Source organism: Asterias rubens, chromosome 18 (genome assembly GCF_902459465.1).
Source record: "Asterias rubens chromosome 18, eAstRub1.3, whole genome shotgun sequence".
NCBI lineage: Eukaryota > Metazoa > Echinodermata > Asteroidea > Forcipulatida > Asteriidae > Asterias > Asterias rubens.
Genome location: NC_047079.1, coordinates 2,465,722 through 2,526,852, shown reverse-complemented (window position 1 = coordinate 2,526,852; position 61,131 = coordinate 2,465,722). Strand labels below are relative to the sequence as shown.

Below are 61,131 nucleotides of genomic sequence, written 5' to 3'. Positions count from 1 at the left end.
GTTCGATGCAAACAACCGTCGTTAGTAACACACCCCTTCATGAGTGTACGGGCCGATAATTTTGATGTCGTCTACCAAGTTTTGATCGTGTCTGAACCTGCTCTAAATGTTCGTTTGTTGTTGTTGTTGTTTTTGTTGTTACATAATTGAATCACCTAACAATGGTTACAAGAAAAACATGAAGAACATGGGCCATTTCTCGATGCAAATAACTCGTTTAAGAATCACCCCTCGGTCAAGATTGACGTGTCCGCTAGTTCTTTTGGTCGTTTGAACTTGCTCTCAGTTGCCTGACCGACAACCGAGCGGAAGGCCCAATTAAACGGACGTGGCGTATACATTTCTGTATTGCGGTGCACTAATTGATTCCTTTGTTCAAAAATAAAACGGCTCTGTTGGAATGCCGCCACGAACCATTATTTAAATATAACGTCTAATAATTTTTTTCTTTTTTTTTTTCTTTTTACTCTTTGTATAATATCCATCCACAATTCGGCTATTTTGACAACCATGTTTGCATTTTTAATAAACCAATAATGGTAATAATAAAAAAAAACAATAATAATACACTTTTTTTTTTTTTTTTTTTTTTTTTTTTTTAAAGGTTTAAATACTGTGTACATTACAGTAATAGTATCATAATTGAATATAATTAAATACTTTATGGAAAATACGAAGAAAGGGTACCGATCTTACAAAAGCAATATAGCGTTGCAATCAAAGACCGACGATATATAAACAAGGTCGTGTTTTTTTTTTGTATTACACATACAATGATTTAAACTTTTGACGACAACACCGGTAATCTACACTACTTTGAATAAATAAGAGCCCCAAAGTGTGGGTACAACCGAGTTAGCCATCGGAAACAAAAAAGAATAAATGTTTAGTTTGTTTGCATTTACACGCCCCCCCTTTCTTTTTTTTTTGTTTTGGTAGGCCTAAGCAGTTTGCAATACAACAGATAGTTTTCTATGCGTACGTTTATGTACGGACTTATAAACTTACGGTGCATATCCAGGATATGTTTCTGCAAACGATCATATTATTTCCATCGTTCTCTAAAAAGATTAAACGTTAAATAGAGTTATGGTGTCATAATAGAATCTAATAATTACTAGCCTAATCTGTAATTGCCAGTGGCCTTCACTTCGTGTACAAACAAAAAGACCGGTGCATGGTTTACGTGAAAACCTCAATGACCCTTGATCACTGAGCCTTATCTGGTAGTTAAAAGATGACGTCACAACTGATTGGTCTACCAGCCAAACGTGTCAGTTCTTGTTCCCCATATACAGTGGAGCTGTCTTTGTTTTCTATAACTCCAAGCCCACATCATGTACCACAATCACTCGGACACGGTATTATGTTTGTGTTTACCTTTGCAAAAAGGGGCTGCAGAGAAAACGAGTATACACGGAAAAACAAGATATACGTTAACCAAAAACTTTATTCGGTATATAACACTCCATTAACAATAACATCTACTTAAAACCTCCACAATACTTAAAACAATTATAAATGACGAAGACCCCCCCCCATTATGACAAGAACTTTGAAATCTGCGTTCGCATGTAGGTGATTGATTGGACCCCAGCGACCCCGGCCTGCCTATTAAGGAGATAAGGTGGATGGGTTGAGATTGTTGGAAACTAGAGCAAAGACATAATCGTTTTCATGGTTTTGTTTTTTGTTTTGTGTATATTTTATATATTAATTTATTTGTACTCATCTTATTATTGTTAATATTATTATTGTTATTTCTTTTATTTTTATGTGTGGCGAGTTCACTTATTAAAACCCTCATAGTGTTTACAGTTGATAGATTGTTATGCTTTAACAAATTTCCGTTGATAATACTGTTCTGTATTGTTACAAATGTAACCCTGGGTTCGCCAACAAAAATAGCGGGAACCGAAAATGAATTTACAACTCCCTTTTTGAAATAAAACCAAGTTTAGAGAATTCGAGATATGATGCACAATAACAGAAACTCTGATTTATTTGAACAATAAATCACCAATAAAAGAAATACAGAATATAAACTTTACAATTAAAGGATCCTGTAATATTTAAATAATACAAAAATGAGCTCGGGCGCCAAATCTAAAATAGATCCTAAACCGCGGTTCGCGTCCTACGGGCGAGGTCCAAACATCAGTTGGGAGACGATCCAGTGAGTTCCTCTTATCACGGAAGGACGTTGTCGGTATACATGTAAGCTTGCAAATGCAAGAATGTTAAAAACTGTTATACTTGCGATAGGTCACAGATGAAATGGACGGAAGTTATCTAGAGGGCCAGTCAATCTTCCTCATCACCACATTCCGTCTTCTGTACCTATTATAGAGAGCGATAATGGTCCATGCCATATTACAATACAATCCTCTCAAGGAATATAAAATATCCAGTCAGCTAACTGATGGAACGCTCGGGAAATATAGTATTATATCAAATACTTGTTAAAAAACTCCACAAGCCAATAAGTTAAATAAAGATAAGCCAATACTTTTGGCTATCTGGCTACAAGGAGAAAATTACTCCCTCATGTAGCATATCAAAATTGTCATCTGTCTCATTAAGACAGCTTAGCAAACTTAAAATAGTCCAAGCTTAAATGAGCTAAAAGTGTTACATCAAACAGCACATTCTCTAAAATCTAAGCAAGTGCAAAATACATAAAATAAGGTATGAAGTACCCTCGGGTACAAAAGCACAATCTGGCTTTTATGCAAAACTCTATCACTAGACAACACTTTGTGTCTTTAAGTCTTATGCGGGATTGCCATTAAAATATAAAGTATATACATGTACATTGTAAAACTTAAAACACAGCAGACCTAAAATATATCTTGATAGTATTCAGAACCAGTCCAAGTAATGAGGACTGCACGAATAGCATGACTTACCACAATACATCAACTGAATCAGCTGGTGGTAAATATCATGACTATTCTGTTAGTTCTTATCAAGAATACAAAATGAGAAATCGGCAAAAGCAAATGCATGTAGGTCTCTCCTCAATAAATCAAAAAAAGTTGCAACAAATCTTTTTAAAGAACTTAAAACATACATGCTTAAAAGCATAAAGATCTGTTTCTCCAATTCAGATAATAGCATGATAGATCTTTCATCATAGAATTAAATATAAAACAAAAGTGCTTAAGAGAATTTAAGGAAATACATTTAATAAAAATGAAAGTTTAAAGGTTGTCTGTGAAATTCAAAAATCATAAATCAAATTCTAACTTCAACAGAGACCTTACTGGAAACATCCAAATAACAAGTTACAAATATTACTTAAATACTAAAACTCACCTATTATAGAGAGCCAACATTCATTTAAAAGTAGAAGTTGTCTTCACTCCAGAATAAGAAAGTTGCTTGGAGAAATGATTTAACAAGCACTTGAAGAAAAGATAGTCGTAGAGGCATGTGCGGACACACATCCAGCTGGAGCGATGGCAAATGGTGGAGTGCTTGGTCTGACCAGAATTTTGGGCCAAGCCAGGCCTCCGACCATGCCTCAGCTTAGGTCAGCTGTTTACTCTCATTGGATGGTTTGAAAAATATCACTTATGGCTCTAAAGTTGATTGGTCCATTTGAAATAGAGGGAGTGAAGTAAAGATAAATCTTTACGACTTCACAGCTTGGGTTCGTGGTCATGGATTAAAGAAAAAGGGTACTGGCCATTCCCAGAAGGAAACAAAAGGTGTATCTCCACTTCCTCCAAGAAGGTAAAGATTATAAGCATAGTTGAATAGATAGGTGAAGATCAAAGAGCATGAGTTAAAACACCATTTGAATAGCATGGCTGGTAAACACAATAAACAAAGGGACACCATGACCAGAGAAAATGCACAACCATGGCAAATTGAAAATGCACATGTGGAATAAACACATGAGCAATGAAAAAAAGGGAAATCAAAATTACACAATGAAATAAAGATCATATTTTGTAAAACACAAAATATACTGTAACCTGAGACCTCATTTGGGTCAGGGTTACACCAAATCAAACAATACAATCTTGGGGTGTAGGATTGAAAAACCTTTCATCATTTCAACATAAGTTTAGCATTCTTTATCGAAAAATTCAGTATTTTCGTTGCACGTCTCCCGCTCTCTTCCTCTTCATTCTCATAAGCACTTTCGTCTGTTGATAGATCGCTATCGTCTTCTTGAAATTCCTCCTCCTCCTCCTCCTCTTCATCTTCAAAATCGTCATCATCAGTTGATTCATCACGATCGTCTTCACATAATCCCTCCTCCTCCTCCTCCTCCTCCTCCAATTCTTCGCTTTCATAAGTCTTATCATGTGCCGATTAACCACTATCGTCTTCAAGGAACTCCTCCTTCTCCTCATCTCCTTCATTTTCATGGCCATCATCATCATCTGTTAGTCCATCACTATCATCATCTTCACGGTAGTCCCCTTCCTCCATCACGTCTTCATTTTCAAAATCATCATCATCTGTCGATTCATCACTATCGTCTTCATGAAGCTCCTCCCACTCCACTTCCTCATCTTCAAAATCCTCCCCTTCTGTGGACTCGCCACTATCACCTTCGAGGAGGTCCTCCTCCTCCTCCTCCTTATGATTTTGAAGATGTTTCTTCAAATTGTTTGAAGTGGAAAACACCTTATCACAAATAGGACAAGCTTTCGATTGGCTTCCGATACTGGGGTGCTTGTGTGTCTGTCGGTGTCGTTTCATATTGTCGCTACGCGAAAAGCTCTTCCCACAAATCGGACACGAAACCTTTACCTGTACTGGTCAAAGCAAAGTGTTTAGACGCTTCGACTCCATTTTTATATCAGTGAGACGATCCAAGACGAATGATTTGTGCTTCATAGGGTAGATCGAAGACCCTCATGACTGAGGGTCATGACCCTCCTTATAAAAAGGAGGTCATATACGCCTTACATACTACTCTCCTTCCAGTCGTTTTAAAAACGTTTGCTGTTGGGAGACGGAGCCTAATCCGCAGTCAAAGCTTATACTAAGCTATGATTTTGAAAATGACCATGGTCCCGCGTATGTTTCTTCGAAAACTGTGTAATTAATTTGGATTTCAACACTCTGTTCCCCTATTACAGGCATGATGTATTACAAGCCCAAGGGTTTTATAGGTTTTCAGACGCATGAAGTGACGCACAACAGGTTGGGCGCTTTGGGGTCGTACCAAAAGTAACTGTTTTCAGTTGAATTGACCATTGGTAAATCACTGGTCAATGACCGAAACAGTTATTGGTTTATACGACCGCCAAAAAGCACTCAAAACTTAAATGTAACATGGACAAGTTTATGAAGACGGATGGGGTGGGATAAAATTAAACCTGTATTGTAATGTGAATCAAATAAACATGCCACAATTCATTTAAAATTACTGTTAAGTACGTCCTGAATTGAAATAAAATTATGACAAGAATTTTTCGAACTGTCTGTGTCCGTCTCTCCAATTGATTAAAATTCTTAAAAACTTGTGGTTTATATTGATTTCTTCAAAACTTGTTACAACTATTAATGGGAGACTTTCAGGGCGCTTGGTGGCAGCATACTTACCAGGTAAAACCATAGACTCTATGGGTAAAATACATTGCTCTCGATAATGTGCGCATGCTCAGAACTACGTAAACAATGGAGTTTTACCTGGTAAGTCTGCTGCCGTCTAGCGCCTCAAATTCTCCCATTGTTATTACACAATGCTTTTACTAAATCACACAAAATTGGGCACCGCTATAAACTAGGAAATCAAACACCAAAACCAACAACTGACGAAAACAACAATACGCGAGATATCGAAGTTCACCTGTCTGATAAAACATCACCCCAAGGGAAGCTTTCTTCAAACGGTGTAAGTTTAATGTAAATCTTTGGACATTGTGTTTTGTGTTAACAAAAAGTACACAAACCCTAAAAAATTGCCACGTTCTTATCGGAATTAAGTGAGGACGTTTTGGAAACAGAGGCACAGTGTAAACAAATGATATGCAAAGTAGGTACATGAATATTCATTGCACCACATTCCCTCTCAAAAATTAATGTCATGACTTATTACCAAGAGGATCATCAGGATACAGTCCGTGCGCTCCGTGCTCGATAATGAAGCGTAGAGCTCGATTTCATTTGCAGCGAGAGCTGGCCTCGGACCCCTTCGAGATTTCGCGTGAAAATGCGAGCGTTCCGACACTGCTCCTTGAAACCGATTGGAAGTAAATTTCCGTCCGAGTTAGACCAACATGGTGGGGTAAGTAGCCTTCTCGACAATCTAACGAAGATTTATAACCTTCGTACCTTTGACACTTCGTACCTTCTTACAAGATACTTGAGTACCTCGTACTAAATGAAAGGTTTTTTTCTCAAGCTAACAGACCCCGAATTGAGTTGAAACTTTTGCATGCTTGTGAATTTATCTTTCTGAATATTTTTTAAATTTAAAATTGAAAGCCTCAAGCCTGGTTCATACTTCCTGCGAATGTGAATTCGATACGGATTTTACTTGAATTTTACATCACAACTCTGTTTTCGCTGCGATATTCGCACAATGCAATATTCGCACAATTCAACCTCTGCAAATTATTTGTGAACTTTTGATATCAACATTCGTATCGCATTCACATTCGCAGGAGATTTGAACCTGGCTATACTAGAAAAACAAAACAATCTAGATAGGACCTTTCAGGTAATTTTTTTGTAACAATGTTAGGTACTTTTTGCTCAGATGCTGATGAGACGTTTTCATTCATGTAGTTCTTGATATTAACAAACTTCATTTCAGAGACAGAAAAAAATAGTTCAAATGTGAACTTAACCACCAGTAAGCTTTTCAACAAAAAGATCTTTGCCAATAATACTTTTTTGTTATTTTTCTCCGAGCTGACCTAGCATTAAACAATTATTTAAATAATTAAGACCCTGTAAAGGAAAATGTGGATAATTGCATGAGAAATACCTGCAGCTGAAAGAATCAAATAAATAAATTAATCCATGAAATAAGAAAAGAATGTTGCAGTGTTTCTAATAAAAATATGTTGTTAACAATTGACCAATCCTCACAGAATAAAAGCATGAAAATTGGCAAGTAATGGTGGTCCCTTGAAATGAAATAGTGTTTCTTTCATCAAGGTATAAACCACGGCGAATATCTACTACTATTTTCGGAGGAATGGCATATTAAAAAGCTTCAAAAAAATAACTTTAATGGGCTTAGCCATTGTACAGCAGACCTACTTTAAACGAATCCATTTTAGACAAATGCGCAACCCTTTGAAAAGCCTGGCGCCTCAATGTTTACCCAACACCGCATTAATCAGTGTAACGTTTGAAGTAGGTAACTAGACGCAGACCACACCTTTTGGCACAGAGCCAAGAGTGGGGCTCAGAATGACAAGCAAACCACAGTGTAGACTTGATTCAAGTCTTAGATTGCGGTTATTCTTTTGCATCCCAGCCACGAACAACGCCCCACATTATTAGCTATCACGCGCATCTAATCGTAGGCTAAAGGACGAAGAAAGATCACAAGAGGGCGCTGTTTGTAGCGGCTATCAGGACGACTAAAAAGCCTCGATCAAAGACTTGAAACCAAGTCTAACCACAGTGAGACAGATTCCAACCATCGTCAGACTAGCTAGACAGCAGTATGGCAACATTTGAGCCTGCAAGGTTGATTCAGTATATAGAGAAGAACACCTCTCCTTTCTTGTCAGAATCATTACCAGATGCCGATTCAGAGAAGGGCCGTATACATGCATTTCTTCACCAGCTGTACGACTGGTGTCAGTCAGTTTCAACGGGAGTTTTGACTCCTCGCAGGTAGGTGACATTCTCATGAATACACTTTATATACGGAAAGGCTCAATCGCCATCAAGTTATTTACCTTTTTGTGACGATTGTACTTGTTAACAGCAGAGCAAATGCCTACCTCTGGTTTTGGGAACCGTTCGATTGTTTTAATCTTATATAAACGAATAGTGTGAAAATTTCATTTCAAAAATTGTTCACGATTTTGAGATATCTGAGCGAATAATGTCCCTACATAAAGAATAATCCCTAATGGGAGTACACATAGAAGCGTCACTGCAGTTACGCTTTTCAGATTTGTGCATAACGGTAAATAAGACAGTCAAGTTCTTTGTTAATACAACAAACCAATTAAATCGTTTATTTGATAAATTTAATAGAAGCTTAAAAACCCATGAAATTGTCATGTTCCCAGTATCAATCATTTATCGACTATCTATCTATCTAACTGTAGCTTACATGTTATTCGTGTAATTGTCCAAGGCACAAGTAAAAATTTGATTCATTTTTCGGAGATATATGATCTGTTTTTGTAAGCCAGACAATATTGATAATTTTGTGTATTTTTTTTTTATCCGTCTTGATGTTAATACGGCCTTATTCAACACACATAACAGAAAAGCTAACTTTTATATTGTTAGAATGACATATAATTAATTTTAATAAACCATTGAATGAATGAAATGAATGAAATGGAAGGCTTACCACTGGATGACAGTTAATAATTATTCCATAATTTGATATAATTAATTAATTAGGGAATAACAGTGTTCGTACCCGGTCTTCACTGCGAGGTAGTGACCGGGTTGGTGGCTGGCACTGTTAACGAGCCGGGCTCGGTCCGTTAACAGCAGCGCCAGCCACCAACCCGGTCATTACCACGCAGTGAAGACCGGGTACGAACACTGTTATTCCCTAAATAATGTGATATAAAAAGCGCAAATTCTAAAATATTACATACATTACTCTAGGCGCGACACCAAAATGCAACTATAGATGCACAGAGGAATCGATGGAACGAACAAAGAGAGTTCGGTTGTGTTGACCTGTTTCTCCATGGTAACGCTCCTGCGCCCTACAGTTAACCTCGCTGCCATGGCGACGGACATTATGTTTTATTTTACAGCTTTGGCTAGGTTGCATTGTTCCCAAACTAAACCCGTACACAATGTTCTCGGCAATTTCCCCGCCTACCACACTTTTACTACCGTACGGTGTGCGTGTGTGTGTTGTGGGGTGGGGGGGGGGGTTATGGTAAATCTCATGCCAACCTAATGATTGGGATCACCACACTTTAGCAAATATATTTGAAAAGCGGTATTTTCTGCTTTAAACACATTGGACCATTTCGGTACAGAAAAAAAAGTTCACAGATTTACAAATAACTTACAGGGTTTACAGAAGCTAGTTGTGTAATACTTCTCTTGAAATATTAGTCCATGAAATGCTTTACTTTTTGAGAAAACAGTAAAACAATATCAAATCTCGTTAACGAGAATTATGGATTTAATTTAAACACATGTCATGACACGGCGAAACGCGCGGATACAAGGGTGGGTTTTCCTGTTATTTTCTCCCGACTCCGATGACCGATTAAGCCCAAATTTTCACAGGTTTTTGATATAGAAGTTGTGATACACGAAGTGTGGCCTCGGACAATACTGTTTACCGAAAGGGTCCAATGGCTTTAAGACACTGGACACCTTTGGTAATTGTCAAAGACTTGGTGTATTGCAACATATGCACAAAATAACAAACCTGTGAAAATTTGAACTCAATTGGTCGTAGAAGTTGCGAGATAATAATGAAAGAAAAAACACCTTTCTCACGCGGAATTGTGTGCTTTCAGAGGCAGATTTGGGGACCTCAAAATCTAATCCTGAGGTCTCGAAATCAAATTCGCGGAAAATTACTTCTTTCTCGAAAACTACGTTACTGCAGAGGGAGCCGTTTCTCACAATGTTTTGTACTATCAAAACCTCTCCTTTGCTTGTTGCCAATTAAGTTGTTATGCTAACAAATTATGTTGAGTAATTACCAAGTGAGTGTCCAGCCAGTGCCTTTAAGAGCTTTATGGAATTGGGTCAAGGATTTCCGCCCTTCCACCTTGGCTACAGCGCTGCGACTACAGAATCGCGCATGTTTCTAAGAATCAGATACATTTCGACTCAGAGGAGAGAACAAAAGACACCCTTTAATTTGGTTTTCACCACATTTTATTTTTCCAAAATAGACTTTGTTCCATCAGATATTTATATTTTGGCAAGCTGACAGAACTTGGTTATTTTCTTTCTCTCATCTCGATGCGAGATGTTTGGCCTATTTAACATATTGGAAAATAGTTTTCCAAAGCTCACAGAGAAGTAAGCCTACCAGAAAGGAATACACTAGTCGCAAATTTGCTTTATACGGACGACGTGTATCCCTTTTAAAATACCTCCACAAAAATCGTCACTGCATTTCTTCCGACTCCAGTATATAGCCACATTATAGTCAACGTGTGGACGGACAAAATGACGGATCAATACTTAATTATTATTATTATTATTATTATTATTATTATTATTATTATTATTATTATTATTATTATTATTATTATTATTATTATTATTATTATTATTATTATTATTATTATTATTATTATTATTATTATTATTATTATTATTATTATTATTATTATTATTATTATTATTATTATTATTATTATTATTATTATTATTATTATTGTTATTATTATTATTTATTCGGCCATTTCATAAAGAAAAATAACAATACATGTAATTGCAAATAAGATAGTAATAGGAAAAGCAAAACAAAAACATATGTTGAACAGAACTACATAAAGGCATACATGCTAAATAATGGCAACTAAAACACTGGTCCTAAATGATGATGACTGACATAAGGTTTGGATACAACAAGAAAAATGTGAAAAAGGGTAGGGTAGATTGGGATAGGACAGGAAAACAGGGTGGAAATTGGGAGAGGAGCAGGGAACTAGGGACAGAGACAATCCATTTCAAGCTGGCCAGGATTAACAAAAGAGTACTTAAACCCTGTGACCCTAAAGTCTGTCAATCCAAACTTGAGATGGGAACAAACATAATAATGGTTTCATAGTAAAGCGTCGTCATCAGCCAGGTAAAGTGTCACTATGGAAACAGATAAACACAAGCAGTTTGTCTCTTTACATGCCAATGGAAATGTTGATATCATGGTATGGCTTCTGTTGTTTCCAGTATTAGCCTGTCATTTCATATAAACAAAAGAAGCCTGGCTTGAAGTCTAATGTTGTATATTAAAGGCCGTTTGATGGATGACACCCAAATCTACACAAAACAGGTGGAAACGCGCCTCTTACGTTTGTAACTAAACGTTGTTGTCACCAGGGGGTCAGCAACTCCCATTGAATGTGTGTATTGGGGTTCTGTGTGCTGTGCATTTTTGTTGGCCCCAAAACTACTTACCGGTACTTTGTATGTGTTGTTAATGGTATTAAATATTCCCATTTAACAACACAGTCTAGTCCTAGCAAGCTCGCAAACGATAGTGCTAGACTGGGTCCTTGCTTTATCCGCAAGGATAAAGACAGGTACCTGCTATTTAGATCCAGTGATTCCATTGGATACAACGATACCATTGGATAAATGCATTGACTAAAAGCAACCTTAGCTGTGTTTGTTTTGATTGGTCACCCCGGACGACCAATCAAAACACAGACATAGAAAGCTTACTTTCGGTCGTCTGCATGTGTCCACGTGTGTGGTAGTAATATGTTTACAGTATAGCATGTAAATTGTCGAAACCACAAGAAATCAACACGTAAAGTGCCCCGGGCTTCAGATTTAATGCAGGTAAGTTCATGCAAATTAATGATGCATTTACTTAGTTCCAAACTTAAAATATTAACCAATGATTTTTCTTCAATGATTACACCCCAAAGCGTCACCAACATGTCTCAGCCATCTCTAAAACAGTGGTATGAAGACCGGAAGAGGTTAAGGGTCGTCTATGATCATTCAAGGGCAAAACCAGTAGAGAGGAAGAACAAAATCAAGAAGAGTAGACAGGCGGCTTTCAAATCTGCATTAGCAGAGAGGACAAAGCCATCGGGACAGCATCAAGACACCAAGACGATCACGTCAGATTCATCATTGGGCAAAGAACAATGCGGAGCACAAGCAAAAAGGTACCGTATACTTTGTACATAAACTTAAACAGAATGTCAAGGGAGGCTTTAGCCTACCTACTATGGAGTTTCCAAAGAGTTTAACGCCGAGGCAGAAAATCACACTGACGTGGGATTTATTTACGATGCCCAATACCCTAGTCATCATTTTCTAAAGGGTACTGATAAGACGATTGTTTTTATGCAACACAATTTTTGTCTGACAATGATTTATATTCCATTGTTAAAGGAACACGTACGTTGCCTTGAATTGGACGAGTTGGTCTATACAAACTATTTGTAACCGTTTGTTATACAATGCACAATGGTTAGAAAGATGTTTTAAAAGTAGATTACAATGATCCACACAAATTTGCCTCGAAATTGTGTGGTTTTCCCGGTTACTTTGCGAACTAACACGGTCGGCCATTTATGGGAGTCAAATTTGACTCCCATAAATGGCCGACTGTGTTAGTCGACGATGCAATAGAAAAACCGTGCATGTTTGTGTGAATCATTGTATTCTATTTTTACATCATTTTTCTACTCATATGCATTTTATCAACGATTACAAACGCTATGCAAAGACCAACTCGGCCGATCCAAGGCAACGTGTTCCTTTAATAATACGACCAAAATATCTCTATTGTCTACTAGCAGAAGTAATTTAAGGTATTGTCATTAAAACATCCAATCGTATCTATACAGAGACGAGTCAGCATCGAATAGAAGCAAGGACACACATCACATGATACAGATCTTTATAAAGACGCCCATCGACCCCCAAACCCTCTGTCTACGACTCGATCATAAAACAACCGTCTCCGACCTGAAAGACATCATTCACAGGAAGTTGGCAATTCGTCCCGCATTGCAGAATCTGTACACAAACAACAAAAGGTTCAAGGTACATCCACACAATTTACACACGCATACCAACCCTAGTGGACACTATTGGTAATTGTCAAAGACTAGCCTTCACAGTTGGTGTATCTCAACATATGCATAAAATAACAAACCTGTGAAACTTTGAGCTCAATCGGTCATCGAAGTTGCGAGATAATAATGAAAGAAAATACCACCCTTGTCACACGAAGTTGTGTGCGTTTAGATGGTTGATATCGAGACCTCAAGTTCTAAATCTGAGGTCTCGAAATCAAATTCGCGGAAAATTACTTCTTTCTCGTAAATTATGGCACTTAAGAGGGAGCCGTTTCGCACAATGTTTTATACCATCAACCTCTCCCCTTTATTCGTCACCAAGAAAGGTTTATGCTAATAATTATTTTGAGTAATTACCAATAGTGTCCACTGCCTTTACAATAGCATTTTGTGAGCAATAATAATTTTTGTTTGAAGACGTGTACTTTGGTATCAACGTGGGCTTGTAAAATAATTTGGTATTGTAAGTTTATCTTGGGAATAACTATTTTACGATCATCGTGAATCCAGGAGAAGTTGCGAACGTATACACACAGGTCAGCTGTTCGAAGATGCATCGGTGTGTTAATGCTGGGAGACCTTGGCATTCGATTAGCTCATGTCAGTGGCTCACTCAGAATATAGCCCTGCGCACATCTAGCTGCCTATACACTACCGCCGCACATTATAGTTCCCCAAAGTTGAGCATAATTGAATGAGAAGAAACAACGTATTTCTTATTATGTCCAATGGAATACAAATGTCGCACAGAGGCACAGATATAAAAAAAAATCGGCCACATTTTATTAAATCCATAGGACAATGGTTAATAATCCAAACATGAATGCGAGAATTTTTGGGGGTAAAGTTTTTCTGTCAATTATTTTCCCAGTTGTGTGACGCTTTGACTCTTGTTGATCTTGGCATTAAACCGGAGACAAACATTGATCTAACACTAGCAGAAGGTTTGCTTGGTGGCGCCCCGACACGTGAGTAAATAATGGATTCTTCACTATTTAGGCCATGTCCGAATTGGCGACTTCGGCTACAGCTACGGCTAGGGCGCGCGCGTCTGCTATTCTTCAACACTGACAGACGCGCTGATCTAGCCGTAGCTGTAGCCAAAGTCGCCAATCTGTGTAGCAGTGTTCTCTTCCACTCACTCAATGGGAGACTTTGGAACGCTAGGCGGCAGCAGACTTACCAGGTAAATTTCCATTGTTTACGTAGTTCTGAGCATGCGCACATTACCGAGAACAATGGATTTACCTATAGAGCTATGTTGGGTGCGTTCGTTTAGCTTCCCTGGTTCGACCCCGGTGTGTGGCGATTTTTTTTTCCAGGACGAATGTGAGTAATTATCTGCACACGTTCGTCCTGGAAAAAAAAAACCGCCACACACCGGGGTCGACCCGGGGAAGCTAATCGAACGCACCCATATATAGCTGTATGACTTTACCTGGTAAGTCTGCTGCAACCAAACGTCCCAAAAGTCTCCTATTGAAATGTGACTTTGTAATGACTTCTTCAAGTGAACATCAATAAATGCAATTTAAGAAAAAAAAAGCTGCATGTGGTAATTCATTATAAAAGATTGCGTACGGTAAAACGTGGGACCATAGCAGGTTTTGTTGAAACACACTGTACACAATCCAAATCATTAACACAGTTTGTATTTTGTATGAAACTGATGATGGACATTTGAATGATATTTGGATGAACTTTGGGTGTAATATGGTAAATATTCTTAAATTGTTATGCAAGCTATTTATCAGAAGTTCCTATATACTTAAAATGGAGCCAATTCCCGGCAAAATAAAGTCAGCTTTAAAAACGTTTTGTTGGAAGTACAGTTGACGAGACATTCCTACGGACTTTAGCGGCAAACCTCTGCAAGGACTGGAAGCAACTCGCAATCAAGCTTAAGTTCACACAAGCAGAGATTGGCAAGTTTGAACGTCTCGCTGAGAGCAACCCAGAAGAACAGGCTCATCAGATGCTAGTTTCTTGGTGGAGCAAGCAATCTGATAGTAAGGAACAAGCGAGGGAATGGTTGAGAAGTGCATTGGTTCAAATAAGTCGGCGGGATTTATCTGCAAGGATCCCAGGTTGGTTGAATTATTTGGGTTTATAATGACACTTGCATACAAATTGCTTTTTTTATCACAGTTTCTTTTGATTTGTCAATGTCAACTTGAGCCGAATAATGTTTGACAAAATTATTCTGTCATTCATTCAGTTGCCTGTAAATGTATAAATAATTGATGACCTCACAGGTTGGTCGTTTTGGGTATTGAAAACGACAGTTGACTTATAATGCTAGACAAGACTGATTTGGCACTTACCTTTACAGGTAAACCTTTCGAAAGGTAACATGAATTATTTCAGCAATATGTTGGAACCAGATCAGTTGCATCAGGCAAATTATTTTATTAAAAGATTTGGGTTCTTTTTCAAAATGTCCACAGGTTTACATTAAACTTACAGGGTTTGAAGACAATGATAGTGGAAAGCTTTCCTTCAAATATTACTAACTGAGGTTCTATATTTTTTGAGAAATGAGTAAAACAAGTCACAAACTAATTTGCCTCTAACATGAGTCGAACATTATTTTAGCATGTAAAATTCCATTAACTAGTATGGTTATACACCATAATCATAGCATAACTGGTTAATACGTTTTTACATGCCAAAAGTGAGACGACAACTATTTGTTTTACTCATTTCTCAAAAACTACAGCACCTCAGTAAGTAAAATTTCAAGGGTAGCTTTCTACTATCGTAATCTTCAAACTGTGTAAGTTTATAGTAAATCTGTGGGCATTGTGTTTTGTGTTAGGAAAAAGTACATAGACCCTTTAACACGATTTTAAGATAAAACCCTTTGTGTGGTTGTAATTCTTCTTATATAGGTTATGTACCCACATCCCCAAGAGCAGGTAGCAAGAGGCAGTCACTGGAACATCAGTCAACATCCGATACATCAGGTATTAATGAGATGTTAGGAGTCGTAGATTGGAATATTGAAAAGATTGGAAGCAACTTGGCACTTCTTTAGGCATTAAAGCTGCACAGACTGACACATACTCAATTTACCATCCAAATGACGCCAAAGGATATCGTTGGTTCCCATACGCCTCTCTTAATATTTATGCATGAGGTACGTCGCAAAGCTAACTCAAAACGAGGCGATGGGCGCAGCCACTGCAAGTGATGGGGGAAGTGCGCCCATAGCCTCATTTTGGGTAAGAATTATGACGTCATGCATAAGTATTAAGAGAGAAGTATTGGCTCAACTTTACTAGCAAAGTTGTTAGCGACATGTTCACCTTTGCTTCAAAACAAATTATGTCAGCAAAACTTTATAGAAATATATCCAGATATATTATTTTATTAATACAATGAATACAACGCAATTTTCGGTTGCTTTTCTCCTTATAGGTTATGCACGCACATCCCTAGACAAAGTTCACAACAGGCAGTCATCAGAACATCAGTCAATAACAAAAGTATCAGGTGTTGATGAAAAGATGTTACGAGTCGTAGCCGGAAAGATTGGAAAAGATTGGAAGAAACTCGGCACTTTTTTAGGTTTTGAAACTGAACAGATTTACGCATATCAAAGCGATTACCAAAATGACCTCAACGAACAAATCTTCCAGATGCTACTGGGTTGGTTTAGAAGGCAACCAAACCAAGAGACGGCTGAGGACGGGCTGAAGAAGGCACTTAAAGAAATTGGTCGTACTGACATTGTCAGAGAATTAGGTATGCTTTATTTTAAAAACCAGAAAGTTTCCATTTTACTTATATATTCAAAAATACCTCAGACAGTTTCGCTATTCCTTTATTGGTGGAGAGCGCTTCATGTTGGAGTGTTTGAACGGTTGATAAAGACCAGTTGGAGCTGTTTATAACCGGTTGTTTTTGGATACGTTGAGATGCATACTACGCGCTAATCTTGGTGCAAGACGTTTCTCGTTGAAGGGCGATGCGGGCGCTGTCGGTGAGTTGCTCGCGCTGTGTGTGAAAGGAAAACGAGAATCGTCCTGCACCAAGACTACGTGCACAATAGGAGACTTTCCAACGCTAGGTGGCAGCAGACATACCGGGTAAATTTCCATTGTTTACGTAGTTCTGAACATGCGCATAATTCTGAGAACAATGGATTTACCCGGTAAGTCTGCTGCCCTCTATCATCCCAGAAAGTCTCCTATTGGATCCGAAAACTGTCGCCTCAAGTCATAACAATGCAACACACGGACGTACAGAGCTCAAGCACGTGGTAAACGGATAAGTTTCACAGAGTTTCTTCGTTTATTACGCATTTTAACCAAAAAGACATTTATGAATAGGAACTAGACATTGAGAGTTTGTGAACAAACTCTAGGTGTTCGGTTTCCGGGAGTAAAAAGCCTGGTGTAAAAAACAAATATTGCAACTTGCTTCGTCTCAAGATTTGTAACTAACAAAACATGTCGAAACAACACGATGACGTCATCATGACGTCTTTTCGGGTTCAAGAAGTTAATGTCCTTGACTAACAATACAACAAGTTTCACCTCAGTCGAACTTTTGGTTTGGCATACACTCAGCTTTGCAAAAGTGCACCTTTAAAGCAATGATGACGTCATCAAGCTAAGACTCCACATATAAGTTGCTATTGTGAGGGAGATTATGTGCCAATTTTGAAACAATTATCAAAAACTCTACCACAGACATAGTAGAAGTATATGTTGAGATGTTTTTAATCTGCCGCTAGAGGGCGCTCTTACATTTGGTGACATAATCGGTATTATTTGTTTAAACCAGACCTTTGCCAGAGTTGTATTCTGTAATGGTAAAGCATGAAAAGGTGTATGTATCAACCCAAAAGCCATTACATGACGTCTTTTCAAAGTATATTACAGGTACTGCTGGTTTAGACAGGTCAAAAGGTCACGAGAAGGTCACCAACATATCCGTTTTTGTAAAGTACGTAGAGCCCTTCAATATGATGTATAGATTGTCAAAATAGCTTCTGTGGTTTGGGAAATATGAACTTATGAAATATTGACGACTGTACAGTACAGACTAGTAGTAATCGTAAGGGAACTGTATGTTAAAAACGCCTTGAACGAAGAAGCATTGCGCTCTATGGATGAGCACTGAAGCGTGACTCAACACGTGTTGTACGTGGGTCATTCCATGTCAGACCAACCCACTTTTTTACCTCATGTCTTCCAATTTTGATAAAAATTGCTGTGCTTGTAGGTCCTAATGAGCAATGAATGCACAGCAATTTTTAGCCCGATCGGACTTTCCATGTGGTCAGGGCAGACCACCTTCTTTGGTAAAAATATGTCATAACCATGTAAATGTTTATCACATATGCAAATTTGGTATCAAATTGATGAGAATTGCTTGTAAAAATCAATTCTTTCTTCAAAAACATTTTTTTCTGAAATTTAGGTCACTGTACTCTGTAATATGTTATCGTGACCTTTGACCCCTTTTTTGAAATAATGTATCATTCCAAAAATCGACGAAATAAAAATCATTTGATAGGGCATGTCTTCCTCTTTCAGAATCCGCTAAGAAACAGTTGGGTTCTACAAAATTTACAAGACTATTTTTGTACAAGTCACTATGATCTTTAATATGTTATCGTGACCTTTGACCCAATTTTTGAAATAACGCATCATTCCAAAAGTCAATGAAATGAAAATCACTTGATAGAGCATGTCGTCCTCTATCAGAATCCACTAAGAAACAACTCGGCTCTTCAAAATTTACAACTTAAAGACTATTTTTGTACAGTTAGTAGGTTACAAATTAATCAATTTATACATGTACTTTACTAAAATAAATAAAAATAAAAAACTGTCCAAAGTTACTAAAATTGTTATTGGTTTGGGATTTTTCATGTTAAGGGCGGATGTGGTCTAACCAGAATCATACTTTAAAATACCAGCAGTGACGCACCCGAGACTTAATTTGGGTTGTGGGTGGGGGGGGGGAAGCTTTTTTTCGAAGCCAAATTTTTATCCAAGATGGTAAACAACAAATGCCACCATGCTGCAACTCTGACTTCATCGGAAAGTTAGCATGCCTTTTCGTGTGCTGTACGGTTAAATGGAAATCGCACAGTTAGCACAAAATCTGCTGCTGAGCAGCTCTATTAAAATGGGCACTGAAGTCAGAGTTGCAGCATGGTGAACAAATTGTTCTTGAGGATTTCTCAGAAAGTTACTATGCATTAATTTGTTGTTCAAGATTCATCACAGGGGGTTAAAGTAAGACTGCATAAGTTTGTGATCTACTGAAGGAAGGCAGACAGCTTCTCCATCTCAACCTTGATGTAATCTCTAACTGGGATCACTAATAATCTCAGTGGTGCACCCGAAAGGGGGAGGGGGTGGGGTACGATGGGTCTGGGGGATTGATCCAAGGTATTCAATTTGTTTGTTTGATTTGTTTTGATTTTTGTTTTACAATCTTCGAAAGAAATTTTTGGGGAAAATATGGCCCACCCCAGAATTCTGATTCTGGTTAAACCACATCAACCCTCAACAAGAAACAAATCGCAAATCGTGAACACTTTAAGTAATTTTAGAAACAGAAGAGTGAGGTTTGTTGGTGGATTTATTATGTTAAGTATATAAATTGACTAGTTTGTGATCTAACAACTGTACACAAATTGTAATAAAATTGTAAATTTTGAAGAGCCCAGTTGTTTCTTGGTTGGTTGTGATAGAGAAAAACATGTTCTATCAAGTGATTTTTCTTTTGTTGATTTTTTGAATGGTGCATTGTTTCACAAATTGGGTCAAAGGTCACGATAACATATTAAAGATCACGGTACTTGTACAAAAATAGTCATAAAGTTGTTTAGCTTTTAAGAGCCCAACTGTTTCTTAGTGGATTCTGATAAAGGAAGACATGCTCTATCAAGAGATTTTTATTTCATTGATTTTTGGAATGAAACATTATTTCAAAAACTGGGTTAAAGGTCACGATAACATATTAAAGATTACAGTGACCTACATTTCAGAAAATTTATTTTTGACAAAAGAACTGATTTGAGCATGCAACTCTCATCATTTTGATACCAACTTGCATATATGTGATGAGATTTGACATGGTTATGACATATTTTTACCAAATAGGTGGTATTTTATCCTAAAAATGTCAGATTTTATTGGTTTCTGCCCTGACCACATGGTAAGTCCGATCGGGCATAAAATTGCTGAGCATTCATTGCTCATAAGGACCTACAATCACAGCGATTTTTATCAAAATCGGAAGACATGAGGTGAAAAAGTGCGTTGGTCTGACATGGAATGACCCACGTGTAAAATCTTTACGCACGGCCACTGGTGGAATATTTCAACCTCGATTTTGACCCGGAAGACAAGGTCAAAATGGGGTCATGTCTGTGAGGCGTTTACAGAGTTTGTAATGACCTTTCCGATGATGTATTGATTGTAAGAATCCATTGTGTAGATCCAGAGTTTTCATAACTCAAGATTGGATGAAGTCATCAAAACGAACAAAAATAAGAGGTTTTTCCAGGCTGTTGGCCCCAACACCTAATAAAAAGGTAGTGACTCGTTCGTAAACTGCCGTGTAAAACCTTGCAGGTCGATAAAGTGATCCCTTTCCTGGTGGTTCATGGGTTGATTCGTAAAATCATTGGCTTCGCGGCAGTTCAGGCTGTAGGCCTATTGCTTCTGATGACTGTAAATAAATGGGTATCCCTGTTTCAGCCCCCGGAGTAGGTGGCAACGGCCCCTGGAAGAACAACAATTGTAGCCCACACCTTGAAGTGGCCTTCAGGCCTTGTGTGTCTGGTGAATTGCATAAAAAAATACTAACAAAGTAGCGAGACCGCAAGCGTTTAAAGGAACACGGTGCCTTGGATCGGTCGAGTTGGTCTTTGGAAAGCGTTCTGTAACCGTTTGTTATAAAATGCATATGGGTAGAAAGATGTTGTAAAAGTAGAAGTCAAATTTTTGACTCCCATAATGGCCGACCGTGTTAGTTCGCTACGTAAAAGGAAAACCGTGCAATTTTAAGTGATACTTGTCTGGATAATTATATTCTACTTTTAAAACATCTTTCTAACCATATGCATTTCATAACAAACGGTTTCAAACGCTTTTTATAGACCAACTCGTCCGATCCAAGGCAACGTGTTCCTTAAAGAGCTAGATTGAGGACTTGGTGGAGCGCCGGAGGATGTACATGTAGGTTCAAATTAGGTTCAAATTGTTCCTTTGTTTTAACCCAGAATTGCTCAATATGTTTCGTACAGGTGAGATGGATCTGCACTGCAAAGCGCTGGTTGAGACTTTGGTGAGTCATTACAAGGAAACAATGAAAGTGAACACACATCCTACAGCTAAGCATCTAGCTCGTGATATGGATCAACTTTATGTAAGTTTAGAACTTTTGCAAGAAACAAACCAACCTGATAAGCCACTCATATTGCAGTCAAGTTTAGTTAAAGGAAAACATGAAACCGATCACACAGTACACATTGACATTAAACGGCGAAAACGAGACCGATAAAACCCGAACAGAGTATAAGAAAATTCCCCTCAAGTCATACGAAGACATGTTAAGCTTTGATAAGAACAGAATCTTAATCACTGCTGAAAGTGGGTATGGTAAATCAACGCTTTTAAAGAAGATAGCTTATGACTGGGCTGTTTTACAGAGGGATACTCACGTGACTCAACAAAAACGAGAGTCGCCTCTGTCAAAGTACGAGCTCGTCTTTTTGTTGGAAATAAACCAAATGAAGGCAAAGTTCAATATTACAGATGAAATATATTCTCAAATATTGCCTCACAATGATTTTGGGAAAAAGAGTGTTGAGAATTATATGACACAAAACCCAGAGAAAGTTCTCATCCTTCTTGATGGAGCAGACGAAATCCCATTCGAGAGACTACAAATGGCAAACGAAGACTTCAGTGTTAACAATGTCCTCTCATTCAAGTCGCTTAAACGCTGTAAGGTAATTGTAACAAGTCGTCAGTCTACGGCCCTTAAGTTACTGACTTGCAACCCAGATTTCACAAGAGTAAATATAGTTGGATTCGATGAAAAAAATAAGAAAGAATATATCCGCAACTATTTCAGCAACTTTGATCCCCAATATCACGATTATGTACTTTCTGAAATAAGTAAGTCGGAAACACTGCGCAGTTTAGGGGAGATTCCTCTGTTTCTTTGGCTGATGTGTTCGTCTTTAACACAGGCCGGAAGTCGACTACCAGACAGGATTACAGAACTGCTCAGTGACGCAGTCAACATAATCCATAAGCAAAAGATGAGCAAATACTGCACATCCAAGCCCTCCGAGAAGCTTACAGAAAAAGCGTTTAATGAGCTGGTTGCAAAACTTGGGCAGGTTGCACTTGAGAGTTTAATGAAAAAAAGCCATGCACAAAATTCCTTCACGGTTTCAGAGTTTGATTCAGAAGACCTTGTCAGTTTGGGATGTGAAGTTGGCTTGCTGACCCGAGTTCAATTCATGCACGGTATAGAAGAGGTTGAACAAGTCCATTTCTACCACATGATATTCATGCAGTTTTGTTGTTCCGTGTACCTTTCTGGTATGGCAGAGTCAAATCCAGACAAATTTAATGATCACATGTCAAAATTGTTAGACGGCGACGTAGAAAGAATCGAATACTTACTCCGTTTCTGCAGCGGGAGAACCAAAAAAGCAGCAGAATTCGTTATACACCTGATAAAAAAACGCCTTTCAGTTTCCAATAACATCTCTCCTGTTGGACTTCAGAGGTATATCTGTTTACACAGGATAATAATGTTGTCTTTGTTTGAAGCCAAGCTCGGTTCGGCTGTAAAACCCCTCGCGATGGATGAGTGGGTAAGATTCCCATATGATCTGAAAGGAGAAGACCTCTTGGCTGCACACTTATTTCATTCAAAACCTACCAACACGATCTAGTCCGCATTGTGTTTCACATTTAACGATTACGTGTCAAGGACAAACCGATTTAGACCTCATGGAACAAATAATGGCTAGAATGAGGTGTGATTTATCATTAGAAGTAGTTGGGATCAACATGAACAACAAGATACATGAACTCAGAAACATTTCTACATTTGTAACATCACTTAGGTTAAGAGATTGTCAGTTAGACTGTTTCTCTGTCCCTGAACTTTTCAGGTTATTTCAATCAGCTACCAAATTACAGACAGTTGGTTTGAGTAGAAACAATTTGCACGGTATAAAATCAGAGCAAATACCTTGTATTTCTTCATTGAAGATGTTGGTACTAATTGGATGTAAGCTGACAAAGGATGATATTGGGTCAGTTTTCTCCATTGTGGCTGCTGCAGGAAGTGTAACGAAACTTGTTCTAATGAACAACGATCTCCATGGTATTAAAGGGGATCAGTTAACACCTGTTTCTTCCTTGAAGGAATTGCACCTAAACACGTGTGGTTTACAAAGTGATGATATTGGACCAGTTTTCTCCGTCGTGGCTGCTTCCAGTAGTGTAACGAAACTTGTTCTAGAGGATAACGATCTCCATGGTATTAAGGGGGACCAGATAACTCCTGTTTCTTCCTTGAAGGAATTGCATCTATACTCGTGTGGTTTACAAAGTGATGATATTGAACCAGTTTTCTCTGTCGTGGCTGCTTCAGGTAGTGTAACGAAACTTGTTCTATATGATAACGATCTCCCTGGTATTAAAGGGGATCAGATAACTCCTGTTTCTTCCTTGAAGGAATTGCATCTACACTCGTGTGGTATACAGAGTGATGATATTGGACCAGTTTTCTCCGTCGTGGCTGCTGCAGGTAGTGTAACGAGACTTGTTCTAAACGAAAACGATCTCCATGATATTAAGGCGGACCAGATAACTCCAGTTTCTTCCTTGAAGGAATTGCATCTATACTCGTGTGGTATACAAAGTGATGATATTGGACCAGTTTTCTCCGTCGTGGCTGCTGCAGGTAGTGTAACGACACTTTTTGTAATGGATAACAATCTCCATGGTATTAAGGCGGACCAGATAACTCCTGTTTCTTCCTTGAAGGAATTACATCTCTGTGCGTGTAGTATCAAGAGTGATGATATTGGTTCAGTTTTCTCCATCGTGGCTGCTGCAGGTAGGGTAACGACACTTGTTGTAAAGGATAACGATCTCCATGGTATTAAGGCGGACCAGATAACTCTAGTTTCTTCCTTGAAGGAATTGCATCTATACTCGTGTGGAATACAAAGGGATGATATTGGACCAGTTTTCTCCATCGTGGCTGCTGCAGGTAATGTAACGAGACTTGTTCTAAACGAAAACGATCTCCGTGGTATTAAGGCGGACCAGATAACTCCTGTTTCTTCCTTGACGGAATTATATCTCTGTGCGTGTAGTATCAAGAGTGATGATATTGGACCAGTTTTCTCCATCGTGGCTGCTGCAGGTAATGTAACGAGACTTGTTCTAAACGAAAACGATCTCCGTGGTATTAAGGCGGACCAGATAACTCCTGTTTCTTCCTTGAAGGAATTACATCTCTGTGCGTGTAGTATCAAGAGTGATGATATTGGTTCAGTTTTCTCCATCGTGGCTGCTGCAGGTAGTGTAACGACACTTTTTGTAATGGATAACAATATCCATGGTGTTAAGGCGGACCAGATAACTCTAGTTTCTTCCTTGAAGGAATTGCATCTACACTCGTGTGGAATACAAAGGGATGATATTGGACCAGTTTTCTCCATCGTGGCTGCTGCAGGTAATGTAACGAGACTTGTTCTAAACGAAAACGATCTCCGTGGTATTAAGGCGGACCAGATAACTCCTGTTTCTTCCTTGACGGAATTATATCTCTGTGCGTGTAGTATCAAGAGTGATGATATTGGACCAGTTTTCTCCATCGTGGCTGCTGCAGGTAGTGTAACGACACTTGTTGTAAAGGATAACAATCTCCATGGTATTAAGGCGGACCAGATAACTCCTGTTTCTTTCTTGAAGGAATTACATCTCTGTGCGTGTAGTATCAAGAGTGATGATATTGGTTCAGTTTTCTCCATCGTGGCTGCTGCAGGTAGTGTAACGACACTTTTTGTAATGGATAACAATATCCATGGTGTTAAGGCGGACCAGATAACTCCTGTTTCTTCCTTGAAGGAATTGCATCTATACTCGTGTGGAATACAAAGGGATGATATTGGACCAGTTTTCTCCATCGTGGCTGCTGCAGGTAATGTAACGAGACTTGTTCTAAACGAAAACGATCTCCGTGGTATTAAGGCGGACCAGATAACTCCTGTTTCTTCCTTGACGGAATTATATCTCTGTGCGTGTAGTATCAAGAGTGATGATATTGGACCAGTTTTCTCCATCGTGGCTGCTGCAGGTAATGTAACGAGACTTGTTCTAAACGAAAACGATCTCCGTGGTATTAAGGCGGACCAGATAACTCCTGTTTCTTCCTTGAAGGAATTACATCTCTGTGCGTGTAGTATCAAGAGTGATGATATTGGTTCAGTTTTCTCCATCGTGGCTGCTGCAGGTAGTGTAACGACACTTATTGTAATGGATAACAATCTCCATGGTATTAAGGCGGACCAGATAACTCCTGTTTCTTCCTTGAAGGAATTACATCTCTGTGCGTGTAGTATCAAGAGTGATGATATTGGTTCAGTTTTCTCCATCGTGGCTGCTGCAGGTAGTGTAACGACACTTGTTGTAAAGGAAAACAATATCCATGGTGTTAAGGCGGACCAGATAACTCTAGTTTCTTCCTTGAAGGAATTGCATCTATACTCGTGTGGAATACAAAGGGATGATATTGGACCAGTTTTCTCCATCGTGGCTGCTGCAGGTAATGTAACGAGACTTGTTCTAAACGAAAACGATCTCCGTGGTATTAAGGCGGACCAGATAACTCCTGTTTCTTCCTTGACGGAATTACATCTCTGTGCGTGTAGTATCAAGAGTGATGACATTGGACCAGTTTTCTCCATCGTGGCTGCTGCAGGTAGTGTAACGACACTTGTTGTAAAGGATAACAATCTCCATGGTATTAAGGCGGACCAGATAACTCCTGTTTCTTCCTTGAAGGAATTACATCTCTGTGCGTGTAGTATCAAGAGTGATGATATTGGTTCAGTTTTCTCCATCGTGGCTGCTGCAGGTAGTGTAACGACACTTTTTGTAATGGATAACAATCTCCATGGTATTAAGGCGGACCAGATAACTCCTGTTTCTTCCTTGAAGGAATTACATCTCTGTGCGTGTAGTATCAAGAGTGATGATATTGGTTCAGTTTTCTCCATCGTGGCTGCTGCAGGTAGTGTAACGACACTTTTTGTAATGGATAACAATCTCCATGGTATTAAGGCGGACCAGATAACTCCTGTTTCTTCCTTGAAGGAATTACATCTCTGTGCGTGTAGTATCAAGGGTGATGATATTGGTTCAGTTTTCTCCATCGTGGCTGCTGCAGGTAGTGTAACGAGACTTGTTCTAAAGGATAACAATATCCATGGTATTAAGGCGGACCAGATAACTCCTGTTTCTTCCTTGAAGGAATTACATCTCTGTGCGTGTAGTATCAAGAGTGATGATATTGGTTCAGTTTTCTCCATCGTGGCTGCTGCAGGTAGTGTAACGACACTTTTTGTAATGGATAACAATCTCCATGGTATTAAGGCGGACCAGATAACTCCTGTTTCTTCCTTGAAGGAATTACATCTCTGTGCGTGTAGTATCAAGAGTGATGATATTGGTTCAGTTTTCTCCATCGTGGCTGCTGCAGGTAGTGTAACGACACTTTTTGTAATGGATAACAATCTCCATGGTATTAAGGCGGACCAGATAACTCCTGTTTCTTCCTTGAAGGAATTACATCTCTGTGCGTGTAGTATCAAGAGTGATGACATTGGTTCAGTTTTCTCCATCGTGGCTGCTGCAGGTAGGGTAACGACACTTGTTGTAAAGGATAACAATCTCCATGGTATTAAGGCGGACCAGATAACTCCTGTTTCTTCCTTGAAGGAATTACATCTATACTCGTGTGGAATACAAAGGGATGATATTGGACCAGTTTTCTCCATCGTGGCTGCTGCAGGTAATGTAACGAGACTTGTTCTAAACGAAAACGATCTCCGTGGTATTAAGGCGGACCAGATAACTCTAGTTTCTTCCTTGAAGGAATTGCATCTACACTCGTGTGGAATACAAAGGGATGATATTGGACCAGTTTTCTCCATCGTGGCTGCTGCAGGTAATGTAACGAGACTTGTTCTAAACGAAAACGATCTCCGTGGTATTAAGGCGGACCAGATAACTCCTGTTTCTTCCTTGACGGAATTATATCTCTGTGCGTGTAGTATCAAGAGTGATGATATTGGACCAGTTTTCTCCATCGTGGCTGCTGCAGGTAGTGTAACGACACTTGTTGTAAAGGATAACAATCTCCATGGTATTAAGGCGGACCAGATAACTCCTGTTTCTTCCTTGAAGGAATTACATCTCTGTGCGTGTAGTATCAAGAGTGATGATATTGGTTCAGTTTTCTCCATCGTGGCTGCTGCAGGTAGTGTAACGACACTTTTTGTAATGGATAACAATCTCCATGGTATTAAGGCGGACCAGATAACTCCTGTTTCTTCCTTGAAGGAATTGCATCTATACTCGTGTGGTATACGGAGTGATGATATAGGGTCAGTTTTCTCCATCGTGGCTGCTGCAGGTAGTGTAACGAGACTTGCTCTAAAGGATAACAATATCCATGGTATTAAAGGGGATCAGATAACTCCTGTTTCTTCCTTGAAGGAATTGCATCTCTGTGCGTGTAGTATCAAGAGTGATGACATTGGTTCAGTTTTCTCCATCGTGGCTGCTGCAGGTAGTGTAACGACACTTTTTGTAATGGATAACAATCTCCATGGTATTAAGGCGGACCAGATAACTCCTGTTTCTTCCTTGAAGGAATTACATCTCTGTGCGTGTAGTATCAAGAGTGATGATATTGGTTCAGTTTTCTCCATCGTGGCTGCTGCAGGTAGGGTAACGACACTTGTTGTAAAGGATAACGATCTCCATGGTATTAAGGCGGACCAGATAACTCTAGTTTCTTCCTTGAAGGAATTGCATCTATACTCGTGTGGAATACAAAGGGATGATATTGGACCAGTTTTCTCCATCGTGGCTGCTGCAGGTAGTGTAACGAAACTTGCTCTAAAGGATAACAATCTCCATGGTATTAAGGCGGACCAGATAACTTCTGTTTCTTCCTTAAAGGAATTGTATCTACACTCGTGTGGTTTACAAAGTGATGATATTGAAACGGTTTTCACCATCGTGGCTGCTGCAGGTAGTGTAACGACACTTCTTCTAGAGGATAACGATCTCCATGGTATTAAGGGGGACCAGATAACTCCTGTTTCTTCCTTGACGGATTTACGTCTCTGTGCGTGTAGTATCAAGAGCGATGACATTGGACCGGTTTTCTCCATCTTGGCTGCTGCAGGTGGTGTAATGACACTTTTTCTAATGAAAAACAATCTCCATGGTATTAAGGCGGACCAGATAACTCCTGTTTCTTCCTTGAAGGAATTGCATCTATACTCGTGTGGTTTACAAAGTGATGATATTGAACCAGTTTTCTCCATCGTGGCTGCTGCAGGTAATGTTACGACACTTGCTCTCAAGGATAACAATATCCATGGTATTAAGGCGGACCAGATAACTCCTGTTTCTTCCTTGAAGGAATTGCACCTATACACGTGTGGTTTACAAAGTGATGATATTGAACCAGTTTTCTCCATCGTGGCTGCTGCAGGTAGTGTAACGACACTTGCTCTAAAGGATAACAATATCCATGGTATTAAAGGGGACCAGATAACTCTAGTTTCTTCCTTGAAGGAATTGCATCTACACTCGTGTGGAATACAAAGGGATGATATTGGACCAGTTTTCTCCATCGTGGCTGCTGCAGGTAGTGTAACGACACTTGGTCTAATTGAAAACAATCTCCATGGTTTTAAGGCGGACCAGATAACTCCTGTTTCTTCCTTGATGCAACTGTTTCTAGTGAAGTGTTCTCTACAGAGTGATGATATGAATCCACTTCTTACCACAGTAGCTGCTGCAGGGAGCATACATAAGGTTTGGCTCAATGGAAATAATCTACGTGGTATTAAGGGAAACCAGATAACTCCTGTTTCTTCGTTGAAGTTCTTGAGTTTGTATGATTGTGGTCTGCAGAATGAAGACTTGAAGGCGTATGCAGAGTTCCTGAATATGCTTATTAGGGGTTCCGTTCTTTATATACCACCACCCACTTTCGAAGAGCTGCTTGAATTGTTAAATTTGTTTCCTGTTTAGTTCAACAAGCAATTTGCTAAAGTGCGAGCCTCTCCCATAGAGCAAGGAAAATTAAGAGCACAGCTTGCGCATTGTGAATCGGATGTGTTCAATATTGCTATCGCCTGCAATGCACGACTTTGCCCACTTGAGCAGCAGCGCTATTAACCTGAAATCACACGGTAAGCACAATCTGCATTCATTTGAAAGAAAGAAGAAAACGCAAGAAAGCTGCACCAAGTATCACTGAGCTTTTGTCGAGCCAAGACATTTCAGATTTGATTGGTTTAGGTAGTTACCAACAGTCATGGTAACCTGGTAGACTGTATACGTGCAATTTGAAAGCCAAAATTAATGCCAAGTGTGACAAAGAATCGGTTGTTCAGGTTCTCCTCCGCTCGGGCCTACATGCACGTGTGTGACAGACAGTTACGCGCGTTTGAGGTTGGTCAATAATAATAGGTTGGGATTCGTCAGTAATATGAAACTATAATCATTTCTCGATTGAGATAAATGGGTGAGCGCAAAATAAACAGTACTAATAGTTTTTATTTTCGATATTGGTGGTATAATTTGGAAGTCGATGGTTTTTAGTCAGTGATGGTTTTTAGTCAGTGGTATCATAAAGAAATAGTAATACGTCTTGAACACTCTTGGTTATGTTTTGCACAGATTCAAGTGAAGGTATATATTATTTGTTTATTTCGATGAATTGGCGAGCTCAAATAAAGAATGCTAAATACTAGGCTATAAGTTTGTAATAGTAATAATATCAGTGGTATCATTTACACGTGTAATAAGTGTTGGACACTCTGTACAATGTTTTCCTCGGATTCAAGAGAAGCTATTTGTTGAAGACAAATAGGCAAACTCGAATATAGAATGGTAAATACTTAGTTTTTATATTATCATTATCAGTGGCGTTTTTTTAGAGGTAGTGATAAGTATTTGATACTCTGGGTTATAATATACATGTAATATGATTCTGTATACAATACTATTGTATACAGATCCATTGGAAGCTATAATAATTTGTCAATAAGATGAATGGGCGAACTCAAATATTATAGTGGAATGCTAAATACTGTAATTTTTATAGTGTTAGTATCAGTGGTGTTATTTATAAGTAGTGCTAAGTATACTAGGCTAAGCTTCACCAGGTCGACCTCGCAGTGCTCACTCGGGTGAGCCCCTGACAAGAGCTAATGGAACGATAACACCCGCCCTCTCGTGGTGACATGCACCTCAGGTCACCCCATGTGACCCACTCCACAAGCAGGGCACTGGGGCTGACCCGGGTGAGCCCCGTCAAAGCTATTCGAACATACTGGGGCAGACCGGGGTCGACCCATGGAAGGTAAACAAACTCACCCTATGTGAAATTAATGAGGTTAAATGTTAAACCGCACGCCAGTTTTTGATGCCAGTCTCTGGCGTTATTCACGAGCCTCGAAGTGTGACGTCAGATGTTCAGGCTAGGCATTTTAAAGCATTGTTGAATAAGAAATCGTTGATTCCGGAGTTGAAGCAAATGTCTAAGAATACTTTATAAAAACAAAGCAAAAACAACAACAACAACAACAGCTTGGAGACGATCGTTGAATTCTGTTCACAATTTTATTTCAAGTCAAGATTTACAGTAATGTAACGTTAATTTAACAGTAAATATATTTTAACAAATGTTGCGTTTATTTAACGGGAGACTTTGGAACGCTAGGTGGCAGCAGACTTACAAGGTATATTTCCATTACGTAGACTGGGCCCCTGTCTTTATACTGTTTCACTCTTTGATTACATGTCGAGGCCAGGCGCCGGTCACGTTCGTTTATTTAAAGAGTAAGTGTATTTTGGTTGAATGCATTAAGAGTTTTGTGCATCAGAAAAATTTTCAATGTATAAAAGCTATTATTGTAAATAATGTGTATATTTGGAAGATGCCAAAGGAAATGTCGAGGACGACATTTTTTCAACAGAGGGGGCAATGTGACAGGTATAAAACATGCCCCCGTTATTTTGTTGGTTTAATCAACTTTGTTTTCCTCCTTTGACTAATTTTTTTTTAATCGAGCGCCCTCAACGTCAGGTTTTCGGGTGCTCCCATTATTCCAATGAAGACAGACAGCCGTCTAACTGTACTTTGATTTTCTTCATTATTGCAGGTAAATTTCCCCTTATTGTGTTATATATTTCTATTTCTAAAGTTGTTTAAGTGTATTATCTAAGCTGGTTTTTCATAAGACATGAGTTTGATAAATTGATGTCTTTAGAATCTGCCATTATGCTCTAGTTTGGTTTTCGTTTTGTAAATAATTATCATTGCCGATGTAAATAGTATTTCAAGATGGCGCGGCACAGAAAGCCGTGGCGGGAACCGCTAACGTATTTAAGTCGTTTTCTTAAAGGAAGTGTTTTGATTATTTATTTGCTCTCGTACAGTCATTTACTTTGAGTAACTTTGATAAGATGTATTGTTAAGTGTTTAAGTTTTTCCATAATTTCAATGAAGACAGCCAGCCGTCTAACTGTACTTTGATTGTCTTCATTATTTCAGATTGATGTTAAAACATAGCTGACTCCTCAGAAGTCTATTACACGACCCATTATTTATTAAATGATGTCACATCCGCAATAAGGATAAAGAAATGCAGGTTTTTCAGAACCAGTGATTTCATTGGATACAATGATTTCATTGGATAAACACGTGCATGTGACGTAATCTCTCCATATCTGTTTTTTTGTATTGGTCCGGGTTGACATATTTTTCCAGCTGCACTTGCGGTCGTCTTCTTATGAATCTACGTAAAAGGTGCCAATGGACCGGGATTGTCCTAGGCTAGAGGCCACTCTCTGGCGTTATTCACGACGTGTGCCGTCAGATGTTAAGGCTTTTTTAACTAAGCTACCATGACGCACACATTACCAAGAACAATGGTTTTCACCTGGTAAGTCTGCTGCCACCAAGCGTCTTAAAGTCCCCCATTCATATTACTGTATACAGAACAATTGTATCCAACCTCATCCGTCTTCATACTAATTTGGGCATTTTACTGACTGTGGCGATTCTTTTGAATGTCTATTCTTAATGGTAAAATCACAAACAATTTACAACTTGTTTCTCATTCATTGTCAGTAACAAGTACCTGCAACAAAGGTCATGCGAACGCTTTTGCTCGTTGGCTAAATTTCCCTTGCACGTCCAAATGGTCGTGGTTGTGACGTCACTCTTAGTAGACGTGTACGGACAGCGCCATATACAGTATTTTAACCCATTGATTGTATGTAGGGTGTATACCTCTAAACTTATATGACATGATACTGTTAATTCATTGTAACCTAATAGCGTAACCATCAGTCTGGGTGCGTTTTGGCGGTCGTAATGTGACAGTTTTGGTCTTTGACCAGTGATTAACCAATATAGTCAATTTAACTGATCAGATTGTTAATTTTGTCTTTTACCCATAAATTATTATGATAATTTGTTGAACTTATATTGTGCTCTCTCCAGGACCAGCCTGTTCGAGAGCGCATAACAAAACGCAGTTCCAGTAAAATTACACGCGATTCCTTGTTCATTTTCCAAATCACGGTTTAAAGACACCGGACACTATCGGTAATTGTCAAAGAGCAGTCTTCTCACTCGGTGTATCTCAACATATGCATAAAATAACAAACTTGTGAAAATTTGCCCTCAATCGGTCGTCGAATTTATGAGACAATAATGAAAGAAAAAACACCGTTGTCACAGGAAGTTGCGTGCTTTCAGATTCTAGATTTCGAGACCTCAAATTCGAAATCAAATTCGAGGCAAATTACTTCTTTTTAAAAAACTACGTTACTTCAGAGGGAGCCGTTCCTCACATTGTTTTATACTATCCATTTCTCCCCATTACTCAAGTAAGGTTTTATGCTAACAATTATTTTGAGTAATTACCAATAGTGTCCACTGCCTTTAAGCGTCGACTCCGGGCTAGGCTCCGTCTGACAAAAGCACACGCTTTTACTGGAGGTACCTAAAGTCAAAGTCGTCTTCAAAAAGGAACCCGGATGACTTATTGAAGAAAAAGGAGATAGGTTTAAGAGCAAGAGACGTCACCTTCCGACATGTTACTTATCCAATCACAGTACTTTGATATGCGGGTGTAGACGCCTGGGTAGACGGGGTCTGCACATCCAAAGCCCCAGCTTACGATCCCTGCTAAGGTCACTCCATTCACGTGCATATTCTCGTTATAACCAATGACGGCAGGGCCACCGCTATCATGCTGCAAACAAAACACAAGAAACTTATTCAATTATTTAAACAGTAGCTTTTACAACTGTTTAAGTGACCCTTTCAGCTACTGTTGCATGCTGGTCATTTTGTTTGTATTAATAAATAAGAATATTAGTTACTTCAGTGTCATTTTGAAAGTCAAAACTTTCCAGACAATGCATCCATGAACTAACATTATTAGGAAATAAAACCAGACCCGTTTATACCTGGGGTGGGGTGTATTGTAGACAGCCCTTATAAAGAACTGTTTTGTTTTAAATGTGTCAACTTTTTTACTGTATGCGAGCATTAATTTGAATTATCCTTTTTGGGATCTTAATATAAAGATTAATTGAATTAAATTGAATTGTGTTCGCCCCACCTTAAGATTTGAAAAGAAGAAAAGTCCGCCCCCAATTAAGCAATTGAATAAGAGCAAAACAAAAATGGCCAAGTGGCTCCCGACATTTTATACTCCATATTCACACGATGATTTCGCGGACGTCCTTGATCAAAACTTTGGCTTGAGGAAGTTTTTTGTCGGCAAAAATAAATGTGGCATTGTTGGTCAAGATTTCAAGGGACCTTGGTGACTACAATTTGTTCCCCTTTTATACGAGAAAATTGAGGGACCCTTGCTAAATTGCTCTCGTGTGAAAAGGTTTTAGTTGTATAATACACCATTTGACAGTACTTACCGCGCAGCTGTCTTTACCTGGCGCTGCAGCACAGAACATGTTACCGGAAACCGGAGCACCAATGGGCGTATAAACATTCTTACAATGCTTTCTTCTAACGGCCGTTACAACAACCTGTCGTAGAACCTTAGATGGGAGGGCGTCGTCCGCTGCAACATAAAGACAACATTGATCATGGTGTCTTAACCTTGTGCCTGAATGTCAGTGACGGATTTATTATGGAAACCTTAAAACAAGGACAGAAATATTGCTACGAAACTGCTTTCGCTTACTGGAGTTTGGCTGGCTGTCAAATTTTGATCATAAACATTTTAAGGAGGACTAAAAACTTCACGAATTATACCTGCCAAACGTGCGCATCAGATTATTCCAGTGCCATGAGTTGCTGCTCACCTTGCGGATGAACAATCGAGAAAAATTTGTCTGCTTGTAATCTTAATTTAAATAGTACAATTTATATAGTTTGTCATGGTTGTGCTTAAAGGCACTGTGGACACTATTGGTATTTAATCGTAGCATAACAACTAAACGAGCAACGGAGAGCCGTTAAAGACACTGGCCACTATTGGTAATTGTCAAATACTAGTCTTCATAGTTGGTGTATCTCAACATATACTTTAAATAACAAACCTGTGAAAATTTAAGCTCAATCGGTCGTCGAAGATGCGAGATATTAATGAAAGAAAAAACACCATTGTCAAACGAAGTTGTGTGCTTTCAGATGCTTGATACCGAGACCTCGAATTCTAAATCTGAGGTCTCGAAATCAAATTCGTGGAAAATTGCTTCTTTCTCAAAAACTACATCACTTCAGAGGGAGCTGTTTCTCACAATGTTTTATACTACCAACTTCTCCCTATTACTCGTTACCAAGAAAGGTTTTATAATAATAATTATTTTGGGTAATTACCGAGTAGTGTCCACTGCCTTTAATAGAATAAACCATTGTGAGAATCGGCTCCCTTTGAAGTAACGTAGTTAGTGAGAAAAGCGGTTAATCTCACTTTTATTAAAATACAAATTAATTTGTGCAAAAAGGTGTTTTTTCCTTTCATTATTCTCTTGCAACTTCGGTTGACCAATTTATTCCAAATGTTTACAGACTTTTTATTTTTTGTTTAATGTTGTAATACACCAAAGTGAAAATACTGGTCTTTGACATGTTTTTTCCCCAAACGTGTCCAGTGTCTTTAAGCTAAACTAAATTGGTCCAGTTAACACTTACGACTAAGTTTTCCCCAGCCGCTGATCAATATATCGGTTCCCCACGCAACATCACTGTCAGCACTCACAATAGGAATGGGCTGCACCCTGTTTGAGAGCACTACAGGTTGGTCCAGCTTGATGAGCGCGATATCGTGGTCTCCAGTTCCCGTTGGGTCAAATTTGTCATGTTTTATCCATTGGCCTGTGATGATAGTAGCGCCATCTGCCGCCGTGTCGCGTAGGTCGTGGAAGCCAACACCTACCCACACATCATTTAGTGGACTATTTATTAATGACGGGAAAAAAAGTCCACATAAGAATAACAGTAAGTTTGATCATGTTTGGTAACTTAGGTAGAAGCGAGATTTTAAAACTTTGCACAGTGGAAGTTTAACTTCTCTGTCCTTTCTTTATGGACCTCCCCTACTATTATCAAGTTCTGCTAAGTAGTTTTTTTTTACATTGTACATGCACACTACCCAATGGTACGGAAAATAAACCTGAAGCTGAACTGAAAGAGGTTGCGATAACACCATGTGGTATCTCTCCAGTATGCTCTGGTCGTCTTCATCAGAGCATACTGTTTCGAAACGTTGAGTGGTTAACCACTGGTTCATTTCAGAACCAACATTACTATTAAAAAAGAAATATTCACATGGTACCAAACATATCACTGAGTTAACTTTAAGGCATACAGATAGCAAATTATTTGCCGAACGTTCCAATCCCTTTTCTACTGTTTATAATTCTATATAGTTTATGATAAAGGAGTTAGTGCCTGGACGCTTCAGAGCTTTACGGGTCTGGCCGTATCCTGAACCTCTGACGTCACACTTTGAGGCTCCTTGATCTCGCATTCATTTTGCAGTCAAATTCTACGTATACGTATACATATAACACATGATCACGTGCATGATGAAATAAGTACAAGTTGTATCCAATCATATCACTGATTCTGTAAAACCAATACATATCTTTATCCTCGCCGATAAAGCCATGGAACCTGTCTAGCGCCCTCTCGTGAAGATGTGCATTTTGATTGTTTCATTCTCGTTTTATCTCTGTTAGATCGCGGCAGGATGAGAGAAAAAAAAATCACGTTTAAAAAAAAAAGTGAAGTGTGACTAGTTTCTTATGCTGTTCGTGAGAAAAAAAAAAGGAAATTCAGGACTGATATACGAAGGTATCTGTTGAAAGCATCTGCTGTATTTCACTTACCCAACGCAGTGAGCTGCCGACAATACCCATTCCGGGTGAACAAGGGTACCACCGCACACCTGACCTGCGGCATCGTTAAGGGCAAGAATTGCTACCTGGTACGGGCGACTATTCATCGGGGACTCCACTCCTCCAACGATCAGAGTCTGGGAATCCAAGAGACGGCTCGGTGAAAACCCTGATTGATTAAAACAAAAACAAATCGAAGTAGAGTTTATTAAAAGATAAAGAAAGGCTCATCATTTCCTCTTTGACCAGGACGATCACAAAAGGAAGAGGAAGAGAACAAGCGACGGGAAAGATAATCTCGATAAAAAGAAAACGTTTATTAAAAAAGTTCGACCCCCCAAAAAAAAAAAAAATTAAAAATAAAATAAAATAAAAATAATAATAACAATAATACAAATATGCACGAAATATCTTAACCTTCGAACTAAAAGATGAACGGGAAAATAAAATGCGAAACTAAGAAATTAAAAACATGCGACGCAGAAATATATTTTTGCAGTAGGGCCTACCAATTTTAAGCAGTAACCGTAAAATCTACGGGTGTTTTACCAAAACTCAGCAATACCTATAAGCCTACACAATAGAGTCAATAGCCAGGAAATAATACTCTCAGGAGGAACAATAAAACAAGCTAAATGGCATTGGGCTGGAGACACTAGCCCGAAGAAATGACAACATAATGGACAGCAAGAATTATGGATTGGCAACCAAGAACAGAGAAAAGGAAATGAGGTTAGAAGATGGAGAGATGACATCTGGGTTTATGCATAAACAACATGGACCAGCAGCCGATTCCACGAAACGCTAGGATTAATCCTATCTCGAGTTAGGACGAGTAACCCGTTCTTACTTAGGATGGCTTCAATGCGTCCTAAGTATTTGGAAATGGAACTTAGTTTGTCTTTAGTTCTAAGATTAATCCTAAGTTAGGAAGAGTTTAGTGAAATCGACGGCTGAACTGCAAGAAACACAAACGAATATCGTTCACATGAGGAGGGCTACATCCAATATTAAATTCACAGTCTAAATGATAATGATGAAATCAAGAGTGAAAATTTACATACCTAAAACACAAACCTCTTAACTTGGTTAGCACTTGAAGGCCTACCTATCATGACGTTCCGACTATATCAACCACAAATCGAGAGTGAAAATAATATGCAACTGACAATATTCCATTGTCAGTTACCTCAAACCTCTTCATCTTACTGTCTGTACTTACCTAAAGCCAGGGAGAGGCTGGCGAGAAACACTACGACTCTCATAGTGCTAGAAGTTTTAATCGAGAAACTCAGCGGCTGACCAGTGCAGATTTTCCAACGATGATTGTCCAACGATGACTGAAAAAACAACGCAAATGTTCTCCTTTTTAAAGCCCTATCGCACATTTTGGAGGAAAATATTGAAATATCCGAATTAGGTGATTTGAACAGCTGGAGTTAATTCTATTGGTGAATAAACTTAGATATTATTCTTGATTATGAAACTAAGAATAAAAGAATTATACCGGTTATCATAATACTTAAGAAATCACAGTCAATTTGGCTGCTGTTATAACCAGTTTGTATTTGTTATCGATTGTTTGTTTTTCTAAACAAGTTAACAAAAAAAATATTTATTAAAGTGAGGTCTTCGAACTTTATCGCGAACTTGGCTGACTTGAGTGAAAGGTACGGTCATATTGATAAATATTCAAAATATTCATTACTTGGTGAGAGGAACTGCAGCTGTTTACAGTTTACCGCCAATTTGAGAAATAATTCCCCTCCGAAAAAAATAAGGTTTGAGTAATTATTATTCCAACAAAAATTTAAGTTAAGAATGAATGCACGAATCGGTTACTTGGTCAGTTGGCTTTAGTGTAAAATATCAAGGACACCGTTAATACTCGGTGGACAAAAGCACCATTTTTGGCACGAGGCCTAAAGGGTTTCCCGGCCAATTTCAGAAAACAAAAAAATAATTCAATTTCATTCATTCAAGTTCATGCATTTTCCTTTTAGGGTTTCTTCTTAGCTCTTGATGCATTCAATTTCATCAAAGGGCATTCAAACCTGGTTGGTACCCGCTGTCACTCTCAGCAAATACACACTGCAATCAGCTGCATCTTTCATATGTGATTCGAACAGCTGGAATGCCTTTAATTGGTGTGAAACTTATCGCCTGAAGGTGACACTAATATTGGTACGTTAATATGACTATCATAAAGACAACACACGGCATTTTGGCCGTTCTTTTTAATCGTATCATTATATCAATTGTTTGTCAGTTCTTAACAACCCAATACATGAAAAATTGCGTAGAATGATTGACGTGCGGTCTTCGAACTTTATCACGAACTTGACTTACTTGACTGAAAGGTTGTCAACAAGGCCAATGACGTTGTTTTTGTTCTTAAATACACTGGACACTATTGCTAAGTGTCAAAGACCAGTCTTCTCACAATTGGTGGATCTCACATAATGCATAACAAACCTGCGAAAATTTGAGCTTAATTGGTCATCGAAGTTGCGAGATAATAATGAAAAAAAAAAACACCCTTGTCTTACGAAGTTGTGTGCTTTAAGATGCTTGATTTTGAGGCCTCAAAATCTAATCTCAAGCGATTTGAACAGCTAGAATCAATAATACCAGGTGTGTAAAATATCAATGCCTGATTATGGTGTGAAACTTATCAATGCGTACGTTTAGTACGTTTACATCAACAAGACAACACACGTAATTTTGACTGTTTTGCTATAATATATATTCAATATGTATCAGTTATCATTGTTGGTTCATCTTAACAAACTAAAACAAGAAAGATTTCGTAAAAAATTCTCAAAGTGCACGCGGTCTTCAAACTTTCAGAGATATCCTTAGGTGACCTGAACAGCTTGGCTGTATGTTATTGGTGAGAAACTTATCAGATTGCCTGATTATGAAACTAGTATAGTACGTTTACGCATATCATTAAGACAACAAACGTCAATTGGTTTTCCTCTGAAACCCCCCCCCCCCCCTGAAAGAGTAGATTTTCGTATAGAATTATTGAAGCGCGAACTTATCACAAACCCGACCTACTTCACATAAAGGTAGCGCCATAAATTTGTAATAACTTTAAATTACTGACCCCAAACTATTACTTTTTGTGAATAACCCTTTGTCTTTGCCTCACCTTTCCCCACAGTTATCCTCTTTTTTTTTAGCCTGCCCCATTCACTAATTAATTAACTTTTCTCCCTCTTCCAACATTTGATTTTGTCATTCAATTCTTGCAGGTGGCCAAACAAACCCTTTACTACTTGTTCACCCCTTCCCTTTTCTTTGTGCTTACTGACTATCTATTCAAATTTATTTCCACTTCACTGCTTATGTTACACTTTACTTATTCATCTTTGTTGTATTGTTATTTTTTTACCTTTAAGAAAGACTCTGCTAAAGAAAGACTCTGCTAGGGTCGGAACGTCAGGCTTTTAATTTGTTCACTCATACCATCCTTTTGGTTGGTCAAAATTGATTGCAACAGCTAATTATATTTTCTCAAAACAATTTTGAGAACAATTTTTTGATCATTATGATTTTGATAATATCAAACTAAAACCATGCCTATACATCGGTGTATGGGTAAAACTATAACATGAATTGTTTCCTCATAATTATATCTGAGGTATGGTATCTGTTTGTGAATGTTGCATCCAGAAATGTGGTTGGTACCTGCTGTCACCTCAATATTATATAAAACATGGATGCGACGTTTTGGTGAAAATACCGTGATCGTTTTTTTTTTTCTGTTTGCTTAAGACACTGCTCTGCAGTAAAAACTGTTTAGCACTAATGCTTAAACGAGACTGGACCTGTTTGGTAATTGTCAAAGACCAGTATTCTTGATTTATCCCAACATGCACAAATAATTAACAAATCTGTGGAAATTTTGACTCAATCGGTTGCAAGAGAGTAATGAAGGAAAAAATATCCTTGTTGGACGATTACTTTGTGTGCTTTTAGATTCCCAATAAAGGCTTCGGGCCTGAAGCTTTTTTTAATCCCAGAAAAAACACCTCTTTCTCAAAAACTACGTTACTTCACAATGTTCAATTATATATCAACAGCTCTCCATTACTCGTTACCAATGTTTATTTATTTATGCTAGTTTTAAATACGTTACCAATAGTGTTCAGTTCCTTTATACCGCTCCTTGAAATTGAACACAGATATACTGCTAATTGTGAATGCTGGTCTGGTTATGGATATTAGATGCAAACTACTTCCAAAGCCGAAAATCGTACACATAGTACACTCCAAACAACCGGACCAGAGCTAACCACGTTTCTGACTCGTATTCTGCGTAATTTTGACACAGTTTCATGTCAACTGGAAACCGAATTTGAGTCATACGTTTAGCTGCACGTTGTGCGACTTAAAACGTTAGCGTGAACGTCAGAAAAATAATTGTGTGGCTAAAATCTTACGTTTTAATACAGCATACGTGAAGTTACAATTTTCCACGTCAGGTACGTACGTGCAGACGTCATACGTTAGCATGAATAGTTCCTAGCATGAAACGCTCCCTAAGCGAACGTTTGACTGATAATATGACATATTACGTTTAAAGCTGCACTGAAATTGCCTTGATAAGTTACCAGATTCATCACTGGTTCTTGAATAAGACGATTGACAAACGATCTGCCCAGCGCACATTGCGTGCATTGTCCGCTTGACTAAACACTGGCGTTACCTAGAAAGCGAACGTTATGTGACCTACAATATGACGTAAAATGTAAGTTGCACTGACGTTGTTGAGTAGTGACCGGCCTTAAAGCCATTGGACACTTTCTGTAAACAGTATTGTCCAAGGCCCACACTTCGTGTATTACAAGTTCTATTTAAAATAACAAACCTGTGAAAATTTAGGCACAATCGGTCATCAGAGTCGGGAGAAAATAACGGGAAAACCCCACCTTGTTTCCGCACGTTTCGCCGTGTCAAGACATGTGTTTAAATTAACTCCGTAATTCTCGATATCGAGAATTGATATTGTTTTAATGTTTTCAAAAAGTAAAGCATTTCATAGAATAATACTTCAAGAGAAGTCTTTCACCATTGCCTTCTGTAAACCCTGTAAGTTAACTATGGACCACAAACATAAAACCATGCACGGAACCGTGACATCAGACAAAGGAAGCGGACAAGACAATAGCGCTACAACGAGTATTATATGCATGAATATTTGAAGTTAATGTAAAACAAGTGTTAAGACAGGGAGGAAGAAGGTGTTGCATACATTTCTACCTGACTTTACCCAAATTAAGGTGGTGTAAGTCATGACATTTAAGTATGTTTAATTCTGCAAACAATGGACCTGAATGCTCACGGTAGCAAGCATGCGAAATTACACGAACCACTTGTTTTTGTAAGGCAAGTAATTTGTTACACTTAGAAAAACTTATAATAATAAAATACTGTTAGGCAGGTTATTTTTTGAGCGATTCATTATGCCAATATTCTTGGATATTTTAGTAGCTACTTCGTCAATATGATTTTTCCAAGAAAGATTTTCATTAATAGTTGTACCCAGAGTTTTTTGTTTTACCTGACTGAGCATTGCATTATTCAATATCAGCGGAACAGATTGTGTGTACTTAAATTGGTAGGCACAAACAATAATATAATTGGATTTAAGTACATTAATACATAGTTTGTTTGCTAACAGCCATTTACAGAGTTTTACAAGTTCCATATTAAGGTTTCGAATAGCCTCATCAACATTATTGTGAGTATACAGTTGGCTTGTGTCATCAGCAAATAAACAAAACGTTAATTTGTCTGAAGTATTACATTTCTCATTAATATAAAGAATGAAGAGCAAAGGGGCCCAACACAGATCCCTGGGGTACGCCACACGTTATGTCACGCCTGGAACTTTCAGAGTCAAATGATACATATTGCTTTCTGTTGCACGAGTAACTTTTGAGTAAGTCAAGGGCTGGTGCTCTTACTCCATAGTGCTCCAATTTTCTGACACGTATGTCGTGATTTACAGTAGCAAATGCTTTTGATTAGTCAAAAAATATACCTATGGAGAAATTATTATGAACAATCGCATTATATAATTTACTAATAACATACAATGTCGCCATTTCAGTTGAGCGATTTCTCTGAACCCAAATTGCGACTCAGAAATAATGTTATGTTCATCAATGAAAGATAATAAATTCTAAATAAGCTTTTTAAATAGTTTCGAAAACGCGGACAAGACTGAGATAGGTCTCTAATTAGTAAATTTGTTCTTACAACTTTTTTTTTCTATATCGGTATTACCTGGGCTAATTTTAAACTATCGGGAAATATTCCAGCTGTTAAACACTTTGATTTCAGCCAGCGGCATAGCTAGTGAATGCCTGTTTAATGACAAAAGAACTTAAAACATCGAATCCAGGGGGCTCTCCAGAAGGTAGTGTTTAATAGCTGTTCCTGGCTTAAACAAACAACTTTGTAGTTATAATCAGAAATGAAATTGACCAGCACATAACACATGTACAACAGTTCTAAGTTTGATATGACCCTTAAGACCCTTATGACCCAGGGGTGGATTTCACAAAGAGTTAGGACTAGTCCTAGGAGATATACAAATTGCATATATAGTCCTAAGTTAGGACGAGTAACTGGTCCTATCTCTAGATAAGACTAGTCCGAAATCTTTGTGAAATCCACCCCTGGGGTGGATTTCACAAAGAGTTAGGACTAGTTTAGTTAATTGTTCAGTGACGGCGAGCGGACACTACAGGTCTTCCTCGATTGCCAATGTGCCCATCTGCTTTCCTGTCTTTCACCAGTTGATATGCGCTGAAAAACGATGAGTCGCACCCTTCAAAAGTGCAGATGTGTCCGTCACTTTGTCTCTTTCTTGTGGATGTCTTGTGACAAATCAGGGAGTGCCTATCACGGGCAGTCGCAGAAAATAGCATTTGGTTTGGACAAAGGTCACAATTAAGATGATCAGCAGAAGACAGGGACGGGCACTATTTGGTACATAAACTGAAACTGTCAAGCAAACATGACATGGACTTAATGTCAAAGTAAGTATGGTAACTGTTTGGAATTGGGTCACTAGGGGGTGGAGTCACCATGCCACCATAGTTGTTTAGGACTTTCCACGTATTGCTCCGAGGTGATTCATTTCCACAGTGAGGAAAGACGATTTTTTTTAACATTGACTATTATGAATGACCCCTTATTAAAGCCAACTGACTATAATTTATAAGAACCGATTCGTGCATTAATTCTCAAGTTCAATTGTTTTTTGGAAGAGTAATAACCCCAACCTTGTTTTTTTCGGAGGAGATTATTTCTCAAATTAGCGGTAAACTGTAAACAGCTGCAGTTCTTCTCACCATTAATATTTGGAATATTGACCAATATGACCGCACCGCACAAGTCAGCCAAGTTCGCGATAAAGTTCGAAGACCTCACTTCAATAAATCATGTTTTTGTTAACTTGTTTATAGAGACACAAACAGTCGATAACGCGTACAAATTGGTTTTAAGAACAGCCACATTAAGGTGTTTTTTCTCAAGTATAATGATACGCGTTAAAACAAAAATTGTATTCTTAGTTATATAATCAAGAACGATATCTAAGTTTTTTACCAATAGATGTCACTCCAGCTGTTCAAATCACCTAATTCAGATATCTCAACATTTCCATCCGTTGCCATGGGGGCTTTAAAAAGGAGAACATTTGCGTTGTTTTCTAAGTCATCGCTGGACAATCTACACTGGTCAGCCGTTGAGTTTCCTCTCATCAAACTAGCACAATGAGAGTCACAGTGTTTCTCGCCAGCCTCTCCATGGCTTTAGGTGAGTACAGACAGTAAGATGAGGAGGTTTGAGATAACTCAATGGAAGATTGTCAGTTGTATATAATTTTACTCTCAGTTTGGGGTGGATTAAATAGTCGGAAAGTCATGACAGTAGGTAGGCCTCCTAATGCTAACAAAGTTAGAGGTTTGAAGTAACAAAATGTTTGTTATTTAAATTTTCACTCCCGATTCCATCATCATCATTAAGACTGTGAGTTCAATATTGGATGTAGTCCTCTTCATGTGAACGCCATTCGTTTGTGTTTCTTGCAGTTCAGCCGTCGATTTCACCAAAGTCTTCTTAACTTAGGATTAATCTTAGAACTTATAAGACGAGTTAAGTTCCGTTTCTAAATACTTAGGACGCATTGAAGCCATCCTAAGTAAGAACGGGTTACTCGTCCTAACTCGTGAAAGGATTAATCCTAGCGTCTCGTGGAATCGGCTGCTGGTCCATGTTGTTTCTCCATCAACCCAGATGTCATCTCTCCATCTTCTTCTATGTCTACCTCTTTTCCTTTTCCCTGTCCTTGGTTGCCAATCCATAATTCTTGTTGTCCATATGTTGTCATTTCCTCGGGCTAGTGTCTCCAGCCCAATGCCATTTAGCTTGTGTTATTGCTCTTCCTGAGAGTAAGTTTCCTGGCTATTGACTCTATTGAGTAGGTCTGTAGGTTTTGCTGACTTTTGGTAAAACACCCGTAAATTTTACGGTTACTGCTTAAAACGGTAGGCCCCACTGCAAAAATATTGGAATTATTGTATTGGTCCACCTTGCCTTTTCCAGGGTTTCTTTCTGCATATTTTTAGTCGCATATTTATTTTTTTTTTCTATTTTTTTTTTTATTTTTTTTCTGGGGGGGGGTCGAACCTTTTTAATATTCGTTTTCTTTTCATCGCAATTATCTGGCCCGTCGTTTTTTTTCTTCTTCTTCTTCCTTTTGTGGTCGTTTTGGCCCAGGGGAAATGATGAGCCTTTCTTTAAATATAATAAACTGTACTTCGATTTGTTTTTGTTTTAATCAATCAGGGTTTTCACCGAGCCGTCTCCTCGGTTCCCAGACTCTGATCGTTGGAGGAGTGGAGTCCCCGATGAATAGTCGCCCGTACCAGGTAGCAATATTATTAGCATTATTAACGATGCCGCAGGTCAGGTGTGTGGTGGTACCCTTGTTCACCCGGAGTGGGTATTGTCGGCAGCTCACTGCGTTGGGTAAGTTAACAACAGATGCTTCGAAAAGATACCTTCGTATTATACCAGTCCTGAATTTATTCTTTCACACGAACAGCATAAGAAACCATTGGCACTTCACTTAGTTTTTGTTTATAAACGTTATTTTTTCTCTCATTCTGCCGCAATAAAACGAGAATGAACCAATAAACATGCACATCTTCACGAGTGGGCGCCCCACTGCTGCACTAGTGACCAGACTAAACTGGTCCCCTGTCTTTATTGGCAAGGATAAAGACATGTATTGGTTATTACAGAACCAGTGATATAATTGGATACAACATGTACTTATTACATCGTGCACATGCATGTTTTGTATGTATACGTGTACGTAGAATTTGACTGCGAAATGAATGCGAGATCGGCGAGCCTTAGTGTGTGACGTCATCATCGGTTTAGGATACGGACAGACCCGTAAAGCTCTGAAGCGTCCAGGCACTAACTCCTTTATCATAAACTATATAATTATAAACAGTAGAAAAGAGATTGGAGCGTTCGTCACGTGATGCTCTTCTGCCTAAAAGTTGAAGGAAACATTGCCTTGGATCAGACGAGTTGGTCTTTAAAAACCGTTTGTAACCGTTTGTTATAAAATGCATATGGTTGGAAAGATGTTTTAAAAGTAGAATAAAATGATACACACAAATTTGCCTCGAAATTGCGTGGTTTCCTTTTGCTTTGCGAACTAACACGGTCGGCAATTTATGGGAGTCAAATAATAATTAATGGCCGACCGTGATAGTCGACGAGGTAAAAGAGAAAGCACGCAATGTCGAGGCAAATTGGTTCCTTTAACTTAGTGATGTAACTTGGTTCTGAAAAGAACCACTGGTTAACCACTCAACGTTTCGAAACAGTATGCTCTGATGAAGTCGGTCAGAGCATACTGGAGAGATACCACATGGTGTTACCGCAACCTCTTTCAGTTCAGGTTCAGGTTTATTTTCCGTACCATTGGGTAGTGCATGTACAATGTAAAAAAAAACTACTTAGCAGAACTAAATAATAGTAGGGGAGGTCCATAAAGAAAGAACAGAGAAGTTATACTTCCACCATGCAAAGTTTAAAATCTTACTTATACCTATGTAATAAACATGATCAAACTTACTGTTCTTATGTGGACCTTTTTTCCCCGTCAATAATGAATAGTCCACTAAATGATGTGTGGGTAGGTGTTGGCTTCCACGACCTACGCGACACGGCGGCAGATGGCGCTACTATCATCACAGGCCAATGGATAAAACATGACAAATTTGACCCAACGGGAACTGGAGACCACGATATCGCGCTGATCAAGCTGGACCAACCTGCAGTGCTCTCAAACAAGGTGCAGCCCATTCCAATTGTGAGCGCTGACAGTGATGTTGCGTCGGGTACCGATATACTGATCAGCGACTGGGGAAAACTTAGTCGTAAGTGTAAACTAGACCCAATTTGTTTTAGCTACACTGGACACGTTTGTCAATGACCAGTATTTTCACTTGGTGTATTACAACATTATGCATAAAATAATAAGTCTGTGAACATTTGGAATCAATTGGTCAACCGAAGTTGCAAGAGAAAAAAGAAAAGAAAACAAATGGTGTGCTTTCAGATGTCTAAAAAAGGCTTCATGCCTGAAGTATTTTAATATAAGTGAGACTTTACCTCTTTACTCAATAACTACGTTACTTTAAAGGGAGCCGTTTCTCACAATGATTTATACTATTAACAGCTCTCCATTGCTTGTTTAGTTGTTATGCTATTATTAATTACCAATAGTGTCCAGTGCCTTTAAGCATAATCATGACACACTAAATTAAGGTTACAAGCAGACAAATTTTCCCAGATTGTTCATCAGCAAGTTGAGCAGCAGATTTAGGGTATTGGTAAAGGCTTATGTGCACGTTTAGCAGGTATATTTCGTGAAGTTTTTAGTCCTCCTTAAAATGTTAATGAACAAAATTTGACAGCCAGCCAAACTCCAGTAAGCGAAAGCAGTTTCGTAGCAATATTTCTGTCCTTGATTTAAGGTTTCCATAATGAATCCGTTACTGACATTCAGGTACAAGGTTAAGACACCATGATCAATATTGTCTTAATGTTGCAGCGGACGACGCCCACCCATCTAAGGTTCTACGACAGGTTGTTGTAACGGCAGTTAAAAGAAAGGATTGCAACAATATTTATACGCCCATTGGTGCTCCGATTTCCGGTAACATGTTCTGTGCTGCAGCGGTTGGTAAAGACAGCTGCGCGGTAAGTATTCCAAAAAGTTGTATTATAAAACAGTACACTTCATTAAATTCAATTGTTTTATTGTCATACATATATGTATATACATATACAGTGAAATTCACTTCGGCTTGCGAATCTAAAAATATAAAGAATTACAAAAAAAATACAGAAAACCCTTAATCCACATAGGCGTCAAATACATACTTCAACCCCTTTCACACGAGAGCAATTTAGCAAGTCTCCCTTGCTCAATTTTATTAAGGTCTTTTTTACAAAAATGTATCTCGACAACATTTTTTGTAGTCACCAAGGTCCCTTGCAAAATCTTGACCAACAATGCTACATTTTGCCGACAAAATCTTCCTCAAGCGGAAGTTTTGCCCAATGACTTCCGCGGAATCACCGTGTGAATAAGAACATAAAATATTGGGAGCCTCTTGGTCCATTTTGCGATTATTTAATTGTTTCTTTTTTGAGGGGAGGGGGTGGGCGGACTTTTCTTCTTCCGATATTAAGGTGGGGGCGAATTCAATTCAATTCAATTAATTCTTTATTAGATCCCCAAAAGGGTTATTCAATACATTAAAACGATGACACATTAAAAACATCAACAACTGTTTGTTATAAGTACTACATACAATTACAAGAGTAACCACCATAAAAAGTGATAAGCAAAATAACTGGTAACTGGGCAATGCAATTTTATCATTAAACGGGTCTGGCATTATTTCATACTAGTTTCATGATTGCCTGGAAAGTAAATTTTTAACTGCGGTGAAGTAATTATTTATTATTTATTGATACAAACAAAATGACCAGCAGCAGTAGCTGAAAGGGTCACTTAAACAATTGTAAAAGCTACTGTTTAAATAATTGAATAAGTTGCTTGTGTTTTGTTTGCAGCATGATAGCGGTGGCCCTGCCGTCATTGGTTATAACGAGAATATGCACGTGAATGGAGTGACCTTAGCAGGGATCGTAAGCTGGGGCTTTGGATGTGCAGACCCCGTCTACCCAGGCGTCTACACCCGCATATCAAAGTACTGTGATTGGATAAGTAACATGTCGGAAGGTGACGTCGCTTGCTCTTAAATCTATCTCCTTTTTCTTCAATTAAGTCACATCCGGGTTCCTTTTTGAAGACTTGGCCTAGGCCCGAGTTGACGATTAAATATGCCTGTTTTTTCTTCTTATTCTCAGGACCCGGGAAAGTACAGAGTATACAGTGGTTACACACGTCGGTGTATTGGTTAAATTTAATTTTCTTACTGGAATTGTGTTTTATGCGCACTCGAACAGGCTGGTCCTGGAGAGAGCGCAATAAAAGTTCAAAAAATTATTATAATAAATTATGGGTAAAAACCAAAATTAACAATGTGTTTTTAGTTGAATTTACAGTTTATAGTTTGAAGTTATAATCACTGGTCAAAGACCAATGAGTCACATTACAGCCGCCAAAACGCACCGGACTATTAGGTTTCAATGAACTAACAGTATGTCATGCAAGGTGAATGATACATCCTATAAACAACCAATGGGTTCTAAAGACCGTATGTGGTGCAGTTCATGCACGTCTAAGTAAGAGTGACGTCACAACCACGACCATTGTAATGTGCAAGGGAAATTTAGCCAATGAGCATAAGCGTTCTTATGACTTTCGTTGCAGAGACTTGTTACTGACATGTTGTCCATTTTTTTGTGATCGTACCATTAAAATAGACATTCAAAAGAATCGTCACAATCAGTAATAATAAATGCCCAAATTAATATGAAGACGGATGAGGTTGGATATAATTGTTCTTTAAAAAGTAATGTGAATGGGGGGCTTTTATGACGCTTGGTGGCAGCAGACTTACCAGGTAAAAACCATTGTTCTCAGTAATGGGGCGTCCTGGGAACAACGTTAAACAAGCCTAAACATCTGACGTCACACTTCGTGAAAAACGTCAGAGAGTGACCTCTAGCCTAGGTCAATCCCGGTCCATTTGCAACTTTCACGTAGATTCATAAGAAGACGACCGCAAGTGCAGCTGTCAAACGTCAACTCGGACAAATAAAAAACAGATATGGAAAGATTACATCACATGCAGGTGTTTATCCAATGAAATCATTGTATCCCATGAAATCACTGGTTCTGAAAAACAAATACCAGTCTACGTAGACAATGGAAATTGATCTGGTTAAGCTGCTGCCACCTAGCGTTCCAAAGTCTCCCGTTAAATAAACGCAACCCCTATAAAATGTATACTGTTGAATTAATAATACACTACCTGTAGATCTTGACTTGAAATAAAGTTGTGGAAATAATTCACCGACGAACCGTGTCTGTCTCCAAGCCGTTAGTGTTGTCTTTTTATAAAGGATTCTAAAAGGCAGTGGACATACTCAAAAAATTGTTAGGTCAAAAACTTGGTAACGAGGAATGGAGAGTTGTTGATAGTATAATACATTCTGAAGTAATTCCTCACTAAAATATTTGTCTATAAGGGGAAGAGTGAAATCATCTGTAGCCCTGTGTAAATTCGAGACACCAACTGAGGTCTCAAATTCAAGCTTTTGAAAGCACACAACTAGTGCCACAAGGGTGTTTTTTCTTCATTTATTCTCTCGCAACTTCGATTACCAATTGAGTTCAAATTTTTACAGGTTTGTTATTTTATGCATTTGTTGAGATACTCCAAGTGAGAAACTGATCTTTAACCATTACCGAAGATGTCCACTTTCTAGTTTATTTCATTTTGAAGCGAGTGCTCTCGTTTTCCTCTGCAATCACGGACGCACAAATGTACCGTGGAAAAGTTAGCCTACTTCATATAATATTCCTTCAACAACAAAAATCTACATTTTCTCGAGAAACATCATATCCCTGATAATATTTACTTCCCTTGAAGGCAGGACACTACTGGTAATTACTCAAAAAACAATTAGCATAAAACCAAATAATTGGGAGATGTTGGAAGTATAAAACACTATGAGAAACGGCTCCCTCTGAAAACATAGTTTTCGAGAAAGAGGTAATTTTCTACTTGATTTCAAGACCTAAGAATTGGATTTTGAGGTATCGAAGTCAAGTATCAGAAAACACACAACCTTTCGTGACGAGGGTGTTTTTTGTTTCATTATTATCTCGCATCTTCGACAATCAATTGAGCTCAAATTTTCACAGGTTATTTTATGCATGTTGAAATACAACAAGTGAGAAGATTGGTCTTTGACAATTTGCTACATTTTAAGTAGGATATTATTTTTAGGATCTCTCGCACGAGCACGGGGCTTGAATCAAGTCTATCACAAGACTCCCTCACCATACAACGTGTACAAAAGACATGTACAGACCGAACGTTGTTTCACCAAAATAGCGTTTCCAACTCTCTACACGACGGAGACTACTTCAGTTTGGCGCATGCGTCGATCGATTTTCCTGCACCCTTACACTGCAGTATTTTTCCCCAGGAAAGATGACGCCACTAAGCATTAATGGGTGCGTTCGTTTAGCTTCCCTGGGTCTACTCCGCGGTGCTCACTAGGGTGAGCCCCTGACAAGCCTAAGGCGCGCGGTCCATTTAGGGCCGGTTCGGCAATCATCCACGATTGTCAAACGATTACAGTAGCAAACGATTCAGCAGCGGTTGTGAGACGATTGGGGGATAGGTTCTTCAAACGCTTCAGTGCGCTGAGCTTGTCTAGTCGTCCGGAGTCCGAACAAAGGGGCTATAATCGGATTAATGTCCATTGTGTTGGGATTATAGTTTTGACTGTTCGGTTGTGGACTATGAATATGAATTTAAAAACTAAAATGTTCTAACGCGTTATTTTTGCGCTGTGTTTTTTCCATTTCTAAAATGCTCGTCAAAAGATACCACACATACTTTTTTTAATCGTGAAAAACGATGAAGTATAACCTCACATTCTACTTTACCTCTTTTTGTCATGTATTTGCTTAGCCTAGCGCTGGCAACGTCAATGTACCTCACACGGGTACATCATGTACATGTATACTCGATTTGAGCGTTCGAGACGAACTCAATTTTTGGTTGGTTGTGACCAACTAAGAATGTTTCCCAACTAATGTGTATCTTTTTAATAAACGTATGACCAGGTTGTTGAATTTGGGTGTGATCTGCAAATAGGATTGTAATCAGTACGTCCTCGTCAGAAGGTTTAATTTTGAATTATTTTAATTTTAAACATACTGTTGGCATTGAAGAAGAAAAACCATTGCATTAATAAAAAGACTGCAATAAAAAATACCTAATGTATGTGTGTGTACGAACGACCGCACTCACCGCTCTCGTGGTGACATCGTTTACCTTAGACTAGCCCCAAAGTGACCCACTCCACAAGCAGGACAATGGGGCTGGCCTGGGTGAGCCCCTGGAATGACGTCAAAAGCTATCCGAACGCACCGGGGCAGACCGGTGATGACCCAGGGAAGCTAAACGAACGCACCCATTATAAAACAGATGCATGAGATGTTCTATTTTAGCAAAATATGGTTGATGTGTGTGGGTTGTGTTGACGATGATGCTAAGCCATGAGCAGGTAGTGTACACATGGTTGTTGGTTTTTCCCTGCTTACAAAAAATAACCACACAACCTTGGAACTGAACCCAGTGGATAGTTTGGTGAACCCTTTAATAATATGGAATGGTCCAGTATAGAATAGCAAGGACGTTCAACTCATTCAGGGCATTACAACTTGGAAAAGCAATGAATGAAAGGAGGACTCTTCAAACAGTGAAACATTATTGTTCAGATACTCTCTATTCTTATAATGACTTCGTATTCAGAACTGCAACTGTTTCATATCACAATCGAGCATTCAAATTATACATAGGCATACAATCCCGGAAATATCTCGTTGGCCGCCCCCTACCCACATTTTTAATGGTGGTTTCAATTGCCAATCTTCTTCTGCGTTACAGTCAACATTAAGCGGGATGGGGGACAAATTGTTTATTGTTTATTGTCAATGGGAAGTGGACAGGGGATTGTTTTATATAACGTTATGAACGGGTGGCCCAAACATTTTGGCCGGGATTGTAGGCCCATACTGCTGTATAAATACATTTTGACGGATAGTTTTTGCACTAGACCAACCCATTTTAGATAAATTCTGTATGTCCCTAGTAGGCTCAATTTCACAAGCTGCTAAAAAGTATGTGGACATGGGTAGCCGGTGGCACCATAGTAGAGTATGTGTTGCGTTGTATTGTGACATCATACTTTGGTCAGAAACCTTAATTCTTGTGGAGTGTCCATGGTTTAATCTCTTTCTATGACTCAGGAGGTCACAGAAAGATAAAGTAAGTTGTATAGAGCCAAATGAACAAGTTTATCAACTGTTGATGTTAAGACAGGAGCACAATAATCTCAATGATTAGTTTTTATTTGGACGTATACGAATCAAAACGCACAACACTTTTCATACGACCTGGGTAAGGAGTTATACATTGTACATCTGCTATTTTACAATGAAGTCGTGTAGTGCACACGGTCAGTAGTATTTTAAAAACAAAATGTCGAAATGGTTTGTAGAATAATAGGACGTTGAAATAACCATTTTTGACCACATGAGGGCGCTTTCATTAGGGAATCTTTTGCATCACATCACTGTTTCATCTTGAACTGTTTAATTAACTGTAGTATGTAAAACAAAACTGCACCAAATGAGCAATTCATCAACATAATAGTAACAGCAACAAGAAAACAAAACACATCTGTTTAGTTGGTTTATCTTCACTCTTGAAATTGGTACACAAACGCCCCCATGTGGTCAATTCTCGATACTTGAAATTATGTCAACATACGCCCCCACGTGGTCAAAAATACGGCGAATTAACCGCACATGACGTCACCCCCTGTCGCTGTATTTATCCAATCGCAGAAGACAGACACACGCGTGTAGACCCCGGGATAGTTCGGATTTGCACAGCCCCAGCCCCAGCTCACAATGCCTTCAAGTGTCACTCCATCCACGTGTGCATCTTCGTCATAACCGCTGACAGCTGGGCCGCCGCTATCAAACTAAAGTGAAAACAGACGGTTACAAACTAGTTACAGTCTAGTTATACTGTTTGGTTAACAGTCTAGTTATTTCTAGTTACTTGTTGGTTACAGTCTATTTCCTTTTTGGTTAAAGTCTAGTTACTTTTGGTGACAGTACAGTCTAGTTACTTGTTGGGTCAGTCTAGTTACTTTTTGGTTAAAGTCTAGTTACTTTTTGGTGACAGTACAGTCTATAGTTACTTGTTGGTAACAGTCTAGTTACTTTTTGGGTACAGTCTAGTAGTTACAGTCTAGTTTTGGTTTGGTTACACATTTACCTGGCAGGCATCTTTGCCAACACCTGAGGCACAGATCATGTTGTTTGTAACCGCATTTACACCAGCGTAGTCATTCGTGCACGTGGCTCTGCTCAAAGCATCCACAGCGACCTGTCGAAGTTCCTTAGTCCTGTCTCCACCATCTGCGGTAAAAAACACCAAAATGTTGTGATGTATTCATCGCCAATTTCACAACATTACACACATAACACAGTACAAGGCCCAATTTCAAAGGGCTGCTGAGCACACAATTTAATGTAAGCATGAAATGTCTTCCTTGTTTAAAACAGGATTACTAACCAAATTTCCACATGATTTTCAGGATAAGCAAACAACAGCTGAATACCAGTACTCAAGCAAACTGCAACAAATACAAATTTGGTTTGTAATCCTGTTTTTTATCAAGGAAGAAATTTCATGCTTAGCAAATTTTGGTGCTTAGCAGCTCTATGAAATTGAACGCAGGTTAGTTGCGTCGCCAAAGAGACATGGGTAGGGGAGGGTATTGCCGAAATTCAGAGAGAATAATCAGCTATTGTAAAACACTAGGGAAGTGTTACACCTCGTTTTCAAAATATTGGGGGACAACAAGTAATACTTTTTTCCATAAGCGCAGTGCTTCCAAGTGAAAGGTTTCTCAAAATGCATTTCTATCCGAAACTGCTGCACTTCTTACCAAGTAAGTTGTTGATGCAATTTATTTTCAGAGACCAACCGTTTACATACCCTTTAATATACAAATATTGACTGCTTCAAGTGCTATGGTTAAAACTACGACTCCCGAGGTGATCCCCGGAGCGTTTCTTTTTTTCCCGAGGTGCAGCCGAGGGAAAATGGAACGGTCCGGAGAGTGACGAGGGAGTCGGAGTTTTAACCATGGCACGAGTACAAATATTTGTTTTATAACACCACAACAGACTATTAATCGTCCTCGTACACGTAACGTTCGTACGCGCGTTTCAAATACACAGATGCACAACTGATTGGGTTCGAGGTGGGTAAAAAAAGACGTCTGGGTACGGCACTCCGTTTGATAGTCGTGATAGTCGTCGGACTATCACACGGCAAACGATGCACTATCACACGGCCGCCGTTTCTAGTAAAACTAAGACACATCATGTGACGCGCTCTAAACTAATGAAAAGGCAGAATATTTGTAAGGGTGTTATAAATAAGACTATCACATTTTACAGTTGGACCCGAGCATCTTCAAACCTACCACTTAGTTTACCCCATCCACTGACCAACAGACTGGTTCCCGCCGCAACATCACTGTTAGCAGCTGCGATTTGAATAGTCTGAACTCTTGGTGAGAGTACCGCAGGTGCATCCAGTTTGATCAGAGCGATATCAAAGTCGAAAGTGGAGATATCGAAGGAGGGGTGGTCTACCCATTCCCCTTTGATGATACTGGCGCCATCTGCCGCCGTGTCTCTCAAATCTTGGAAGCCAACACCAACCCAGACGTCCAATTGACTGTCATCATCCGGAACATAGAAATGGATAAAGACACAAAAATAAACAGATAGACCCCCTTGGAACTGGCCTCAATTGCTTAATACAGCCAACAAAGAAAAATCTAAATATTTCAACTATTACTTTTATGGCCAAATCTATACATCGTAGATACCGGTTAATAATAACAATTTTACTCTCAAAATTTGCAATTTGAGTCAGAAATGCACCCGGCCGCGCGGCTTTTTCAGCCGAGAGTAAAAAACGGCTTATCTATTACAATGACCCCTTGACGCCAGTGACGATTTTCCCCTAATTAGGTTTGAACACAGTTCTCCAGCTTTAGCAAACTGAGGGCGCTATTTTCCACATCAAATAGCCGCCACTGACGTCACGATTCCTTTGTCGCGCGGGTTTATTTTGACCCCGCATTTTTCAGAAATTTGGCTTGGAGCGTTCTTGAAAAAAAAAACCATTTTACCATGTTTTAACGTGAGGTAGGACACTCGTTATATTTGTTTAATGTTTCCTATGGACCGCACTTATCAGAAAACTGTGATATCTATATTATTTGAGATCATCCCTTATTGGCTGTTTAATAGTCATGGATTGCATGTACTCTCTAGCTGGCTGCCAAAACTCAAAGGTTTTGCCCGGCGGTATGCGCGCGAATCATCTGGTTATGGTTTTCGAATGACGTCAGAGGACACTTCGTCTATAGGCCCATCACAATTTAAAATAATTTGAGCATGCAACTTTAAATCTCTCATCAATGTGCCGTTTGGAATTGTATCTATTCTATGAGTAATTCGTGCACAAAACAACTAAAAGTGAGTGTGTTGTGATTAGTGAAAAGTAGTTAAAACAACCGAAAAACTTGTCTGTGAAAATACAACGTGCGTGATAGCGGAACGTAAGGTCCGCCATTTTGTGGAGTCTATATTTTTTGTTCTATTAACTAGCGGACCATGTCCTGTCATGAAACTTAAACAAACCCAGAAAACTTCAAGTGGTTTATGTGAATCTTACTTACTTTAGCTGCGTAGGACTGGGTGTCCCTTGGCCTCCTTTGAGAATGTGATTCTATAGCCCCATATACCTTTCCAGTCATATTTCATAAAGTACAAAACGCTTTTCTAGCCAAAAGTGCCCGATCAAAGTCTATGGTTAAGAGCATGAATTCAATTTCTGGTGCATGGAAGTCATGGGTTCGAATCCCGGTCATTGCACTAACTTGTGTCCTTGAGCAAGGTGCTTACTATATTTGCTTTTCTTTACCCATCGTTATAAATTGGTACCTGCGAGGTTGATGTTGGGTGCGTTCGATAAGCTTCTCTGGGTCGACCCCGCAGTGCTCACTCAGGTGAGCCACTGACAAGAGCTAATCGAACGATCACACTCGCCCTCTCGTGGTGACGGCTTGCACATCAGGTCACCCCCAAGTGACCCACTCCACAAGCAGGGCACTGGGGGCTGACCCATCAAAGTTATTCGAACGTACCGGGGCAGACCGGGGTCGACCCAGGGAAGCTAAACGAACGCACCCATTGTGTTTGACAAAACCACTCAGAGCCATACGGCAGCTTAGTGATGTAAACTTCCCAGGGAGCTGAGAAAGATTGAAGGAATGCTCTAGTGGTCCAAAGACCAGGGCACGAACGTTATTAGTGCACTTTAGACGTTATCGTGAAAATGCGCTACAAAGAACAAGTTATTAATATTATTAACTCACACGCTGCAGTGACATGCTGTTACCACCCATTCTGGGTGAACGAGTGTGCCTCCACAAACTTGATCTTCCCCGTCATTGCTCTGGAGAACAGATACCTGGTATGGACGGCTGTCCGGTGGGGATTCATCGCCCCCAACGATCAGACTCCGGGAGCTGCGACGGCCGGGAACAAATGCTGAAAGAAAAAACACCCAACAACACGTAAATGTTCACAATTCAACTAGAGCCCAAACCGCAAACACTTACGTAATTATACCCACAAATGTTTGCAAATTGGGGTTGTTTACGTAAATATTTTCGACACCGCTGAAATCTTGTATAATTAATACGTAAATTACGTGCGTGAATATTTTGCGATAATTCGGGCGCAACTCGAAGGCCTAAATAATTACGTTTAAGTACAAAGTTGTGCGCTGAATTGGACCTCGTGTAAAAAGAAGCAAGTTTCCGGGTCCGTGGATAAAATGGATTCAGAATTGAGGTTGGCTGTCGTCTTTCAAATCCAATTGTTCTTTAATCAGTGCGTGATTTGTTAAAAGAGCATTTTGCCTTTTACTAAAAAAAAAAAAAAATGGGCGAAAACCACTGCTTTACAACACAACTCATGTGCCCTACACAACGTTTTTATTACCCTTTTACGCGTTCAAATAGGTTACATGAGAATGTCCAAAAAGTGTTTAGAACCTAAACACTTGTTTCTAAAGTGTACGGATACCGAGGCAGTCATTAGATTTTCAACAACCAATTTTGTTTGCAGGATATAAACTAGTTTAAAAGTAGTAAAAATATACACAATATGATAATGTCTTACCTACGGCCATGGAGATGCAGCAAACGAATAACACCAGAATCCTCATGACTGATGATGATGGAGGAAGCTTGAAGATGATGTTTCTTTACTGGAAGAGAATACACAAATCTAAAATATTACTAAGATCATTTTAAAGAGTGGAGAGAGGTGATCAACCACAATACACCGTTTTCGTCGTGTATAAAAGCTGTAAAGATAGAACATTATTCGCAGATGAGTAATCTCTGTGATGTAAACATCAAGTTTCATTGAAATTGAAATGAATACGAGATCCGAATATAGGGCATGAAGAGTTTATCTAGGGATTTTACCAAAACGTGGTTTTGGGCTTGGGCTCCGGGTTCCGATTGATGTTTGAAACATCGTGCACAAAAAGTGTATACTGCTCTATAAAACTATAGCCAAATACTCGAAGCCCAAGCCCGAGTTATAGGAGAAGGCCTAATTGCTGAGCTGGGCCCATATTCATAGCTCTGCTTACTGCCGAATTCTGCGCTTACAATCACCAATCTCCGCTTGAACACGTCAAGCAGAAGTCAAAATTCCCCGCTAACCCGTGAAATACACTTGACGTATAAGCATAGAATTCCCTGCTTCCGCAAGCGCAAGGCTTCGCTTACGGTAAGCAGAGCCATGACGTTGGCCCTGCTTGGGACGTCACATTCGCTTGGAATGTCAGACGCGGCCCCACACCGATCCTCTGCATTCTCCCCGCCCAGAGGGGAGCATCAAGCGGACCACAAGCCTTGGAAGTCATGGCAGCGTGGAGGCTGGCGGCAAACTAGTGTAGTGTATACAAATTATATAAGTTTCATGTGAAAACTGATGTTTTTCACCCTTACACCGATGTGTATTTTAGCAGTGGATACTCCACAAGCAAATCCGCAGGAAAATCACTCGGATGGGATTCGAGCCGAAGACTTTGCATTGCTATATAGGGCAGATGTCTTACCACCTGACAACCGGGGGTGGCTAGAGGCAGTTCGAGTGTTTTAAACTTTTTCTGTGACCTTACTCTATTGTTGAAAGTGTAGATTATTTTTACGAATCTACGCTTAACTGTAGATTCGTACGAATCTACACTTAAATGTAGATTCGTACGAATCTACACTTAAATGTAGATTCGTAACATAATCTACAGTTGAGTGTAGATTCCGTACAAACTTTTTCAACTTGAAAATTACTGTTTTTCCAAACTGAAAGATAGCATGAAGTGCAACAAAACATAGCTGAAAATTATAATGTTATCCAAGTTTCAATTTACTAAAACATTTTACATTTTTGAAAAAAATCACTTTAGTAACATATATTATTGCTAGCTGAGCAAACTGACGTTGTACTCGATAATGTTGCATGAACCAACGAATGCCCAAATACTTTGTAAAATAATTATAAAATGTAACCAACCGTTGTTTGACAACGTATGCAAAATTAAGTAGACTATTGTGTTGTTACATTTAGAATTCCAATTCATTGAAACTGCTACATAACCAATGGGGGAAATAGTTTAAGTCAGATAATAGACTCTAAAGTGTAGATTCGTGAATACAATGTACTCGCCTTCGGCTCGTACATTCTATTCACGAATCTACACTTTCTCGTTCATTCTCCTTAACATAAAGCATCGGGTACCGCAACCTAAGTGAAACGTGTTGTTTAAAATAATCAGGGGATACAAACCTTATAGTCAGACAATGATGTAGATTCTAGCGATGTAACAAAACGGGCAGTGTGGATAATGCAATCTGGCGAAAGTGGTCATCGCAAACTGTAGGCCCTATATAAGAAGAGTTTCTGTGAAAATTTGCCGATTTCGAAAGTTCTCGGTATCCGTGTCTAAATTGGCAGCTGTGACAAGGACGGAGCGAGAGATTAACATTAAAGACAAAGTCCGATGATTAAATATTTGGTAAACGATAACAAACAACCATACTGAAAGTAGTTTTAACCTGAAAGTAGTTTCAACCTGAAAGTAGTTTTAACCTGAAAGTAGTTTCAACCTGAAAGTAGTTTTAACCTGAAAGTAGTTTTAACCTGAAAGTAGTTTTAACCTGAAAGTAGTTTCAACCTGAAAGTAGTTTTAACCTGAAAGTAGTTTTAACCTGAAAGTAGTTTCAACCTGAAAGTAGTTTTAACCTGAAAGTAGTTTTAACCTGAAAGTAGTTTTAACCTGAAAGTAGTTTTAACCTGAAAGTAGTTTTAACCTGAAAGTAGTTTCAACCTGAAAGTAGTTTTAACCTGAAAGTAGTTTTAACCTGAAAGTAGTTTTAACCTGAAAGTAGTTTTAACCTGAAAGTAGTTTTAACCTGAAAGTAGTTTTAACCTGAAAGTAGTTTTAACCTGAAAGTAGTTTTAACCTGAAAGTAGTTTTAACCTGAAAGTAGTTTTAACCTGAAAGTAGTTTTAACCTGAAAGTAGTTTCAACCTGAAAGTAGTTTCAACCTGAAAGTAGTTTTAACCTGAAAGTAGTTTTAACCTGAAAGTAGTTTTAACCTGAAAGTAGTTTTAACCTGAAAGTAGTTTCAACCTGAAAGTAGTTTTAACCTGAAAGTAGTTTTAACCTGAAAGTAGTTTCAACCTGAAAGTAGTTTTAACCTGAAAGTAGTTTTAACCTGAAAGTAGTTTTAACCTGAAAGTAGTTTTAACCTGAAAGTAGTTTTAACCTGAAAGTAGTTTTAACCTGAAAGTAGTTTTAACCTGAAAGTAGTTTTAACCTGAAAGTAGTTTTAACCTGAAAGTAGTTTTAACCTGAAAGTAGTTTTAACCTGAAAGTAGTTTCAACCTGAAAGTAGTTTCAACCTGAAAGTAGTTTCAACCTGAAAGTAGTTTTAACCTGAAAGTAGTTTTAACCTGAAAGTAGTTTTAACCTGAAAGTAGTTTTAACCTGAAAGTA

At 38.8% G+C, this 61,131-nt stretch overlaps 6 protein-coding genes across 6 annotated transcripts; 3 read left to right on the top strand and 3 right to left on the bottom strand.

Annotated features, from left to right (window-relative positions):
- Window positions 1-4,059: 4,059 nt before the first annotated feature.
- LOC117302591 (sarcoplasmic reticulum histidine-rich calcium-binding protein-like) lies at window positions 4,060-4,719 on the bottom strand. Its single transcript, XM_033786567.1, has 2 exons — window positions 4,332-4,719; window positions 4,060-4,295 (listed from the first exon to the last, which is right to left on the bottom strand). The coding sequence occupies exons 1-2, from the start codon at window positions 4,717-4,719 to the stop codon at window positions 4,060-4,062; spliced, it is 624 nt and encodes a 207-aa protein (XP_033642458.1).
- A 2,898-nt stretch (window positions 4,720-7,617) lies between these two features.
- LOC117302590 lies at window positions 7,618-20,064 on the top strand. The gene is made up of 8 exons (XM_033786566.1): window positions 7,618-7,821; window positions 11,754-11,999; window positions 12,687-12,885; window positions 13,792-13,888; window positions 14,753-15,007; window positions 15,812-15,886; window positions 16,341-16,667; window positions 20,048-20,064. The coding sequence occupies exons 1-8, from the start codon at window positions 7,649-7,651 to the stop codon at window positions 20,062-20,064; spliced, it is 1,389 nt and encodes a 462-aa protein (XP_033642457.1). The 5' UTR covers window positions 7,618-7,648.
- Window positions 20,065-21,199: 1,135 nt separating this feature from the next.
- LOC117302327 (protein NLRC5-like) lies at window positions 21,200-22,877 on the top strand. The gene has a single exon (XM_033786223.1). It carries the CDS (start codon window positions 21,397-21,399, stop codon window positions 22,861-22,863), a length of 1,467 nt encoding a protein of 488 aa, XP_033642114.1. The 5' UTR covers window positions 21,200-21,396; the 3' UTR covers window positions 22,864-22,877.
- A 10,438-nt stretch (window positions 22,878-33,315) lies between these two features.
- On the bottom strand, window positions 33,316-37,890 carry LOC117302589 (mite allergen Der f 3-like). Its single transcript, XM_033786564.1, has 5 exons — window positions 37,848-37,890; window positions 36,617-36,794; window positions 35,418-35,680; window positions 34,193-34,341; window positions 33,316-33,504 (listed from the first exon to the last, which is right to left on the bottom strand). The coding sequence occupies exons 1-5, from the start codon at window positions 37,888-37,890 to the stop codon at window positions 33,316-33,318; spliced, it is 822 nt and encodes a 273-aa protein (XP_033642455.1).
- A 6,531-nt stretch (window positions 37,891-44,421) lies between these two features.
- Window positions 44,422-49,006, top strand: LOC117302588 (mite allergen Der f 3-like). Its single transcript, XM_033786563.1, has 5 exons — window positions 44,422-44,464; window positions 45,497-45,679; window positions 46,870-47,109; window positions 47,787-47,935; window positions 48,818-49,006. Exons 1-5 carry the CDS (start codon window positions 44,422-44,424, stop codon window positions 49,004-49,006), a joined length of 804 nt encoding a protein of 267 aa, XP_033642454.1.
- A 4,279-nt stretch (window positions 49,007-53,285) lies between these two features.
- On the bottom strand, window positions 53,286-60,055 carry LOC117302707 (trypsin alpha-3-like). Its single transcript, XM_033786705.1, has 6 exons — window positions 59,919-60,055; window positions 58,239-58,326; window positions 57,428-57,602; window positions 55,460-55,716; window positions 54,241-54,383; window positions 53,286-53,941 (listed from the first exon to the last, which is right to left on the bottom strand). The coding sequence occupies exons 2-6, from the start codon at window positions 58,282-58,284 to the stop codon at window positions 53,753-53,755; spliced, it is 810 nt and encodes a 269-aa protein (XP_033642596.1). The 5' UTR covers window positions 58,285-58,326; window positions 59,919-60,055; the 3' UTR covers window positions 53,286-53,752.
- Window positions 60,056-61,131: the final 1,076 nt, after the last annotated feature.

What these genes read in the sequence shown, in the direction of transcription:
- LOC117302707 (XM_033786705.1), bottom strand. Translation starts at nt 58,284, where the DNA reads ATGAGGATTCTGGTGTTATTCGTTTGCTGCATCTCCATGGCCGTAG. An exon ending in CTGCATCTCCATGGCCGTAG is followed by an intron (nt 57,603 to 58,238) that starts GTAAGACATTAT and finishes TTTTTCTTTCAG; the next exon opens with CATTTGTTCCCGGCCGTCGC. An exon ending in ACAGCATGTCACTGCAGCGT is followed by an intron (nt 55,717 to 57,427) that starts GTGAGTTAATAA and finishes GGATGATGACAG; the next exon opens with TCAATTGGACGTCTGGGTTG.
- LOC117302591 (XM_033786567.1), bottom strand. Translation starts at nt 4,719, where the DNA reads ATGAAACGACACCGACAGACACACAAGCACCCCAGTATCGGAAGCCAA. An exon ending in GTTCCTTGAAGACGATAGTG is followed by an intron (nt 4,296 to 4,331) that starts GTTAATCGGCAC and finishes ATGAAAGCGAAG; the next exon opens with AATTGGAGGAGGAGGAGGAG.
- LOC117302327 (XM_033786223.1), top strand. Translation starts at nt 21,397, where the DNA reads ATGAAACCGATCACACAGTACACATTGACATTAAACGGCGAAAACGAG.
- LOC117302588 (XM_033786563.1), top strand. Translation starts at nt 44,422, where the DNA reads ATGAGAGTCACAGTGTTTCTCGCCAGCCTCTCCATGGCTTTAG. An exon ending in TCGGCAGCTCACTGCGTTGG is followed by an intron (nt 45,680 to 46,869) that starts GTAAGTTAACAA and finishes ATGTGTGGGTAG; the next exon opens with GTGTTGGCTTCCACGACCTA. An exon ending in TTGGTAAAGACAGCTGCGCG is followed by an intron (nt 47,936 to 48,817) that starts GTAAGTATTCCA and finishes TTTTGTTTGCAG; the next exon opens with CATGATAGCGGTGGCCCTGC.
- LOC117302589 (XM_033786564.1), bottom strand. Translation starts at nt 37,890, where the DNA reads ATGAGAGTCGTAGTGTTTCTCGCCAGCCTCTCCCTGGCTTTAG. An exon ending in TCGGCAGCTCACTGCGTTGG is followed by an intron (nt 35,681 to 36,616) that starts GTAAGTGAAATA and finishes ATTAATAAATAG; the next exon opens with TCCACTAAATGATGTGTGGG. An exon ending in CAGGTAAAGACAGCTGCGCG is followed by an intron (nt 33,505 to 34,192) that starts GTAAGTACTGTC and finishes TTTTGTTTGCAG; the next exon opens with CATGATAGCGGTGGCCCTGC.
- LOC117302590 (XM_033786566.1), top strand. Translation starts at nt 7,649, where the DNA reads ATGGCAACATTTGAGCCTGCAAGGTTGATTCAGTATATAGAGAAGAAC. An exon ending in TGCGGAGCACAAGCAAAAAG is followed by an intron (nt 12,000 to 12,686) that starts GTACCGTATACT and finishes GTATCTATACAG; the next exon opens with AGACGAGTCAGCATCGAATA. An exon ending in CAAACAACAAAAGGTTCAAG is followed by an intron (nt 12,886 to 13,791) that starts GTACATCCACAC and finishes TTATTTTCCCAG; the next exon opens with TTGTGTGACGCTTTGACTCT.